At 49.0% G+C, this 70,370-nt stretch overlaps 2 protein-coding genes across 4 annotated transcripts; one reads left to right on the top strand and one right to left on the bottom strand.

Moving 5' to 3' along the window:
• Positions 1 to 15,947: 15,947 nt before the first annotated feature.
• On the bottom strand, positions 15,948 to 33,691 carry Six3 (SIX homeobox 3). 3 transcript variants are annotated; one of them, XM_052746464.1, is made up of 3 exons: positions 32,459 to 33,691; positions 30,526 to 30,685; positions 15,948 to 16,151 (listed from the first exon to the last, which is right to left on the bottom strand). In XM_052746464.1, the coding sequence occupies exons 1-3, from the start codon at positions 33,286 to 33,288 to the stop codon at positions 15,963 to 15,965; spliced, it is 1,179 nt and encodes a 392-aa protein (XP_052602424.1). In that variant the 5' UTR covers positions 33,289 to 33,691; the 3' UTR covers positions 15,948 to 15,962. The 3 variants fall into 3 exon arrangements, with proteins under 3 accessions (XP_052602424.1, XP_052602423.1, XP_052602425.1); XM_052746463.1 differs by lacking the exon at positions 15,948 to 16,151 and adding an exon at positions 29,220 to 30,137 and having other exon boundaries at positions 32,459 to 33,296; XM_052746465.1 differs by lacking the exon at positions 15,948 to 16,151 and having other exon boundaries at positions 29,220 to 30,685; positions 32,459 to 33,296.
• Positions 33,692 to 35,639: 1,948 nt separating this feature from the next.
• On the top strand, positions 35,640 to 46,583 carry LOC128116068 (uncharacterized). Its single transcript, XM_052747344.1, has 7 exons — positions 35,640 to 35,664; positions 36,090 to 36,401; positions 39,795 to 39,839; positions 40,610 to 40,787; positions 41,734 to 41,849; positions 44,812 to 44,917; positions 45,288 to 46,583. The coding sequence occupies exons 1-7, from the start codon at positions 35,640 to 35,642 to the stop codon at positions 45,496 to 45,498; spliced, it is 993 nt and encodes a 330-aa protein (XP_052603304.1). The 3' UTR covers positions 45,499 to 46,583.
• The last annotated feature ends 23,787 nt before the right edge of the window (positions 46,584 to 70,370 follow it).

Genomic DNA, 70,370 nt, shown 5'->3' with positions numbered 1-70,370 from the left:
CAGCAGATGGATGGACCCAGGAATGAGAGCAGAAATGGGAAATCTCCATGGCTGGAGTCTTCACCTTGTGTGGTTAAGGATGAGGTAGCTATAGAAGGCATGTGTTCACAGGTTCATGAGTGTCCTTCACAGTGCATTTACTGAGCATGTGTTAGCTACTGAGGACATGTGGATGTGAGGCAGAGGTCAGCCCCATGAGACAGCCAGCGAGGCTGATTTACCCAAGGATCTGGGTCCTAGCACTCCAGGGCCCAGCAGACAACCACACACTAGCCAGTCTCGAGCAGTAGCCTCAGTTTGGACCCAGCATCTCTCTAGCAGTTCTTTCCTAGACTCTGCTGGAGGGGTCACCATGTCACCAGGACTCATTTCAACTGTTCTTCTGGGTCAGACTGGGTCACCCCAAGCTCATGAGTGTTTAGAGAACCCAGCAGGAGCTGTTGCTCCTGGAGCTAAAGGGAGTGATCACATCAAAGGATATGTGTTGATGTAACCAACCGTCTTATTAAATAAGAAACACAGAACCAATGCAAAGAAGAAAGCCAAGAGATCAGAGCTAAGAGCCTTACCCTGCAGCTAGCCTCTGCAGGGTAAGAGAGAGAGAGCTGCTTCCTGTGTGTTTGTCTTTATATAGTCTTTCTGTTCTGCCTTCTCATTGGTTGTAAACCCAAACACATGACTGCCTCGTCACTGCCTGTCTGTAGAGACTTCCAGGTCTTCTATGGTTGGTATTGAGATTAAAGGTGTGTGTCTCCAATGCTGGCTGTATCCCTGAACACACAGAGATCTACCTAGCTCTGCCTACCAAGTGCTGGGATTAAAGGTGTGCACCACCACCGCCATGCTCTTGCTATGGCTCTGATAGCTCTGACCCCCAGGCAGCTTTATTTATTAACATACAATTAAAATCACATTTCAGTACAAATAAAATACCACCATAGATATGCAAGCCTGCTTCTGTCTGTGGCGAGCTTGCCAGAGCATCTGATTCCTGGATCATGGGTGGAGGTCAAAAGTGGTCCAAGGAGTCTTTGGAGAACCCACACTAGGAGGCCAGGGGAGGGGGGCACCACAAGCCCAACATTATCAGAACTGTGTCCTGACTACAGTCCCCTTGTGGAGAGTGTCCAAAGCCTGGAGATCTAGTATAGAATTACCCCTGTCTCTAGACCTGAGGCTGATATGAGAGGCAGAGTTGCTTTATTCTCGTGGTGGATAAGTGAGAATTGCCCTCCATTAGATTGTGATTAATTGTAGATTCGTAGGCATGATGATCCAACAGCCAGGACCTTTCTTCTTTCCCCAGAGCTCACACACCATCATCCCGATAAGTGTCTTGGTTTCTGGTCTGTTATTATGATGAAATACTAAAGAGACGGAAGGGAAAGTGTTTGGCTTATAGTTCCAGATGGGAAGGGATAACAGGGAAGGCAAGGCACTGGGAGAAGGCGGCCAGCCTGTCTTTGCATTGGTGCCCCAGAAGCAGGCAACAGGAAGTGAGGCCAGACTATACAACCTCGAAGTTTGCCCCCAGTGAATCACTTCTGTGGGGTCCAGCCTCGGCTCAGGTTTGGGTCATGAGGCAAGTGGGTAGCACATAAGTGGCCCTGAATAGCTTGAGCCATCTTTATTTATACTTGAACAGAGTTTTTCTTACCAGGGTTACATGAAGAGTTTTATTATTGGCTCCTATTTTTGAATTTAAGAAATACATCACAACTTAAGGAATACATCGTGATCATTATGAAAGCCCCCATTGTTCCCCTTCATGCTTCCCCAAATACATCTTCCCACCTCCTGCATAACCTTATTCTAGACACAGAGTTCAGCATTCTTGCAGCTTAACTAAATATCGAGCCACACACATCCTGCTCTCTCAGCACTTAGGTCAGCTGGCAGCTACTTGTGGTTACGGAGTTAAAAAGTTAGAGACTTGGGCACAATGCTTTAAGGACAATATTCAAACTCAAACAGTTCTGTCATGTCTGCAAGATATACTTTTATTAGTTCCTTTTTTTACAAGAGGGTCTCATGTCTCAATCGCTCTGTAAAAGTCAAACTTTGATAAGGCCCTCTTTTCCCATTCCACTATACTGTACATTATAAGCTCCTGTGTATGGTAAAGATGAATCTATCCATCCCGTATTTTACATCACATTTTTCCCCATGAGATCACACTAGATCTTATCATTGATTCTATGTGCTTGGTATCCAGGGAACTTACTCTCAACAGCTGACACTGTGTGTATTCCTGAGACTTTTCCTTATTCTGTGTATACATGCCTTAACTTGGCTTAACTGTAAGACATGGTTAATGTTTCAAGTGTTGTTTTCTCATATGTACCTGTCTCTATTGAGTCAGGAAAGTGCCCAGGATTAGGAATTGTAGTTAGTAATTCCAGATAAGAGATTTGAGAAGCATTAGCCCCCTGCTGAAACTTAGGGGAAAATATTTGAGAAAGAAGAGAATTTCCAGGGGAAATTACAGCTATTGTGTGTGTGACTGACAAAGTAAAACTAAAAATCGCCCAAAGAATCAACAATATAATGAGAGAGAAAAGAGCCTGCAAGGTGCATGAATTTTACAAATTCCTACAGTGTCCCATGGACTACTGGTCCTTGCCAAGTGAGAGTCTGTTTCCATAGGTACCTTGCCCCGAGGAAGCCCATTGGACAGGTGAAGTCATATGCTGATATGAGACTAGGCTGCATAGCTCCCAATACACTTCCTCCAGCAAAGTGCCACCTTCTGAAGGTTCCATAACCTTTGGAAACATTGTCACCAGCAGGGGACCAAGTAATCCAACACATGAACCTATGGAGGACATTTAACATTCAAATCACAATGAACAGTAATTCAAAAGTCTGCCATTTGCTGAGTTCTCACTAGGTGCCATGGTTCATTACACTCTGCACCACTATGGGCCTTGTTATAATTCGGTTGTGAAATGTCCCCTGTGGGCTCCCGTGTTCAAATACTTGGTCCCTAGCTGATGGCATTATTTTAGGAAGATGTGGTCTAGTTAGTAGGCGTCAATCGCTGCAGCAAGCCTTGAAGGAGACGACTACTTCCCATTGTAGCCTGAGCTCTCTGTTCCTGAGCTGCTGGGATGTGACTAAGCCTTGCCACATGCTCCCATCTCCATGGATCGGGGCACCGCAGCCTCCATGGATCGGGGCACCGCAGCCTCCATGCCTGCCCCAGCCCCATGATGGGCCGATATTCCCTGAACTGTAAGTCAGGATAAATCTTCCCTCACTCACATTAGTCATGTATTCTTGTACTCTGTGAGGGAAGTTAACTGCTACAGACCTCTGCCTCAGACACGTCTCTGACACCAGGGTAGCCATCTTAGCTGCTCTCCCGTGTTCCTGGTCACTCCTCAGCCTCTTACCTAGTCTGCCTATTCTCGCTGGAGTTGGAGTTCTCAGAGCCTCACCCTGTTCCTTTCCTCTTCTCCATCTACCCCCTCCCCAGTGATGTCATAGCAGCGAGAGCAGGTCAACAACTCTAATGGCCCTCCCTACCCCCCAGATCTTTTCCAGGCTCCTACTTATATATCCAGCTACCCACTCAACTTCTTGCCTGGTGTTTTACAGACATTCAAACTCAACATGTCCAAACTGAACTCCTAATGATTCCTGCTTTCACTCTATCCCCCAAAACACCCTTCACCTGAAGGCTTCCCAGCCCTGAGCATGGCTGCTCCAACCCTGTAGTCTCTCAGAATGACCAAGGGTTCCCATTTTCTTCCAGAGCAAGACAGCTCTTCACAAGCATGAATACTCCCATCATTTTGGAAAACCGGCACTCAGGCCCTACATCACATTTATAATGTGCTGCTCCTGAGTTCACACTGGTCTCCTTGCTGCCTCTCAAACACAACAAGTAGATCTCCAGGCCTAGATGGAACTCTTTCTGGAACACAGGCTTCCTTTGAGGCTTACACATCTCCCTTTGTCACTAAGGCACAAGCTGACACCTGTGTGTGTGTGTGTGTGTGTGTGTGTGTGTGTGTGTGTGTGTGTGTGTTCTTACCACAATTTGCCCAACCATCCTGTTCCCTTCCTCATGCCACTTTTACTCTCATTATTTTTTTAATTGCATATCTTAAGTCCTGAATGTTGTGCTCAGGAGCTTGCAGAGGTCAGAAGAGGTTATCAGATCCCCTGGAACAGTCAGTTGTGAGTCACCCTGTGGGTGCTGGGAACCGAACCCAGGTCCTCTGTAAAAGCAGCAGTCCCTCTTAACCACTTAGCCCTCTCCCCAGCCCTTTTCATTGTTCTTTATAATCTTCAAGATCACAATGCATTTCTCTCTTCGCTGCCCATTTGCCTGGACAGGAAGACACAGATCCTTCACTGTTTGTGGCCACTAATGTCATTCAAGTTCTTGGAACAACGTCTAGCCGTAGTAGATTCTCAGTACACAGCATTGAATTGCCTGGCTGACTCTCTTTTGGGCCAATCTTAAGTACTTCAAAGGTTGAATATGAAACAAACAAGTGTCAGCACATTAAATTTCCTGCTTAGAATTCCCCATCTATGTGATCTTGATACATTTCATTTATGTGGTTTTGATGTCTTGATTACTGGACATATTTCAGAAATCTTGAGAAACCTAAGTCTTTAACCTCAAAATCTGATTTCAAATCATTTATGAATATTGAATCAATGAACTTTAGATATATTAAGAAAATATGTGTCTATTAAAATCTTTACAGTTGTCCTTTCAGATTTTGGAAATAAAATGTATTTGCAAGATCTTAAACATCTGTTGCAGGTCCTAGGTCTGGTAACCCTGGCCACTAAAAATAAAAATATTCTGGGATGTTAGTGGAGCAGCATGGACCATTCACACCTATTAGGGAACAGTCACATGACTAGGAAATGCCTTGAAACATGAATGACCAACCTCTTCATTTCTAAGCAATGTATCCGGTCTCTGTGAAGCCTGCCCAGACAGCTTCCCACAGTCCCCAGAAGTCAGCCTCAGGACTGAGATCTACTTGTTTTCTTGTCCACATAACATGAAGTCGGCTTTCTGAGGACATGATACAACTCTCTCTTCCAAGAAGTTAAAAGAATCTGCCATCTTCTTCATATTTCAGGTCCTGCTTCCCATTCATTTCACAGATGAGATTGCTGGATGGGGTCCTCGCTACCATGAGCTATGCACACACTGAGCAGAACATACATACACACACACACACACACACACACACACACACACACACACACACATGCTCATATTGCTTGCACAAGGCTCCTCAAAGTTTATTCGAGGAGTTTGTATGTGTTCTGTCTCCCAATTGTGTATAGGTTGGCAGCCTAACAGTGTTATCAGGTTTCAGGAGTAGGAGAACTACATCTCCCCGACCCTCACCATGTGCTCCCATCCTTTGTCTACGATGCATGTGTCTGCTGAACCCCTGGAATACTGGCCACCAATCAGTCCCCCACCTGTAGAATGGTCTTTTGGCTTTGGCCCTGACCATGCACCTTCAATATCAGGATATCCTTCATTCATCCTTTAAATGTCCTTGTCCTCTTGGGCAGCTGGCTGATGCTCATCTTTAATGAGGTTATTTCTCCTACACTTCCGGATTTGTCTAGCTGCGCACCAGGCATTTGTTAGTGCCCCTTGCAAGAACAACACTGCTACACCATGATGTCCCCTGCCTCTGGCCTTCAGAAAGTCCCACCCTTTCTCTGCATGGTGATTTTCCCCACCCTGACCCTTGGCATCAAGGCTACATGCTGCGTATGGGGGGGGGCACAAATCTTGAAGATATATAAATTTAGGTTCTGGTTATGAATGTGCTACTCGGTGACACTGGATGTGTTATTTGGCATATCGCTTAGTCTGCCAGAGTCTCAGTTCTCTCCTAAGTTTAGTGGGTTTAATAATACTTATACATCAGGCTCTGAAAGAAATACTTTGGGTGGAGTACCTTGGACAGCTCTGGGTTTGGCTTGGGAACTTAGCTGCCATCTTCATGTTTATCCCCTGTTCTGACTACAAAGGCTCACTGAAGAGAAGGCATTCATCTCTGAAGACTGTGGCAATGCTTCTCCAGCTGACTTGGGATGTGGATGGCCCTGTGTGTAAGTGAGGGATGGATGAAATCAGTGTCTTCCACTTTCCACAGCCCAGTTTCCTTCATCCTACCTCATTTGCTCACTACATGATACCATTCCAACTGCCACGATGGCCTTCATCAGAGGGCCAGGTACCACTAGCCTGGTTGCCAGCATCAGGACCAACATCAGGAACATCCTCAGTTATACTCCTCTTGGTCCCAGAAATAACCTCAAGGCTTGAGAGTCACCCACAGTGTCCCTCATCAGCAGCGTGAGTCCTGGTTTTGAAGGTTCTGGACTCCCCTCTTCACATCCTGACCCTGGACAGGAATCAAATTTAACTAAACAGCTTCAAAGGGTGCAGTCACGAGGAGTCTGAAGGAAAAATTAGAAGCAGTCCCCATTCTGAGTTAGGGACAAGGACAAAAGGCAAGAAGACAGCTAGAGTCCTACAACTCTCCAGTCTTTGGGGACCCACCTCCTGGAGATACTCAGGGGTCCCTAGATCTCTGAGATAACCTGTTTCAGGATTCATGACAGACATTCTTCTTTCCTCAGTATAGAAACTTCTCAGCTCCTTAGGGACCCTGCCAATATTCCTGTCAATCAACATCTCCTGTCAATCAACCTTGTTTTATTCTGGGAGAAACAGAAGTACAACACAAATGTGTTTTGTTGTTGTGTTGTTGTTATTGTTTTAACAACCGTTAGAAATCGAGGTTTTATTCCTGGATATGATCTGTTTTCTTCTAAAGTTTGGGACTTGAATACAGGACCTCACACAAGCTAGGCAAGGTCTTACGCTAGCTAGCCTGCCTCCCTGGCTCTTTACTAATTTTATGACGGAGTCTTGCCTTGAACTCTGCAGCTCAGGCAGGCTGTTTACCCCTCACTCTCCTTCATCCTTGGGAAGAACTGGAATTAGAAGCCGGAGCCACACACCTCACTTCCCCCCAAGTCTTCTTGCAGAAGAGGCAGTCTGTAGGCACTGAGCCAGGCCGATGCAGAGGGTACAGGAGTTCCCCAGCACCAAAGACGCAGATCTCACTGGATCCTACTTTTCCCTCTCAGTCTACGGCAAAGGCACATGTTAACAAGAGGCTCCTTGTTCACTCTTCGAGGTGCTACCACCCTATGTTCTACAGACGAAGCCATCACCTAGGCAGCATGCAACTCCTTGGACTTTGCCCACAGGGTGTGAGTGCTGGGACCAAGTGGGAAGCAAGATGGAGGATAAACGGAGGAGGAGCAGAGGCCAGGCCAGTGGGTATCGCTGCCTCCAAGGCAACTGGGGAGGAGGTATTTCATTTCCTGAGCTGCGCTTGTCCCATTTCAGTTTGAACAGATGGAAATATAGTTCAATGTTTCAACATCATTTGCCTTTCTCGTGCTAAAATATTGATAAGTGCTGCCCGCGCCGATGCCCCCGCGGTGGCGAGCAGTAACTGGAGCATGATGTGTGCTGAAGTGAGACACGGCAAAGCCTTTAACGAGTGTTTAAAATTCCTGGAATAATGCGCAACACTGGCTCCTGAAAACCTCCCTCCTGGGCGGCCTCCTAATCGGCGGGAGGAGGGTGAGCTGCAGCGCGGCCCCCCTGCTGGTGGCAATTAACGCCGCAGCTGCTCGGCTTCAGGACCGAACAATGCGGGAGGTGCTGCGTCCGCCCGGGCAGGGGGGCGGCCGCACTCACGGGGGGCAGGACACCCAGCGTTGCCTCCTGCGCCCGCCAGGAGCCTGTCACTCCGTACCCAGCCCCTTGAAAGAGGGAATGCTGCGCCCCGGACTCTTTAGAAAAGCAATCAGCAGACACAGAAAGGAAAGGGAGGAAAAGGAAATTAGGAGGGTGGGGCACAGAAGAGGAAGAAGAAGAAAGGGAGAAAAGCAAAGAGATAGGAAGAACTCAGGGACGGCAGATTCTTTCTAGGAAGAGCTTACCGGCCCCCGAAGGTTGGGTCATCTCACTCCCAAGCTGGAGCGCCCTGGACCGTCGCTGGTGGCATCCCAGTCCTACACCACTGTCTCTCAAATCGCAGCTGGGACAAAGGTTCCCAAGTCTCAGCTGAAAGAAAACCCACAGCGTGGACCTGAAATATCACTGCCAAAATTTACAGCAGCCCAGTTTGCCCAGACAAGGATCTGCCTGGATGACAGCATCCCCACATGTCTCTCAGGTGGAGAGTCCCCACCGTGGTTCATTTCTCCCATACTCCAGGCTTCTGGGTTTGGATTCGTGACTTTGGAAAATTCTTTATAGATCTTTGCGGAATCATCCTGAGGACTGTTCCCCAAGAGGCCTGTTCACATCAGGTTACAGAAGATAAAGCCTGCATTTTCCAGGGGTGACCTGGAAAAGTACTCACATAGGAGGAAGCAGGGCTGCACCCCAGAAAGCTGTGGGGTACCAACCTGGAAGAAATCCCGGCCTATGGTTTTATGACACACACCCATACAGTGGTTTAAGAATCAGGAGGCTGGGACTAGAGAGACAGTTCGTGCTTAAGAAGACGGTTAACTGCTGCTCTTGCAGAGGGCCAGGACTCAGTTCTCAGCACCCACAAGGCTGTAACTCCAGTTCTAGGAAATTCCATGCCCTCTTCTGGCCTTAGAGGGCACTGCACACACATGGTGCACATATACACATACATGCAGGCTACACACAGACACACAGACACGTAGACACACACACTAAAAACAAATAAAATTGTATGGCAGTCCTGATAGCACATGCCTTTAATCCCAGCACTCAGGAGGCAGTCAAGCAGATCTCTCTGAGTTCAAGGTCAGCCTGATCTACAGAGAGTTCTAAGCAAGTGTGGTGGTTTGAACAGGAATGTGCCCCATAGATGCATGTGTTTGAATCCTTGGCCATAGGTAGTGGCATTACTGGGAGGCGTGGCCTTGTTGGAGTAGGTGTGGCCTTGTTGGAGGAAGTGTGTCACGGTGGAGGCAGGTTTTGAGGTCTTATAAGCTTAAATTACACCTAGTGTGACACACAGTCTCCTCTCCTTCTGCTGCCTGTGGGTCAAGATTTAGAACTCACAGCTACCTCTCCAGCACCATATAGCAATGCTTCCCGCCATGATGGTAATGGACTGAACCTCTGAACTGTAAGCCAGCCCCAATTCAATGTTTTCCTTTATAAGAGTTGCTGTGGTCAGGATGTCTCTTTACAGCAATAGAAACCCAAGTAAGACAGCAATCAAGGGATACACAGCAAGATCTTGCTGTTTTCTCACTCCTTAAAAAAAAAAATCAGGAGGCTGGAGGTGTAACTCAGTTGGTAGAGTGTTTGCCTACCATGGAAAAGGCCTTGGTTTTGACTCCTATGCCATAGCATAAACCACATGTGGTAGCCTACGCCTGTAATTCCAGCACTTGAGAGGTGGAGGCAGGAATATCAGGTGTTCAAGGTTATCCTTGGCTACATATCAAGGTCAAGGTCAGCTTGGACTACAAGATACTCTGTCCCAAAAAGAAAGAAGAATCAGTGTAACTCAAAACCCTTGGTTGAAAACATGGATGCTATGTGCCGTAGAACAGGTGATATTCACAATTGGTAAGACAGAAGTGGAGATCCACCAGCTTAGAAGAAAGATCTGGCCACTTGTGCTCATGTCTTCCACAAAATAAAACTCAACCACTTTACAAATAAAATGGTTAGTGAGATAAAGGGTGGAGGTGATGAGTGGTTATATATAGCACAGGAGGCTAATTTGGGGAACAAATAGTGTATAACATAAAATAGATGGGACAAGCCAGGAAAGTCTAGAACATGCAGCTGTCATGAATCAGTGACAGGGGCAGACCAAAGGGCTCCTAAGACCCACCTGTGGCAGTTCCTCTGGAGAGATCTTTGTTTGTTTGTTTATTCATTCTTTTGTTTGTTTGTTTGAGACAAAGTTTCCCTGTGTATCCCTGGCTATCTGGAACTTACTGTAGACCAAGCTGGCCTCTAACTCAGAGACCTGCCTGACTCTGCCACCTGAGTGCTGGCATTAAAGATGTGTACCACCACAGAACAGCCTGGAGAAATCTTAATAGCGGAGGAAGCGCATAAAGCCAAAGCATCCTGTGGCTTCTAGAAGGTTGCCAGGAATGCCATATTATTCTTGATTCACATTCAGGCCATCCATGCTCAGGGAATAACTTGTCTGGTGGTTCAACAGTGCTTCCATTCACACATATCTGCTCCAGGCACCCTTCTTCACCCCGGGGGTGCTCCAGGTGTGGCTCCAGTCACATCTTGAGCACAGCCTCAGCAGTAGGTCTGTCCCCCTGTCTGGGGTTGCCCTTCACATTTCCCTGTAGCATCTGTGCACTAAGGGATGCCCTGTCTGGTTTCTCTGACCAGAGGTAGAGTTGGGAAGGAAGAGCTGTGTGCATGACCAAGGTGAGGTCCTTCCCGATGCCAACTGCCTCCCCCTCCTCTGGAGTTTATCTGGAGAACCCGAGGAGCCCCGCCTCGGGCAGCTAGCCTGGGCACCGAGTTAGAGCGGCAAGAGCAGGACCAGTGAGAAGACAGACAGGATGAGGTATCCCCAAGGGCCAGAAAGAAAGACTAACAGCCAAGGAAGTATAAAAACTTTTGAGCAGGGTTTCCCCTCCAGACCAACTCCTAGGAGACACTGGGAACCCCTGGAAGTTCGGATCCACTAAGAACTCAGTAGTGTGACTCAAAAGATTCTCACGGGTCTGGCATGGTCAGATGAATTTGGGAGATGATACCCTGGAAGTATGAGGCAGATGTGGCCACAACTGAGCTCTTTCATCAGGGTCCTAAGGTGACCCTTTCTTCCCGGGTCTCTTCCGTGTAGTGGACTCCAGCACAGAAAGGCTGCCTTGGCTCTGACCTCACTTAGAAGTTATCCTGCAGCAGACTGTTGGAGCTGCCAGGGTCACCGAGGTAATATCAGTCCCATAAGCAGCAGGCAGATAAAACAGAAAGGAAGCGGGCCTGGGAGGAACTGGGCTGCTATAGCTGCGCTTGGAGCACAGGGACAGAATTAGAGTGCCACAGAACGAACTACACCTTGGCCTCACCCCTTGGCATTAAAAAGTGCAATCCAGGAAGGGCAGTGGTGGCACATGCCTTTAATCCCAGCACTTGGGAGACAGAGCCAGGTTGATCCCTATGAGTTCGAGGTCAGCCTGGTCTACAGAGCGAGATCCAAGAAAGACTCCAAAGCTACACAGAAAAACCCTGTCTCAAAAAACCAAAAATAAAGAAAAGTGCAATCGAACAACCAAGAGATTGATTGGCTAGAAGCAACAGTGATGAGAGGCCATTTCAGTGTGAGACCCAGATTGTGTCCACTACAAGTCAGCCTGGCTCTCCATGGCCAATCAGAGTAGAGAAACAAGACTTGAGGACTTGGCCTAGTGCCTGGAGTGGGATGGAGGGAAGGACCAAAAGACTGACTCTGGAATCAAGATGCTGCTGGTCCCAAAGTCTACTACACTGCTAGATATGTAAGACAGAGCCATGCTCTCCCAGCTTCCCACTCACTGGCTCTCCTCCACTCCTAGACAACATCATCCCACTTAAGAGCAGCCACCACCACACCTGGGGCCTCTTGGCAGCACCTTATGATGCATTTACTGGAAGCTTACATTTCTTCATGAATAATCCATCCACTCCGGAAAGGTAAGTTCCACCATCCCTGTTTTACAGACGAAAGAAGCGGACTTGGAGCACTGAAAATTGCAGAGCTCTTATGCAGAATTGGAACCAAACCCCATGCCTCCTGCTCTAAACCGTCTGGCCTCTGCAGGTCCATCTCTCGTTGGGTATTTACACACGCAGTACAAACGGAAATGAACCAAAGTACATAGGTACTCTCCTCCTAAAATCAAGTTGAAAGTATACTAGGGTTGAGTGTGACATTCCCACCTATAATTCAAGCCTTGAGAGGCTGAGGCAGAAGGATGGCTGAGAGTTCAACACCAGCCTGGGCTATTGTAGTTAAATTGCAGGCCAACCTGAGCTATATATTGAGACTCTGTCTCAAAAAAGAAAAAAAAAAAGTCTATGAGAGTGATCATTGCGGCAGAGTGGTGGAGACATTGATAAAAAGACATGTTGACTCACAACAAAATGATTAGTTTATGTGCCCGAAAATGGCAGTTTAGGTGAAGGCACTTGTCACCAAGCCTAATGACCTGAATTCAGTCCCTGGGATCCACATGGTAGAAAGAGAAAACAGACCCCCCTGAGAATTGTCCTCTGGCCTCCACAAAAACACTGTGGCCTGTCACATGCATGTGTACATGCACACAAACAAAATGTTAAAGTTTTTAAAAAGAAATTAGCTGGGTATGACGATACCCACCTTTAATCCCAGCACTCTGGAGACAGAGCTCTAGACCAGCCAGGGTCTCAAAATGAATAACTAAATGAAACAATAAGAATAAAAGTTAAATAAATTATTAGTGCCGGTTCTGTTTATTTTCTGGAAATGGAGTTGCCATCTACTGAAGTGGATGAGCCAAGATTAGTTCTGTCTTAGTGAAAATCAAGGCATGGTGAGTTCTGTTTCCCTTTTCTCTTCATGAAACACACCACCTACTACTGTAGGGTACAATCATTAATCAGAAATGACCCTGCAAAGCCAGCTCAGCCCACGTGTCTACGTGGGAAAGTAGGAATGTCAATCTGATCACATATGTCTTACTACTTTTACAAAAGACAAGTGGACCTGAAGACTTGTGCTCAAGTGATTGACTGTTTGCACTTGTGGGGGTTCTGGGATTGAACCCAAGGCCTCCTACCTGCTAAGCAAATGCCCTACCATTAAGCCACATACCTGGTCCATGTCGTGTATTCAAGTGTTGGTATGTGTTTCAAATGGCTGGATTTGTTTTCAGATTTATTTCTTTTTATTTTGTGCATGAGCATTTTTTGCCTGCATGGATGTCTGGGCACTACATGTATGCAGTGCCCAATGGAGGTCAGAAGAGGACTTTGGGACCCCTGGAATGGGAATTGTGAGCTGCCATGTGGGTGCTGGGAAGGGCAAAAGCCGCAAGTACTCTTAATCACCGAGCCACCTCCCTAGCCCAAGTGGCTGGATTTTAAATTTAGTAACCAGGGAGACCCACAAGAGTTATGCTGAAGTTTGTCAAAATACGTAGGATGGAGCTGATATCCGAACTTCCATACTCATGTTCAAATGGACCCCAAAGAAGAAAGCTCCAGCCTTGGATTCCAGGCACTTCCACCGCCTCCCCAAGACTACCATCCTCTCTGGCTCCCCCATCGCATTCACCCAGAACTTCTGTAACTGTGCTTTCAAGGATGCCCACCCGTAGTTTTCACCCTGTGCTCCCCAAAGGTCCAAGTGGTAAAGGCTTGGTCTCCAGAGAGGCACTCTGAGAAGGCAGTGGAGCCCTAAGAGAGCCAGGAGGAGCCTGGTCTCCAGGTCTCTAAGGACGTGCTCTGGAAGGGGACTGTGAGACCCCACTCCCCTCTTTCCTCTGTTTCAATTCCTTGACTATGAGGTGGGTGGCTTTGCTATACTGTAAAATTCAGTCCTGAATTTGGAAAGGTCACCCATCATGGGCTGAGACCTTTAGTATTGTGATCCAAATACGTTATTTTTCTCTTTACAAATTGACTGTATTTTTGGCGATGGTGGAAAATTGATGAATGTGCCACCTTTACTCCCCTGGCCTTGCCTAGGTAGTGCTTACTCCTGGAAAGTTCATCTTATTCCTCACATCTGATGCCAGAGAGTCCTGTCAGCTCCGGAGGGTCCCAGTCATTCAGGCAACCCTCAGTTCCTCACATTTAGTGGCCTTCATGGCTCCAATTCTGCCTGTTCCTTCTGGGTTCCAAGCTCACTTCTCTAGGTATATGCTGTAGCAGGCTAGTAATGCCTGGCTCCCTCGTCTATGACTCTGGGTAGATACTTATTGGTTTACTCATTCATTAATCCAATAATACGCACCTGGATTTGTAATAGGTGCCAGGGGCAGTACAGAAGTGCAGCCAATGCAGCCCCGTCTCCAACTCAGCAGGAGAAACAAGCATCTGTACTACTCACTATCAGGCCAGAAAGAAAGTGGTCCTAGGCTCCATGAGAGCCGGGATATCTGGATGAGGAGACCATGTTAGCTTGGTACATTCTGCCCTGAGCTGTAACCTCTGTGTGGTCAACAGTTGAGACCTTACTTCTACTGTTTGAAAATCCCAGCTCCTTCATGCCCACTTGCCGGTTTCCTGCTTGCTCTGCTCTGGATAGCCAGAATGACTCAGAGAGTTCCTCATCACCCTTCCCCACCCTGTCTCTAAGTAATTTCAAAGTGACTCAGGGGCCCCCGATGTTCCAGGGCAGTGCACTTCCAGACTCCCGGCATACAAGTTTCAAGCGTCACAATACATTAAATAAACAGCAAAGACAATACATCTAAAGTTCTCACAGAGGAATGAGGGAGGAGTCTGACCAGAAGGAAGGGCTGAAGAGCTGTAGGTGCGTGCTGATGGGGAGGAGGTAGCCTTACTGGAAGGATCAGGGGATGTACCATCATCATTCTGGTTGGAGACAGAGCCTCATAAGGAGATCCACAGGGTTATCCTCAAGCCAAGCCTTCCTGAATCATCCCCAGACCTCAGTCTCCAGCTACTTCTCTCTCTGTCTCTGTCTCTGTCTCTGTCTCTGTCTCTGTGTCTCTGTGTCTCTCTGTCTGTCTGTCTGTCTCTCTCTCTCTCTCTCTCTCTCTCTCTCTCTCTCTCTCTCTCTCTCTCACACACACACACACACACACACACACACACACACACAACCAGAGTTCCAACTTAGCGCCTTCCTAAAAGAAGGTAGAGAAGACAGTCTGTGTTGGAATCCTTCTCTCTACTGCAGAGTAAAGACAACAGAAATGACTATCGAGCACCTTGCAACTTCCCAGACCCTCAATTTCCTCACCTGAAAAAAATGGGACAAAAGTGCTCTCTTCCCAGGAGAGCGTGTGGGTAAGAAGATGGGTAGTGTACCCTGACACCCAGAAGTGTCATATATGTCCAGGTTCCTCTTCCTTTGGGGACTGACTCTTCCACGTAAAGGTTTCACATCTTACACAGTTGCCTGAGGCTTTGTTAGAGGATTTTCCTCTAAGGCATCCAGTGAGGGGAAGGACCTCTTGACTATGCCCACCTGGCACACCTAGAGCATGGGTGGTGTCCAGTGTTTCCCTGGATCTAGAGAAGGGGTAAGTTTTTGTCGGCAAAGAAGAAGCCTCAGTCTGGGAAGGAACAGCCGTGACCAATGAGAGCCACCTCATGGTATGTGACATTTTGTTTGTGTTCTGACAAATAAAGCTTGCCTGGAGACCAGAGGGCGGAGCTAGCCACCAGTTAACCATAGAGGTCTGGAGGTTTATACAGAGAGGAGACAGGAAGTGACAAGGCAGGGTAGAGACAGGATCTGGGCCCCTTCGGTTGGAGGATCCGGAGAAGTAGGAAGTCACTGGCGGCTGCTCCTTTGGGCCTCTGATCTTTCAGGTTTTACCCCAATACCTGACTCCTGGTTTTTATTGATAAGATTAATTAGATGTACGCTTCAACCTCCAGCTGAGATGCTGTGGTAGGAATTTAGTTTGAGATGTGGAAGTTGAACCACTGACTTTCTTGAGAGGAACCCATTTTGTTTTCTCAACTTTGAAGCTTTTTTTTGCACAAACTCTCTTCTCTTTTCCATTGATGGCTAAGGCTGCATTCTTTCCTGGGCTCTGCAGAAAACGACATCAACCTGGCCGGAGGGCACAGGCTGGGATGTCCACAGAGAAGAGAGGACATTCACGCCTGAGCTTTCTGAAGTTGTTCTCCCAGGAATCTTCCCTCACCTCCAGATAAGTCTCTGTCGCCAACTTTGCTCCTGGCTTCAAATGTCCTGGGGGCCACTCTGACATTCCCATCTCTTCTTTTTCCACCCAGGGCCAAGGGAGAAATGTTCTATATGAATACGTCTTGGGAACAGTGGGGTATGTAAGCAAAGCTGTCGGAAAACCCAACTGCCAATGGTCTTACCATGTGTGTGGTCCAGTATGTTCTCCTCTGCCTCCGGCCAACTCTGAGAAGGAGAAAAAAAAAAGTCCTTTTCATGGAGAGGTTGATAGGGGCTGGAGAGATGGCTCCGCCAATGAGGGCACTTGCTGCTCTTGCAGAGGGTCAGGGTTTGGTTTCCAACACTCACATGACAACTCAAATAGTCTGTAACATCAGTTCCACAGGATCCAGTGCCCTACTCTGGCCTCTGTGGCCACTGCATGCACAAGGTGCATAGATATCCTTGCAAGAAAACTCACTTTGCACATAGCATAAAGATAAATAAATCTTTTTAAAAAATTAGTGATAAACAATAGGGTTTCAAAGCACACATCCATAAGTTTGTGTATTAAAGGATTGAGTCCCAGGGAGGTGCTATTGGTAAATGCTGTGGCTCTTTTGGAGGCAGGGACTAGGGAAAAGCTCTTAGGGTTAGAAGCCATCCTTGAAGAGGATTATGGGACCCTACCTGTTTGGCCCCTCCATATAGTTTTAAGTTGCTATGTGAGTCCTTGCTCTGTCACAATTTCTCACCGTGACTCTGATCCCATCCAAGCAATGGGGACACCCAAATCTTGGATTTGAACCTCCAGAACCATGGGCCAAAGTAAGCTTTTCTTGGCTCCACAAACAGCTGGTGTCGGACATTTCATTGTAGTGATGTGAGGCTCACTGAACACGTCCATATAATGGGATGATATTTAGCCATAAAATGGAATGACACATGCTAGGAATGAATGGGACCTTGTGAAAAAGCCAGATACTAAAGGCCAAATACAGCATGATCCAATTAGAGCAAACGTCTACCGTGGTGACAGAGATGGATGGTTGCTGGGGTCTGGGCAGGAGAAGGGGGTGTACAGGCAGTGGCTATTGAAGTTATTTGGGTTTCCTTTGGGGATGGCGAGACTAACTAGGTAGCTCTGACAGACAGACAACCCCACTGATTGGACACCTAACAATGACTAAAATGGTGACTTTGTTATGAGTGCTTTGCCACAACTCTGAAACATAAAAAGCAAAAGGGAAAACAAGCCTTGAGTATTTTTTTCCCTCCACTTTCATCCTCCCAATCCCTGCCCTATTAGAAGTGTTCTAGAGCCCCCTTCACTAAAAGGGACGTTTCTATTTCTTTTGTTGAGAAGATAGTGTCCAAAGGGTAAAGCTCACCCAAGATGGCTCCCAAAGGCCTTGGCTGAGACTGTATACCTAAAGTCTGTGGCCAAATAATGAAACACACCAGACTCCTCCCCAGCCTTTGTTCCTAGCCTCTCAGCCACCCTGGCATGGAACTTCCAAGCTGGCCACCAGCAGAGGATGTATCTTCTTTGCCTTGAGAGACTGGAGGTCCCAGTTCCAGAACAGGTAGGATGGAACCCATGCTCACAGGGTCTAAGGACCGTTTGGAGGGAGACCCGGTGACCAGACCACACTCAGAGGGCCTGGCACTTTGTTTGGTCAGATCGGTAATGAAGCAGAGGTAGGCACAGCTGGCCACAGGGAGCCTGGGCCATCTCCCCCTGCATCCTGGCGTTAAAGCAGAGAGAAGGAGCCATTATTCTCTGGGAAAATTTATTGCCTTCCTTGGAGGCAATCTGGGACCTGGAACTTTACCTGAGATGTCATTCCACTGGTGGTGACAATACTTAGGCACCTCGACTCACCATGAAATATCCAGTAGAGAGTGATTCTGGGGGCTGGCCGTGGTGCTACACACCTTTAATCCCAGCACTTGGGAGGCAGAGGCAAATGGATCTCTGTGAGTTCAAGACCAGCCTGGGCTATGTAGAGAGTTCCAGGACAGCCAGACAAGGTGAGACTTTGTCTCAAAATAAAACAAACAAACAAACAAACAAACAAAAGGCCCTGAGCTTGGATGTGTTAGTGTTTAGAAACAGGATTAGGCCTAGACAAATCCTCCAACAACTGGGTAGTAGAATACACCCAGAAACACCGATTTATTGCTGGCAGCCAGGATTTATCTGCTTTCCCTAGCTTGTGTAGAAATCAAACTCCCAACTCCTGGAGTCTCCCACAATGCCACCAGTTTGCTCACGGGCTCTGTGGCCCTGACCCACAGAGGCCAATCTGACCTCCCTTTCCTGCGGACTCTGCCTTTCATGGTTTATCACCGTGATCTAAATTCTAGGCCTTCCAATTCTCTGTCCCACCTGGCCTCTCTCTATCCACGGACAACATAAGCTCCCTTCAGTGGAACACCATCCCTTGGCTCAAAGCTCTGCAAATCCAGAAGTTTGGAGATGTTCAGGAAGGCACCAGTGGGGTTGAGATATCGCTTGGTGTTAGAGTGTCTAGCTTGTGTGAGGCCCTGGGTTTGATCTCAAGAGGGGCCGTGAAGGAAAGGAGGAGGGAAGGGCAGGGCACATATATACCCCTGGCAGGTCCGGAGCAGTACCTGTAGTCAGCATGCCGATCCTTCTGCAGGGAAACATCTAATACCCATGCCAAGTGGATAAATAGACTCTAAATAGCTTCGTACAGTTCAGGTCAGGTTCTGCTTGCCAAGTCATTTTGGCAGCAACCATACCCAACACACAATAAGAAACCAAAGCCTTTTGAATTTTAGACGTGTAGAAAAGAGAGTTTGGATCTGTGTGTGTGTGTGTGTGTGTGTGTGTGTGTGTGTGTGTGTGTGTGTGTGTGTGTGTGTCATAAGAGAAAGCCCAGCAAAGTGGGGGAGGGAGGGGGGAAGGAGGAAGGAGGAGAAAGAGGAAGAGGAAGGAAGGAGGAAAGGGAGGAGGAGGAAGAGGAGAAAAAGAAGACAGCCTTGTGCCCCACAATCCTCTCACCTCAGACCACCTGGCTGTGGAGGCCAGGCTTCCTTGGGCATTGTTTTGTACTCTGTAGAGTTAAGGGCCACCTTACTCGCTGTGTGCTTAAGGACAGAAACTTCACTATCGACATCAGCAGTTTCCTTACGTATTTAGACAGGGATCAGAGGGCTTCCGAAGGTTCCTTTGTCTGTAATATTTAATGAACCCACTCAGTTCATTAGCCAAGAGGTGACTTTATTATCAGAGTGGGGTGTTGGCTTCACCATCAGGTCATGGGGTACCCCTAAGAAACAATGATTCCACACAACACACAATGCCTTTTACTTCTGGGTGTTCAAGCTCGCTGTTCCCAGCCTTGGTGTTATCTGTTCCTCTCACAGTCTGGAAAATAAATTCATATATCCCAACCGAGGTCTGCTTCCAATGCCCCCCTTTGGGCTCCCTCTGTATCCACAGTTCATCACAGCAGTTTAAGTGATATCTCACATGTTGTTGCTTTTCCTTTGCTTCCTTTAAACTATGACCGCCACAGGGCTAGGGGTCTGGGCTGCCAATAGCTGTCCCCTCCTGTGTACCTCTGAGCTCAGCACTCAGCAGGCAGGGATGGCTTCCTGCCAGTCAGTCACTGAGGAAAAGAGCCACGTGTCACGTCTATAGGGTGCCCTGGAGGCGTGGGCAGAAGTTAATAGTTTTGGAGAAGGAAGCCTCAGCCCGAGGCTTGCAGGTTCAGGTAAGCGATACAAAGCTGCATGCGCCAGGGCAGAAAGTCTCTATAAGACAGAGCCCAGTGTATCACAGAGTTCTTTTACCCTCGTTAAAAAAAAACTATAGGAAAGTAAAACAGTTTTCAGGAAGCTAGGTGAAGGGAGATGCTTCCAAACTCCCAGACTAAAAGGCATCAACTGCAGAGCCCTGCATCCCCTCACCCCAGCAACCAGCTCGGATACTGCGCGCCACTGCCGCGAGGTGGCAGCAAAAACCCGCCAATGTTCCCTGCGCGCTCTGCTGTCTGCCTGGGGCCTCAGTGTGTGTTTGTCCCCCAAATGCCAAATACCAGAGCAGAGGGGCATCCAGCCCCGGAGAAGGACCGAGCGTCCTAGAGAACTTTGTGGTTGCTCCTTAAGACTCAAGAAAGACTAATGTCTTCTGACCTCTAGCTAATAAAGATTCAAATGTTATCTGGAAACTTCTCGAGGGTGTCATGGAGTCTATCCAACCTGTGCCCCTGTGGGCTCTCCCTGCCCTCCCACTTCTGGGAAGCCAATCTAGTGGTCTCCTGCCTCCTCTGTTCCCTTTAAGTGTCAGGTCTTGGACTCTGGATACAACCGGACCTGCTTCCGCCCTCCCCGGTTGCCTCTTTCTGTTCCTATTACTGCTAGGCCCTAGAATGACCCTGAAAGGTGAGCCTCCTCTGTAACTGCTCCTAAGATATCTCTCTCTCTCTCTCTCTCTCTCTCTCTCTCTCTCTCTCTAACTGAGTGTGGGACCAGCAGACCCTGGAGTGCAATTGAAATCACAAGATAAAACTGACTTCTCTTCGCTCTGGATCTCAGAACCCGCCCTTATTTGATAACATGTTCTCCAAGCTGTGTGGTGGCTCTGAAACCCACGCCTCCTGCGAAGGGCCACCGCTTTCTACAAAGCCTTTCTGAAAGTCTAGTGGCAACAAAGCGGGAGACTGTGCGCTGGGCTGTCTCTGTCCCTGGAGCCAGCCAGCCAGGAGGCTGAGAAACAGTTTGCAGGAGTCTGGGTGCACAGAAGTTGGGCAGAGCTCAGACCTAGATTCCCCTAGGGCCATGAGGGTCCGGTAAGACCTGGGTTTCCTGCCCTACCTCTGACCCTCCAGCCCTTCCTTGGTGGTGGCCATGCTCCCAACTGCCTAGTGTACTTACTGGCCTACTGTACAGCCACTTCAGCTACTCCCCACACACCCCTCAGGGAGCCTGGCAGTCAAGATTTCACTGTCCTCAGACTAGCCCCCTCCCCAGGGTGTTTCTGCATGGTGGAATTAAGGCAGAAGGGGGAGCATGGGAATAGAGCCAATGAGGATTCTCACTCTGGGTAAGGGGCGGCTTTTCCAACAATACTCACAGAATTTGATTGGCTGACTAGACTCCTCTAAGGCCAACTTGGGAGTGGAAAGCTGAAGGGCTCCATGTTTCTTGAAGTCACAGGGAGTGGGGATCCAAGACCATTCAGTAATAAGTCCACAAAACAGCGGCAAGTTCTGAGGCTGGCCCCTTAAGCTTTTCCTAGGGATGTGTTGGCTGCCCATTGGGTATGGGGTCAAGACCACATGGCTTGCTGGAACCTTGTACCTCATAGCTTGTACCTCACCTCAGTCTCGGTTCCTCTGACTCAACTGACAGCTTCTCCACACCCCATGGGCAACACCCTAGAGTAAGGAACCAGTCCTGCCACGCTGCTGCCCCTGGAGTAAATTCTGCCTCCACACCCTGACTCTACTCTGCCCGCCTGGAATCCCCTCCTCCACTGAAGCCAATCCATTTGTCTGGGTCAATGTTACCCTTTCCTGTCTCCACTCCCAGACATCCTGTGTGCATTTGTCTTCAACTGATGGTCCCAAATGTCCCTTCCAGTCGACTGTAAGCAACCTGAAGGTAAGCCTGAGTTACACTTGACCCTCCGTTCTCACAAAACTTATGTGGTATTTTTGGACTAAGTGGGATGCCCAGCCTACATTCGGATGAATAAAAACCCTAGGCTCATCCGTATGTGGGTGTGTCTCCTGAGTAAAATGAATATTTACCTTATACACCCAACAAAGGTCAAGATCACACATATCCACATCACACACTACTGAGTCCAGCCCACCGTGACACTCTGGGAGTGGAGCTACCTTCATTGATCGCAGGGCTTTGGTAGGAATGCCTGCTTTTAGCCCCTGGCTAGGGGTTTTCCAAGTGTCCGGTCCTAAGCAGGCTCTTAGTAGCCTTGGAATGTCAAGTGTCAAGCGCCTGAGGCAGGCACTCCCTGACCTACCCAGCTCCCTGCCTGGTCTTGAGCACCAATAAGGATCTTAGAAATCTGTTTACTCAGGTACCAGAAACTCACGGTGAGAAAGACTGGGGGTGGGACATTGAGTGTGCAAGGGTAGCCTCATGACAGTGTCCAAGTCATTGTCCTTTCTGAGCTTTGCTTCTTCTTAGTTTCTGATCAAAGCCTCTTAGGTTTGTGGCTGCGATTCTTGGATCAAGGTTTTCCACACCCTTGCTCATTCTCAGCTGGACCTGGCCAGGGTGCGGAGGAGGTGAGGGCAGACAGGGTGACCATGGGACTCCAAGGATACAGAGGCATGCACGCTGCCGGTAATTAGCCACACTTACTCATTAGAGGGCCTTGCTAAGAATCTTTGTTGAACAATAGTCTGAAATTAATTACGATGGTAAACATTCATCTCAAAATCCAACAAACCAAAGCCTGCATGGGCCTGGAAGGGCTCCAGGAAGCCCTCGGGCACAGGCTGGACCTTCGCCTGGGGTGGCCCAGGCTGTGTGGGGGGGGTAAGAGTAAAGGCTCCATGATGCTGTGACTGCAGCTTTCCCAGAAGAGAGTCCTGGAGCCGCCAGAGCTGGACCACAGCGACCCCCCAGCAGACTGAAAGAAGAAAGGCAGTCTGAGTCGAGAATGGGGAGGGGCGTGGAGAGGGGGGAGGCACAAAGGCCCAGCTAGCAAGAGCTCTGAGAAGGCCAGGAGGCGGGCCACTGACAGCACATCCGGGTTCCAGGGGACTCATTGGCTCCCTCACACCTCCCGCCTTTCTTGTAGATTCTGGACCCCACACAGTCACTTCATATCCAGGGATCTGAAAGGTCTCAGGGCGCTCACCCCTGATCCCAAGCCCCACTTGTCCCTTTAGACACCAATGCTTTATATAGAATGTGCTGGCAAGAAAGGAAAACCCAGGTAAATCCTCGGGCAAGCACTCAGCTAGTGGCCTGGTATGCAGCTCCTCCTGTGCTCAGAAAAGTCCATCTACCCACAGAGGGGGCCTCTCTCCTCCCCGACCAGCCAGGGTTTGCCTGGCTGCTGCCAGGTGGACACAGCCAGAAGAGATAGAAACACATGTGGACAGGTCTGGTCTGTAATTCCTCTTTGCCAACACCTTCGGTAAAATCCCGAGGGTCTGAATCAGCCTCCTTTGGGTTTAAGCTCCTCCCCCTTTTTCTTAAAGACCGTGTTTATATCAATGGGAGGGAGGCCTATTTTCAAAATGTGGAGAGCACAAAGGTGTTTCTGTGTGGTACCGGTGGGCCACTCATCCCTGTGCCAAGAGAGTGGAATGCAACTGCCCATCATAGGAGACATCTGTACGTACACACACACACACACACACACACACACACACACACACACACACACGCGTGTGCTCACTTGCAGGACAGAGTGGGTAGGGGGAGCTCAGTGGAGAGGCCACTGCCTAGGGCAGGAAGGGACGGGGGGGGGGGGGGGGGTTGTGCTTTCTTGAGCGGAGTCTTCGGGATAGAGGAGGATGTCTAAACTCCAACCACCCTCCAAGGGAATGGGCACGTTAGGACTCCAGGCTGGCCCGCACCCCGCACACAAGCAGCAAGTTCTCAGTTCACTTACTAAGTCACGCTGACCATGAGGCAGATGTTCCCTCAGGTGCTCTCGGGGACACTACCCTGTTCCCTACCACAGCAGCACATTTTCTCTAACCCAGCTCGGCCCGTGCCTGAGTCCAGCTGGCTTTTCTAGAGTTCTCTGAATTACTCTGTTCCTTTTCTCCTCTTCTCTCCTTACTCCTCTTCCTCTTCCCCTCACTTCTTTCTTTCCGTCTTCCTTCTGTCTTTCTTTCCTTTCTTTCTCTTTTCTTTCTTTCTCTTTCTTTCTTTCTTTCTTTCTTTCTTCCTTCCTTTCTTTCTTCCTTCCTTCCTTCCTTCCTTCCTTCCTTCCTTCCTTCCTTTCTTTCTTTCTTTCTTTCTTTCTTTCTTTCTTTCTTTCCTTTTTTGAGACAGTGTCACTCTATAGCCAAGCTGGCCTTGAACTTGTGATAATCCTCCTGCCTCTGCCTGAGTTACAGGCATGTGTCCGGCTCCCCTCTTTTTGTCTCCGTTCACCTCTCTTCACTCTTTCTTTTCACTCTGTGATGTCCATCCATTCTGCTGCCCTTGTTCTGCAGAACAGCATACCTAGGCACTTGGGGGAGGGGAGTTTCAAAACAGAGACTTCTGTTCCACTCTCAATAGTAAGCATGTTCAGCCGATGGTATTTATAGCACACTGGCTGTCTTCTCTAATCTCTAGCCACCTAGTGTGGGGTTTGGGTGGGGGGGGTCATCTCTGGAAGTGGATGAGGTTGAGAGAAGTGGTCTCTGAGGTGCCCAGACAGGCTGTGTAGCGGAGGGCAAGTGACCTGAGGGACAAGGTAATGTCTTTGGGTTGGCTCCTCTGTCGGCAGGTGTCTGAAGGTTCCTCAAACATCCTGTCTTCGTGAATATGCCATGGCTGTGTTCTTCAAATGAATCAATCACTCTTCTGAAGCCTCTCCCGTGTACGAACTTCCGGTGAGTCCCAGCCCTCTCCGTGCAACAGACTGTGTTTTACCGGTCTGTGGGTGCTAATGGTGCTTTACACGAGTGTGCAGTTCTATTGTGGTGTGAGTCTGGATAGCTCTGTGGGAGGAAGATTGTAAGACCGGGCGTGTTTGTGTGTGCATCCATGCAGGTTTGGAGCATGTGCGTCCCGGAGAGAGTACCTGCAGGGAGGAGAGATGTCGAGGATGCTTGCATTGGTGTTTTGAGTACTGATGTGGACTCTATAAGGGGTAAAGCAGAAAGATCGGCTGTGTGTTGTGTAGGGTAGACCTATGGGTGCTGGGAAATTGTTCTGGTAGCAGGGGTGTGTGTGTGTGTGTGTGTGTGTGTAAGCTGTATTTCTGCAGAAATGGCTGGAAGCAAGGTGTGTATACATGTGACTAGGGTATATTTGTATAAGTGTGTGTGTGTGTGTGTGTGTGTGTGTGTGTGTGTGTGTGTGTGTGTGTGTGTGGTGTAGCCTCTGTCAGCCTGGCTGTGCCTGCCCCCTCCCGCCGAGTCCTTCCTGACACTGTAGAGCTCAATCAGCAACCGCATGAATACACTCGAATGGAAAGTTGTGCTCAGCTGACCGGAGAAATTGGAGCTGGGCATGTACTACTACCCTCCTCCCAGACTCCCTCACCCCCCCCCCTCCCCCTTAGGCCAGACAGCCGTCCCAGCCGGCTGGCTGGGACCAGGAAGGCTCAGTTTAGCTCAGCTGCCCCCCACCCCCCCCCCCGGAAAAAGACCTGGCAGTGGGAGGCGAGGGGGCCCATGCTCGAGGACTTGCAGCTCAATGGTCTTCATAGGCTGGAGGACTCCGCCTCAGTGTCCAGGGAGGACATCGAAATCCTCAGAGGTGGCAGCCAGTACTCCAGGTGACAGCCACACCAGGCAGTACAGGAAGGTCGGACGGACGGACGGATGGGTGGTAAAGGAAGACAAGGACGGGGAGAAGAGTCTGAGGCAATCCCTGCTCTGGAGGAACTAGAGCATGGCCAATGCTCCACAAGCTCGGCAATAGGCTGTAGGCTTAGTGATCCTTGCAAGGTTCAAAATGTACCAGATAGTTCCATTCCATTTTTGAAGCACATGGGTGTCCGTGACAAACTGGTAGTGAGCTATGGGGAGTCAGATCTTCAGCCACTCTAAGTGAGCCTCTCTGAACCCCAAACTACAGTGTGCTGAATGAAATACAAGATGGGGCCACTACTCTGCCTCCACACTCCCTCCCACTTGGCCTGCCTAGGCCTTAGACTGGCCTTCCCAGCACTGCACTGGAACCAGCTCTGGGGACAAAGTTGGGCCACTAGTCCCAACCATCCCCAATCCCAGCCCTGCCACCAGGCTCCTGTGCCTCCATCCAGCTCCACTATTGATCACTGTGGTACTGTGGCAGCTTCCGGGTCATTTCTTTTAAATCAGTTGTGCATCTCACCAGGGATAATCAACTTCACTGGCACTGGGCAGTTACTTTGGCAGGATTCAGAGGGCAAGAAGAGGGCCTGAATAGGAGCTCTGGGATGGGGCTAGGAAGGGAAGTGGGTTAAGAAGTGAACAAGCCAAAAGGAGTACATAGGTGGATTCTAAGTGTGAGGTCTTTGATACAGATTTTCCCAGCTTCACAGTCCAATCTGCTGTTTGGGTTTCCGATACAAATCCTAGATAACTATGGTTTTTGTTTGGAGGGAGAAAATTGGATTGTTACTCCTCAAGCTGTAGACCCCAGAGCAGTGGTCCTCAACCTTCCTAATGCCGCGACCCTTTAATACAGTTCCTCATGTTGTGGTGACCCTCCCCCAACCATAACATTATCTTCGTTGCCACTTCCTAATTGTAGTTTTGCTACCGCTATGAATTGTAATATAAACATCCAATACGCGACCCTAGGGGTAGCAGCCCACAGGTTGAGAAACACTGCCCTAGAACCAGTACCTAGATCTAGGGAGGTCTTGCGTTGGGAACATTCTCAGCCAAATGCACTCAAGGAGAGGTCAGAAGAAATGCACAGTACACAGAGAAGGGGTCTCAACCCTCTGATGCTCAGGGGAGCCAGCCCGTTAGCTGCTGTGTGGCCCACATAGAGGGGCCCTGTGGTTAACAGGGCCACAGAGGCCCTCACTCCCCTGGCTCAGGCACAGTTTGCTTTGCTTCCGGGAGGTTAGGTACTGTACAAAGAGAACCTCAGCACTGTTCCTCCATCCAGCTCTGCCCCAGCAGTCCCTGTGCGACCTTGACTGCTTTGGCCATAGTTCTGGGGGCTGGAAAGAGAATGAACAGGCTCTGGGTAAAAGAGAGATCTGGCCAGAAATGGGCCCCCCTTTCCCTCTGCCCTGTGTTTGAAAGGGCAAGGGTTAAATCCTCCGTAATAACTGATGTATCAAGGGCAAAGGTGAATGGAGGAAACAACCAACCCACACTAGCCAATGAACATCTGTTGTGGGTTCTCACACCTGCACATGCACACACACACGCACACACGCACACGCACACACACACATCCCATTTCTTAGAGGGGTAGGAAGATTCTTAGGGATGGGGACTGAGGTTCACGGTTCAGGTTCACTGTTCAGGTTCACGGACTGACGAGAATAAGTCAACATAGATGTCTATAAAAAAAAAAAAACCTGAAATGCATGAGACACATATTCTCTAGACAGAACCCCTTCTCACAGTACCCTCCTGTAGGTGTCTCGGAGCCACTGTGATATTCCTTGCAAGACTAGAAATTTGCAAGCCGCTCATTCTGTACATAAGTACTACACCTAAGCTATGCAGCATATATGAAAATCCACGCTAGGCACATGCCAAGGAAGTATGCATGCATTTATATCTAGCACACGCATACATCCTTTTTGTATGCAGAATTTGACGAAATGGCGAGAGCCCAGCTTTAGGACGGCACACACATAGGCACTCACACCAAGCACACAGGAGACCTGTAGGTAAAGTCAGAAAAATGCAAGGAACATGGCATTGGTATTTGCGGCAGACCTATGCAGAAATATAGGCGTGATTGACAGGGGCCACAGGCTGGTGACACCCAACGGGGCACAGACCCTCCAAAGTGAAGGCTGCTTGCTGGTGAAGTCCAGTGGCTGTTTTCTTCGGCGGAGGAAGAGGCAAGGAGTTGACCCAAACTTGCTTTTTCTGCTGGCCATGATGAGAGAAAGAAGTGTAACTCTCAAGTTTTCCCCTTTGTCCTCACACAAAAAGCCCCCTGCTCCTGATGTCACTGGGTCTAGTCTGTTCCAGAAGTCACTCTGAAGCAGCGACAGCCCCTTTCCTTCCACACCCCTCAGTTTGGGTTCCTTGGCTGCTCTGGGTCCATCCACATTGTCTACTCCGAGGCAGCCATTTCTTTTGGGTTGAAAGGCCCAAGTTCTGGGTCAAGTATGTGAGGAGCAGGCTACAGAATGGAGGTCCAAGCCTGGTGGGTTTTAGATTGCCTCTTTCCAATCTCCTGGCGACGTCAGAAATATGGCTGCACTGGACTGTTTCTATGGGCAGTGGGCACACACGGAGATTCTGACATTGTGTGCCAGGCCGGCTGGGGAGTCGGCTGGATGCCCTGATTCTAAGAAGGGACCCCCTAAGGAACCCTCCGCCCAGTGTAAGCGCATGCGCTCTCGTGCACCTAGGGCACCTCCAGGCCAGTCAGACCCTCTGCCCAAGCCGGCCCACGTAAACCCCCCTGGTGCTGTGGGGACTAAAGACAAAAGGAAATCGGAAGTCAAAATTAGTTTGGAAGCGGGAGCGAAATTCCAGGCCCTTTTCTCCCTAATCCTCCTAGCTTGGAAATTGAACTTTCAAGTGAAGGCAAGTTTTCTGAAATTACCTCTTTGGCCCCTCCTCGAGCAGCGCAGGCCGCCCTGGCCCAGAGCCGCAGAACCGCTTCCTGCCAGGCAGCCATCCTTGGGAACTGGGTAGCCCCAGCCGGCCAAGGAAGCTTGGGGCCAGCAGAGGAACGTGGTTAGTAAGGGATGATGTTTTTGTTTTGTTTCAGGCTTTCATTTAACCATACAAACCCACCAAAATCCCACAGAAGCTGAAGGGAGTCTGGGTGACTCCAAAAGACAAGGGGGGGAAAAAAATCAAACAGATAGGTCCAGACTATAAAGGCAAGTGACCCAGTCAGACAAGGGTGGTGAGGAAGGCAGGCGGGAGGCAAGAGCATCCTGATTTTAGGCCCTGAAGTCAGAAAACTACCCACTTCTTCTTCCCTGTCCCTATCCCCCCCACCCGGGCCATAGTTAACTATTTTACGCCTCCTCCATAAAGGGGGGGGGGGGCAACGAAGACAAAATTTCAGCTGTGTCCAGGGCGGATGCTTGGGTTAGGGGACCGTGTGTGTTTCTATTTTTAAAAAAAGCAAAGTAACAACCAGAGACTACCAAAACATCCCAAGGACCCACCAGGGCCGCGGACGCTGCAATCTCAGGGCCAAGCGCTTCGGGGAAGAGTTCAGGCCTGACACCTTGTCGTGGTCGAAACTAGTTGTGACCCCCATCCCTCGGGCCCTCTCGGCCTTCCTCTCAGGATGCTGCTGGAGCTCTCTTGCCCAGCAAGTGTTTGTTCTCAGTTTTTCGACTCAGCTTCTAGAAAAATCTCGGACCCAGCTTTGACATCCTTCTTCAGGCTCTGGAGGGCCGCAGAGCTAGAGAAAGCAAGCCCGAGGCTGGGCCGCTGCACCCGGGAACTGTCGGCCTGAGCGGACACAAACACCAGTCTCTGGGAGTGATAAGAAAATGGAGAATACTGTATTTGCTTTAGAAAGTTTTTTACATATAGATAAACACGCAGTTAAGATAACAGTAAAAGCGCCCTACGGGAGTGAATGAGGCCTCCGAAGCGGCTAGGAAAAACTTGAATAGCTTTTGCATAAGAATACTACGGCCTCACTCAGCTTTCGCTAGCGGGAGGGTCCCTCTCTCGCCCTAACCCTGGCCACCTCGCCAAGCCTCGACTGCCAAGTCGTCGCCTGGGACCCCGAGTGGGAGGAGGAACCCCCAAAAGGAAAGAGGTGAGTGAGCAGGGAAGGAGGGAGGAGAGAGGAGGAAGAAAAGGCAGGTATCATATACAAGCAATTTCTACACATATATTACAAACTGGGAAAATGACCGATCATTAAGATATACATAATTCATATAAAATTTTGAAATAAAAATAAAAATCTGTTACAGTCATAACTATTCTTTTTCCACATTTATAACCAGTACCCACACAGGCAGTGACAGAGTGGAGAGAAAAAGGTGCTTACGAAGAAAATGATTGTCTGTTGAACAAAAAACAAAAGATTCTATCTTGTTTGACCAATACTTGGACTTAAAAACAGAGAGAGAGAGAGAGAGAAAGAGAGAAAGAGAAAGAGCTAGAGGAGAAAAGAGAACAGAAGGAAGAAACATTTGCTATTTCTCTCGAGGAGTTCTTTCTTTCCTTTTTAAAAAACAAATTCAGAACGGAGATGTCAGATTTTTTTTTTCCTTTTTTTGTCTGTTTGCTTTTGTCGTCTTGTCGCGGCGGCGGCGGTGGTTTTTGTATGGTCGACTCCTTAAATCATTTTAAACTAGAGAGAATATTTTCCCAGATACAAATAAATCGTCATGCAGGTGGGGTGCCGGGTCCGTGGGAACCGAAAGGAGAAACCGTGCTTGTCCTGGAAAGTATACAATTGTCACCTCTTTTACGTTTTCTGCCCGCAACATTAGCGTTTGTGACTGTCTGTTGGCGTCGCGGTCCTTTGGGGTGGCCGTGGTGGTAGGTAGTGGTGGGGGGATTGTTGATGGTTTGAGGTTAATTTATTTTTCTTGTTTTATATATATATATATATAATTTTTGGCTGGGGTGGGAGTGTGTATGGACTTGTGTGTGTGTATGTGTGTGTGGCTGTGTATCCTGATTTCGGTTTGTTCTAGGGATGGAGCAGAAGGATGAGGAGCTGGGCTAGGAGGAGGAGGAGGAGGGGAGAGTGGAGGGGGGGAGGAGGGGAAGGAGGAGGGCGGCCTTGGCTATCATACATCACATTCCGAGTCGCTGGAGGTTACCGAGAGGATGGAAGTGCCGGTGTCCGCGCGCTCCGTCAGGCTGGACACACTGGTGGTCGGGCTGGCCGCCGTGGACGGCGACTCTGCCGAGCCGTGCGTGGGGCAGCCGGGCTCGGCCAGAGAGCGCATGCCGCTCGGTCCGATGGCCTGGTGCTGGAGCCTGCGGGAAAGAGAGAGCGGTGCCTGCCCTCACTCAAAGGCCCGCCACCCTGCTCCCCCTCACTTGCACCGCGGGGAGCCTGGCCCGGCTGGGTCCCGCACTCCCCTGCCTCTGCGGCCTCCCGCGTCGCTAGCCCGGAGCGATCTGCCCCCGACTGTGCTTTGTGTTCTTCGGGGCACCCAACTGCTTGCTCCCGGAGCAGCGCAGAGCCTTCTTAACCTAAGTCTTGGCTCCCTGGCTCCTTGGCTTAGGGAAGCGTTCCAGATAGGGACGGCCTTAGAGAAAGGGTTGAACCCCAAGCCAGCCGCCTGCGGAGAACTGAGCAGGCGGCTAGGAACGCTGAGCCCGGGACCAGCAGACAGTGAAGAAGAGCTCCGCTCTTCCTCTGCAACCTCGGAGGCTCTTGTAACTGGGTCCGCCGCCTGGAGACCCAGAAATTCCACAGAGCCTCCAGCCACGGCTTTCCCAAACACACATCCAGAGCCGCGGGGGGCTCTCCCAAGAGTATCCACCGTTTTACTTTCTGAGTCCCTATGCGGAGGGCGCAGGATCCGGGGAAGAGAAAATAGGGAAGGTGGGAGCTAAAAGATGCAGGACGAGAAAGCAGCCAGAAAAGGGAACGAAGAGAAGGCAGGAGGGACGGACAGACTGTCTCTTTTCCGAGCGAAGAACCAGTTACCTGAACCCAGTGTCTCCCCACACGGAAGCCTTTCCCTGGTCCTGGGTGTTCCCCCCATCTGGCGAAAAGTGGCCTCCACAGGCCGAGATGAGAGAGAAGTGGCCTCAGGCCTGGACCACCTAAACCCACACATCCTACTCCAGGTACTCTCGCTAAATCTCCAGCCACCAGCAGCTGTCAGCAGCTGGGGCTTCTGCTCCCTGCAGCGTCCCGGGCCTAGTGCCTTTCAAGCCGAGTGAGGCTCTGCATCCGAGCTTCTGCTCTGTCCCCCCCACCCCCACCCCTTCTTTCTCCCTTTCCTTTGGACTCATTTGCTCTAGCCCCTCTCCTTTTCCTACTCACTTCTCCCAGCCCAGCTTTAAAGATGGACAAGAACCCAAACAACTTTGTAACTTTGTAACCAACTTGCTGGCAACAGGGCTGCACCTGCTGGTGTTTGCTTCCCAGCTAAGTGGACCGAAGGGATGGATGCTCCTTAACGGAGGACACAGGGAGACTTCATGCTTGAGGGACACCAGGAGCGGACACACTTGTGTGAACACATTTATTAAAACACACTAGGCCTCTTCGCACCCAGCCTGTCTCTCCTGTTCAGGGTCCGAGAAAGAAGCTCGCTGGATGGTGGCCACGGGCCGCCTTCCCTTTGTGGCAGGGTCCCTGGTCCACTTTCTCCTCTTGAACGCTTCTGGACCTCTCTAAGGTTTCCCACTCCTCTTTTGCGATGCGTGGATATAATCAGATAGCAAATAGAGTTTGCCTGTCCTCCCAGCCTTCTAGCTGGAGCCAGGGCTGAGGAAACCTGCCAGGGGACCAAGGCTTCCAAGGACGGGCACCGTGGGTTGAGGACACAAGAGGCTCACTTTCACAGTTCCGGCCCTGATAGAAGCCCCTCTTGGGGAGAGCAGTCTATAAACCCACAGCCTGTCGTCCCCTGTTCCAGGACAACCAAAAACTTTCCCTAACTACCCAGAGAGTCCCGGCTTCTCCAGCTCTGGGTCAGCTGCCCCTACCATGCCGGGATCGCCTGCATTTCAACCCGTCGCCCCTTCCCCAGCCCCGGAGGCTGTGGCCCGGCCGCGGTCCCCGCCACTGACCTGTTCTTGGCCGCCGCGGCGCGGTCACGCTGTCGCCGGTTCTTAAACCAGTTGCCTACTTGTGTGGGAGTGAGGCCGGTGGCCTGCGCCAGTTCGCGTTTCTTGCTGGGGTTGGGGTAGGGATCCTGCAGGTACCACTCCCGCAGCAGGCTCCGAGTCCGCTCCTTGAAGCAATGAGTCTTCTGCTCGCCATCCCAGATGGTGCGCGGCAGCGGGAACTTCTTGCGCACGCGGTACTTGTCCACCGGGCCGAGCGGGCGGCCGCGCAGCTTCTCGGCCTCCTGGTAGTGCGCCTCGAGCCACATGGCCTGCAGCTTGCCGTGAGACTCCTTGGTGAACTTGTGGTTCTCCAGGATGTGGTAGAGGTCGCGGAAGTTGCCGGTGTGGAAGGCAACGACGGCGCGCGCGCGCAGGATCGACTCGTGTTTGTTGATGGCCTCGCACGCCCCGGGGGCCACGGGCAGCGACCAGAGGAAGCGGCCCAGCCGCTCGATGTCGCCCGTCTCCTCCAGCGTCTCGCAGACGCTGGCCACCTGCTCCGGCGAGAAGTTGAGGGTGGGCAGCTGGAACATGGACAACTCTTCCGGGGGGGCCCTGGAGCCGCCGCCGCCGCCGCCGCCGCCGCCGCCTGCTCCGCCAGCACCGCCGCCTCCCGCACGGTTCCCGCCGCCGCCGCCGCCTCCTCCCGCGCCGCCGCCGCCGCCGCCGCCGCCGCCCGCACTGCTCCCGCCGCCGCTACTCGCCAGAAGTAGGGAGCAGTGGTGAGAATCGGCGAAGTTTGGCAACAAGAAGTGGGAGGAATAGAGGTCTAGGGGGGAGCGGAATACCATGGACTGACCTGAGAGGAGAGGAGAAAATTCAGGGAGAGGAAGAGAGAGGGGAGGAAGAGGAGGAGAGGGGCGATGAGGACCAGGAGGAGGGAGAGGAGAGGGGGGAGGAGGAGATGGAAAGGAGGGGGGAGCAGAAGGAGAAGGAGGGGGAGGAGGAAGGACGTAAGGGACACCCACACCCCACACACATCCACATACACACACACCCGCGCAGCCACATAGAGAGGGAGGAAGGAGAGCGACCCGGTGCGCGCGCGCAGAGAGAGAACCCGAGGCAGGGAGAGGGAGAGGGAGAGGGAGAGAGAGGAGAGCGAGAGGAGAGCGAGAGCCAACCACCGCCGAGTCAAGATTCAGCGATTCCACAGCAATCGCCCTAATGACAACAGCCTCATAATATCTCCCCTAAATCCACAGTGAGTGCAGCATTGAAACATTTTGTTTCGCTTTTCTATTGGTCTGCGGCGTGTCGTTGTGGCGTTGCCACGGCAACCACTGCCAATCACTGTCAGCCCTGCCAATCAATACCGAGAACGTAAGGACGGTTTTACCACTTAGCCGGAGGGGGGGGGGGGAGGAGGAGGGAGAAGAAGGCGAAACAGAATTAAAAAAAAAATCTTTGCAACTCTTAATATTCTCTCTCTCTCTCTCTCTCTCTCTCTCTCTCTCTCTCTCTCCTTGCTCAAAGAAGTTGATCGAAAAAAAATTCGAAAAGGAATAGCCATAGAGTAGTTGGATGAGACAAGCAATTAGTCACAAGGAGTGTTTTGGGGAAGCGAAGGGGCTCCCAGCCTCAGGAGCACCAGGCAGCTTGTCTGTGGAGAGGCTGAGGACCAGGTGGCCCGGCCAGGTTTGCACACCGTGTCTCAGTCACCTCTTTCTGTCTATGTGAGCGCTAATACTTGTCTGGAAGTAAGAAGAGAGGAGATTATAAGGCCTTTTGCACAGTCACCCTAGCAAGACGCCGGGTGAGCCTAGATTTGGGAGATGATGTCTGGTGCCCAGGAGGTTGAACCCAGGACAGTGCCACTGAACTAACTGCATTTAACGCGCCTCCTTCCGTGCTGACTGTACAGTTCTTCACTCTGCTCTCAGACAAGGATCGGTGAATTTTTCCATCACCATGTATTTAAAATTGTGGAAACAACACTACACTTTCTCCATCTTCAAAAGCAATCCCGTTCTTTGTTTCCCCACCCCCAGACTTCAGCTGCCTCCCCCAGTTGTAGAGTAGAAACAGAAACCTAGGGACTCTCTGGACCATGGGGAGTCTGGAGGATGCCCACTTTTTCTGCATTCATGGGAACAACTACTGGGCCTGCCCAACATCCTCAGAAAGATGCTGGAACTGTAGAGGGCACCCTGAGTAAACACCCAAGGCCTGAAAGCTCCTTATTTGCTCATAATGTAAATAATTATAATAACAAATAATAAAAGTCTGATTTCTCCATAGGTAAGATAATATCACAAACCTGAAACAGACTCCTGCCTCTTCTAAAGAACGTAGAGGGCCTTCCTTGCCTAGGGGCTACTACAGCCCCCAAGGCAGCCGTGAGCATTTATTTATTCTTAGGCACGTTGCTTGTGAGAAGTTGTAATCTGCATCTTGGGTCCAGCCTCCCTTTGTAAAGCTTCTGTAACTATGGAAGTGTGATTTACGCAGATTTGTCCGGGTCAGAGACATCTTTTCCCTACGCACTGTGTATATTTAGACAGGATTCGGTTTGGTGTTAAAAAGTGTATATGTTGAATGGATTCACACACAGTGGCCAACAATGCCCACATTGTCGGCCCATGTACAACGCGTATTGAAACTCAGCGCCCAGACTTCAACTAATCTGCTCTCAATAAAGCTGAAATAATTATCCTAAGCTGCCTTTCTAGAAGAAAAATCATTGAGGAATTCAAAACTTTTTTTTTTTAAAGATCTTTTCTACATTCCGATGCAGATCTGGGGGCGCGGCGCCGGGTACACACCACTCGGGAGATCTCAGTGAGGGAGTGAAAAAGAGTGTGGGAGAATTTAAATGTGGACCTAACTGGAGCCTGGAGCTAAAACGGTCGCAGGCCTTAAATCTCAAGCTCGGGTCTTTCTTAGGCCTTGATCCAGCAGCGCCAGGTCCCAAAGGGCCGGTTTGAGGGTGACTCGGAGTGTTTAGGTTGGACTATACTGGCTCTCTAGCTGGAGGCAGGTGGGGGAACCTAAATTCGCTGACTAGGGGGGGAAGAATGTTTCCCCCAAAAGGTGGGTCCGTCGAGCCCCACTTTGGCGGTCTCTCTCTCTCCGTACATCTATCTTCCTGTGGACCAGGAGTCCCTTTCCTCTCAGCTGCCAGGCTCTGGGCGGTCGCTCAATGCGGGCCCAAAAAGAGCCCAAAGGTTGGGACACAAAAACAGACACTTCGTCTTTTCTTCCCCGACCCCTTTCTCTTGTAAGGGAAGGATTATAGGCTGAAAGGTGGGAGGGAGAAGGGGCAGGAGGAGGAAGCGGGGGGAGGAAGGAATGAAAAAGGGGAGGAGAGTGGGTATTGTGCCGCGTGTGGGGGGGAGAATTCCTACGGGTGGGTTTCCGAATATTGTGTTCAACTTTTTGAAAGCAGCTCGTGACCCCGAAACTGCATCCCCCGGAGCCGGGGACCCAGGCGCCAGGCGGGCGGGTGAACCCGGCCAGTCCCTCCCAATCCCCGCAACCCCCCGCCTCCGAGTTGGGGGGGAACCCAGGCCTGGAGGGAGGTTGGGCAGGTGCCGCGGGCTGTGCCGAAAGCGCTGAAATCGAAAACCCTCGCCACTCGGGAAGAATTGAGGCAAAAGGATTGCAGACTCTGCTCGGGAACAGCCCTGCACTCCAGCCACTGCCTGGTCGCTCGTGGGCCCGCTGGGCTCGGCAGTTCGGTGGCGGCCGCGCCTTTTCGAGCGCTCAGCCGGGTGGAGGGCGCAGGCAAGGCGCACAGTTCTGAGTGCGCCCCTACCCGGTCCGGGCCTGCTGCAGCCCCGACTGTCGGAGAGCCTCTCCGCAGAAGAGGGTTGTGCGCAGCCCTCTGAGCCCACCTCCTGGCCACACTGCCGCCAGCGCTTCTCCGGCTCAGGCCGGAAGCAATACGCTGCTTCCAAAGCCGGTAAGTTGAGAGTCCTGAGAGCTGGGCAGGGAGGCGGGGCGGATGGTCCCGGATGCTTATTGCAGGTCTGGATCCCCCCTGGTGATCCGTGGGGTCTTGACCTAAAAGGTTTGGGTGTGCGCATTTTTGGGGGGGATTGCTGTGGACCTCTGGAGTTTTTCCAAATTCTCATGCACTGAGCTCTGGGGAGAGGGGCCGGTGCAAAGGACCCAGGCCGGTGCAAAGGACCCAGGCTGCCTTCTTCGCTAGTCTGGTGTGGGAAGAACCCAGGGCACTTTCCAGAGTAAGTGGTACTCTGAGGATCTCCTGCATCCCAATACTCTCAGAGCCGCAAGACCGGGGTGAATTAGCCGGTGCCGGTAGGGCCTCTAGATCTCTCTTTCTTTCTGGCCTCCGAGACTCAAGGATCTGGGACTTGGCGGATCTATGGCTTTGGTACCCACAGAGGTCACCTGCACACACAAAATTGCCATCACCTTCAACCCTGGCCTACCGAATCTTTGATTCAGAGTTCAGTTGGTGCGGGGAGAAATGGGGGCATTTGAACAGTGGAATGTTCTATGGTGCTCTGCCAGGCACTTATTTACAATGTCAGCTCCAACCACAGCGCTGAGAAAGGCTCAGGGGACTTTGCAGGAGCCCCACTCCCTCCTTGTTTGGTATGCCAAGGGTTCCGCAGGTCTGCGGGAGAGATTGCCCCAGAAGGCCCGGGACAGCTACACCCAGTTCTCCTTGCTTAATCCGGAACTGCCGACCCAAATGGTCAGGAAGGTTGGTCCTGAAGGGGCAACGCCTCTTCCGGGCTGTAGGACGTTGGAAGATGGAGATTGCTGGGCAGCGGGTGGTCTGGGCCTCCCCGCAAGCTGCCAACGAAGGAGCTTGGCGCAGGCCGCCAGGGAGGGCGCAGGGGAGCGCAGTCCTCGGGCGGGGAGGCCTCGAAGCCCTTGAAGGACCCCCGATTACTTTCCTTTGAACAACAATAACAACAACAACAACTGCTCCCCCCCCTTCCCAGCTCCCTCCCTTCCTTAGCCTCCGGGGACCCGGGTTTCAAGCAATTGTGGCTCAGGACAGTAAACACAGCTCAGTTGCCGCAACTTTCCTGGTGCATAAAAGTTCCCGGCGTGAGGGGAAATTTGAATATTTGATCAGCCCCTTTGAGTGACCCTCATTAGCCTGGCGCCCTGCTAAGGCCCCAGCATTGCAAGAAAGCTGCTGGGCCCGGCATTTGTACGCCTTGTTAACGCTGCTTAATGAAGCCGCCCCGACGGCTCAAAGGCGGCCTCTGGGGCCGGCAGCGCGCACCTCTCGGCACCCCGCTCCGCCTAATGAGCCCCGCCGCCCGCTAAAGGCCCTTCCACCCCCCACATCCTCAAACAAGAGAGGTTTGGCTCTGTCTAGGACCTGAACACCTCCCACCGCCAGGCCCTGGAGGGTGGGCACAAACCCAGTCTAGCTGGCTGCACAGTGATCTAGCCCCAGGAGAAAGGAGCTAGACACTCGGGGGACGAGAACTACAAATGGTTATGTGTCCGGGGAAGTAAGGAGGTGGATTTTTACAGCTTTTGGATCTAGCACATCCCTGTCTACCTCGAACTTTTCCCCATAGGGCCAGCTGTAAATCAATTAGCCACCCCAGTTCCTTAAAAGTACATCTGGACCAGTGTTGGCGTGTCAGAAGGAGGGATTCACAGGGGAGGGTCAGCTATCCACCTCCCTTCCTCAAATTCCTTTGGTCTCATTTCCCCAGGAGGCCTCACACTTCTTCCCACCAATCTCCTGACAACTGGAACCCTGGGCCTGCATTTGAGAAAGGGTGGGCAGGGTCAGCTCCCCAAACCGACACTGTTGGCACCACCACGGAGCCCAAACAGAGACATGATGTAACCTGTCGGCACTGATGTAACCTGGACACCACAGCCTGACTTGACGGTTCACACTGTCCCTCTTCTAATCTCTCTTCAATCATGTTTCTAGCCCTGGAGAGGCCTGAAGAAGGCACCCCAGGCAAGGCCACTCTCCTTGGGCACGACTGGGCCCAATACAAACCTGGAGGAGAAAAGAGGGAGAATTCTGGAAGAAAGGGGGTGGACACAGCCATCCGCTATGACAATCATCTGCTTCTCTTCTTGGGCCAAGGGGCATGATTGAGTAGTCAATATAAGCAATCTTTAGAAATTGTACTTCACTCCTCGGAAAGAATTGACTTTTCCCCTGACCCCTCTTTCCTCCATCGTCCTTTCCCCGGGACATTTGGAACTCAGAGTCCCCTCCCACTCCTTTCTTGTGCACCTAGCTCTTGGGTCTTTATTAAACAGGGTTTAGAAGCAGGGAACGCTCAGTTCTCCACTCGGGACCTTCTGGACTCTCTAGTCTCCATATGATCACAAACCCTCCCCTTCCATTGAGCAGGCCGAGACTGCTGACCCCAGGTCCTCATTCAAGGCCAGTTTTCAAGGACTGCTGAAGGCCAGTGTAGGTCCTGGGGTAGCAGAGCCTCAGAGTCTATCTGACCGGCCCCTCCTCTCTTCCCTCCTTCCATTCAGCTCCACTCCCGTGCCCAGCCCCTTTTCCATTCCACGACCCCCTAAACCAAACCCGGGCAGACATTCTAGGATCATCTCTGAGCTGGGCAAAGGTAGTGCCCAGGTCATGATCCATTCAAAGGGCAAAAGCAGGGGCGGGTGCTCTTGGAGTGAAGAGAGACCTAAACCGGAGGGTGGAATTCAGCTCGCGGCCCCACCGGCTGCTCAGGGGAGGAGGCGAAAGGAGGGGGCTGTGAGTCCATGGGCATTGGGTCGGGGCAGCAGGGACCTCAGGCGTCGGTGTGGGGGGCTAGATCCGGAGGAGAGGGGAGGGGTGGCGGGGGTCGGAGGAGCACGCGGGGCGGAGGGGTGTGGGGCTCTTTAAGAGCCACACGGGCAGCTAGCAGGAGAGGCGTGCGGCCCTGTGCTGGTAGCGCACTGACCCCGAAGGGGATTTAGCGCGAAGGGAGCGGCCGGGCTCTGGGGGCTTTGTCCCGGGGCGCCCAGAGAGGCCGAGACACAAGAATAAGAAGCGGCTGCTGCATGAAAGGCAGCGAGGAGCGGCGGCGCTGCTGCTCTTGACTTCTGAGCAGGGCTTAGAAGGCCTGCCCCGGCTTAAGCTGAACTGAGGGTGCTGAGCTCTGAGCGCCGAGTTCACGGGCTCAGAGTCCCTGGCCTCTGAGCTGAGGAGGTATGGGGCTGGGGACGGACGCCGAGTCCTGGGTCTTGTAGCAAAGCCCCCTCTTGGATCTTAACCGCCTTGCAACCCTAGCGCAGGGCTGTGAGCCTAACCTGCCTAGCCTAGCCTAGCCAAAGAAATTTATTTTCCCAACTTGGCTTTTTGTTTTTGTGTGTCCACCTGGAGCAGATCCGGAGCTGGCCGACCCCAGACTGATTCTCAACAGGTGGCTGGGTAAGTCTGTTTAAAGAATTCTGTGTAAATCATCAGCTCCTCCCCGACCCCTTCCCTTTCCCCTCCCTCTTTCCCCCTAGGCGGGTCCGAGTTCGCCGGGCTCCTCCCGCCAATGGTGGAGGGGGTGGGTGGGGTACTAGCGCCCTACCATGGGAGGGGGTTCTGGCTCTCAGTTCCTGGTAGTAGACCCCTCGTGAAGTTCAACCCAGTACTCGGGAGTCCCAGTCATCGACCATCACCCTCATCTCTCATCTCCTTGCACTGAGCCCCTGCGCCCCAAGAGGGGGAAAGAGGGAGAGCGGGCGGCAGACTCTCAGGAGCAGAACTCGCAGGAAGGGGGTCGAGGGATCCCTTGACCAGCGGTCTCGGTGTAGGGGTTACAGCGGAAAATGAGCTCTTCATCCTCTTTGTGAGAGATGCCAGAGCCTGCCTGGAGGGATGCGCGCCGGCCGCACAAAGCCGTGCAGATGAGCGGTTTTGCAAGCAAGGGGACCGGAGGGGTGGGGGAGGAGGAAGAAGAGGCCAAAAGAGGGAGGGAGGAGAACCGAAGAAAGGCAAAGGCAGGAGATTCAGGGCGTCCGAGAGAAAAGTCCGAAAATATGTCCTTAGTGCGCGCCTGGAGCAGACGCGCGCTCGGGGGCGCACAATTCTCTCTCTCTCTCTCTCTCTCTCTCTCTCTCTCTCTCTCTCTCTCTCTCTCTCTCTCTCTCTCTCTCTCTCTCTCTCTCTCTCTCTCTCTCTCTCTCCCTCCTCTCCCTCTCCCCACATAGGGAGCCCCCACACTCCGTTGGCCGTGCGGGCCCATCGCACACACGGCGGCGAAGCCACCTTACCCCACACCCCACACTTCACCCCGCCGGCCCAAAAATTGACCACCCGCGCCCGAGTCGGGGGAGCCAGGAGGATCCCCCAGGGTAGGGGAGCAGGGGGGATCTTACCTGCCGTAAGGTAAGAGAAGCCGGGAGCGTGTAGTAGCGGCGGATAAATATTCATTAGGAAGTGTAAGTCCTTTCAAAGGGCTCTGCGCGCGCGCTCTCGCTCCTATCTCTTTCTCTCCCTCCCTCTGTCCTCCAGGAAGGCTCTCCCCTCCGCGAGCTATCTCACACCCCCCCCCCCTTCCTGCGAAATACCGGGTGGATCCTAGGCTAGCTAACCTGTTGGGAAGTGTGAACTGCGGCAGCGCCTCTACAGCTAGCTGTTTGCTTTCGCTCTTGGGGCGCGCGTTCTCTCCCCCCCCCAATCCTCTCCCCTCCCTCCTTTCGCCCAGCCCCTCACCCCTCCTAAATTACTACATCATTAGCTTTATTGGGGGGGGGGGAGTAACGGAGCAGCCAGACGCACCTCTCCATAGAAGGGTGAATAATTGGTGCCCTGCGATGCAACCCCAACTCCTTCTCCACATCATTCTCACCCATCTGCACATCTTCACCCGGTCTTGCTTATTTTCTTCCCCCCTTTCCATTTCCACCTCCATCCTGTGTCAACCCATCTCCCCCACCAGCCCTCCCGCCCCGCTGCTGCCGCCAGTCCAGATCACAGATTGGGTCGGGAGTGAGATGGCAAGGCAGTAGGTCCGAAGGTCCTGTGTGTCAAAGTTAGAACTCCTCCCTGAAGTGGATATGGGGTGGTTATGAAGATCTCCTTTTCCCACGTAGGGTTTCCCTCCTGACCCTGCAAAGGTACGAAATAGCTTGGACCTTTGAGTCAGATCTTTAGAGTAAGCATTAAGAACTTCAGCCTTACAGATCTCAGGGCGGGGGTGGGGGCAGAGGCTGGCCCTTTCACTGGGCCAGCCAAGCCGCTTTGGGGTGGGGTGGGGATAAGTGGGTTCACTCAGTGCGAACGCGTAGGCAACATTCCCAGGCCGACAGTCGGACTGATATTCGTCCTTTAGGAATACACTACCTGAAGTTAGTCGCAAGTCAGCTTCAATCACGGAAAAATCACGTCTAGAAGATTCCATGAAGCCGCTTCCAATCGCACGAGAACACGTGCGCAACACCCTTCAAGGTGCACGCCCCATGCCTGCTCTCTCGCGGGAGGATGAGAGCACCAGCTGGCCAGGCCCTAGACGTGAAGTAGGCGGAGGAATACATCGCCTATGGTTGTTTAGTGATCACTGCTTTCAGTACTCTGGCCTCTGCTTTTCAGGCCCTCAGGTCCCTCTAGGGACCTTAAAAAAGTGGCTTGGTCCCTAAGTGCCTAGGGGGAGAAAGTGACTCCAGCTCTGGCCCTCCTGCTGGGCGCTTAGAGTTGGGGTGTGGGCTAGAGGAGGAGCCGAGGGGGCGGGCCCTCATAGTTTGTAGTTCTAAGTGCTGCAGCTGCTCCACGGATGCTATGAAGGAGGGTCTCCTCACTCTTAGAGAGCTCGCTTGGAAGCTCCCTGACATTGACCACTGAGCCTCTGTTTTCTCCAGAGCCCCAGGGCGTCACGGGGCGAACGTGGCTAGGATGCCGGGCGGCTAAAGTCTAAAGTCGAAAGACTTCACTCTGCCTTTCCTTTTTTTGGCTGTTCGGAGCTACTGTCTACCAGGGGGAGGTTCTAGAGGCTGGTCGCACCTTTCCTGAATCCATGCTGTGGGATGGCAGAGGGTCGCTCCTGCTTGAAAAAGGTCACTACTCATTAGGATAGATGAAGGTGCGGGGGCGGGGGGGGGGGGAGCGTAGGGTACCCGGAACTGGGAAACTTACCAACCTTTACAGCCCACCCAAAGTCGGCAACCTACCCTTACACACACATCCTCTCACCAACACAGATCTCTGGGATCACGCCCTCAACTGGTATTCACAGAAGGTGTTTGCACTGCAATTGTGCCAGAACACTCTTAAGGAGGATTAAGGAGCCCTAGCAACAGAGCTGGAGGAATAAAGTGTCCACATGCATGGGTCGAATGCATGGGTACACACCCAGTTGTCCAGATGCAGACAAAGCTGCAGTGCCCACATGAAGACAGACACACAGGCACCCATGTGCAGGAAGCCAAGGAGAGTAGGCTCAACTGGAATGCAGTACTTCCTGCAGGAGGTATGTTGTCCGTGGAGGAAGAAACTTTGCCGAATCTTCTGGAAGTAAAGTTTCAGGCCACGTTCTGAAGAAAGAGCCAAGGAATCATCTACCCAGAGCCTGCCTTTGGACTCTCCTACCTGCTCTGTTGGAGACACCCAGAAGAGGGCAATACAGGAAAGATTCCTTTTGACTCAGTTATTTCTCTTGGTTGGTGTCTTTTTCATCCTCTGCCTGGGAGATTGTGCTCCAGAGTAGGGCTTGAGTACCCAGCACAGACAGCCTTCGCCAGGTGATAGGGGAGTCTCAATTTCCAATGGGAACATTCAGTTCTAAAGAAGCTTCCAGATGTGGAAAGGCCTTTCGTTTTTTCTTTTTCTCTTCTGAGATCTGAAGAGAACAGTAGCTCTCCCCAACCCCAAGGGTATCAACTATCTGCAAGGAATGTGCTAGTGCAAGCTAAATTCTTTATTTAACTAAGATTCTTTTGTAGAATATTGAGAAGTTTTCAACCATGGCTCCTCTATTCTAGGCAGAGATTGAGGTCCTGGCCTGGCTGTGAGTCTACCAACAGGGTTTCCCACAGTGGTTTGGGGGCTAGATTTAATAAGTGTGCAAACTTCTTTTTACTGTCACCTCCTTTGCCTGCCCTGGACCATACTGCCCCAGTTCCCGATAGAAGAGTCAGAGACTGTTCCAAGCAATGGTGCCCTTCCCCACATCGCCTTTTCCAACTTGCTCTCTCCAGCTCATTTTCTGAGCCTCCCTCTTTGAAAGTAGTAGGAGTGAAGTCTTGGACCATTTCTTGAAAAGGATGGCAAGGAAGAGGGAGGAAGGGAAGGAGGAAAAGGGGTGGTAGGGGGTGCTAGCTCCTAGGCCAACAAGCCCAGGAACTGCTCTCTAAGGGGCAAAAGAGAGCTGCTGTCGTAAAGAGGAAATGACCCCCAAACACTGTTGCAGGGCACACTGCAACAGATGTAACCGTCCCCTGAAGTGCCCGAGGGGTGTGACTAGAGAAGGTTTTCTGCCCTTTGGGGAGCAGTTCTTTTCACTTTTCCGAGACACACTTAGTTCCTGGCCACATTAGTGAATTTGTTCTTGTTTGCGTCTTGAACAATAAATTGTGAAAATCGCCCCTAGAGTCCATGTAATCTTCCTCTTCATCGGCAGGGCAGTTGCTGCCAAAGCTTTTTTCTCCAGTCGGGTTTTTTTTTCCCCCCTCACGCCCAAATTTGAATCACCTGCTGATGCACCTCAGGAAGAGGCTGCGATCAAAAGAGTGAACTGAATAAGGAGGCATCCCCCTCAGAGCCAAAGTGTAACTCTCCTTCCTTCTTCTAGCTAAGATTCGGAACACAAAGAAATGAACTGGTTGCCTTTGAACATTCTCTACCTCTTTGGGTAGTTTAGAGCCTTCCTCACAACGCATCCCAGCGCTTGAGAATTGGAAATGTTTGCTCTGACTCTTCCGTCTCACAATAATTTTCTAACTGAAAAAATGTGTTTATGTGGGTTTAGGTGGAAGACTGGAACAGTCACCTCTCAAGCAAAGATCTGTATTCTCACAACCCCGAAGGCTCCACATACTTCACTGGACATAATTTATTTTTCTTTCTTACCCTTGTGCCTTCTGTCACAGAACTAGGAGCAAAACTTGGGAGGTTTGTGACCTTTTGCTAGCACCCACAGTTGTTAGGTTTGTGTTGTGCAGTGATAACCTGTCTCACACAGGTCAATGCATATATGTGTATGCATGTATGCGTTCCTATTGGGTTGCCCACACTTTCTCAACACACTCGTGCTGCCTAGATGAAGCAAACTATTTCCGCTGCCCAAGGCAAAGGGCTAACCGCCCTTGTGGGTCTAGAGTTGGCATAGGATATTACCGGGGTGTGTGTGATAGGGCAGTCATTACCTTCAACAATAAATTAAAATAACCAGATACCCCTTTAATCCTTTCCACAACAGTGTCAACGCTCTGGAGACGGCGGCGTCTCACCTCCCAAGGTGTCTTCACTCCCAGAGGGCCGGGGCTCCGCCGCAGCCCGACACTGGGCTCGCGCTTAGAGAGGAGGTACTCCGACGGAAAAAAAATCCCATACATTTTTAACTACAGTGATTACTAAATTAATAGCAGGCACCAAGACAGATGTCAAAACGTCTTGAAAATGTTTATCTGTGAATAATTGAGAAGGTAGTGGGACGCATTATCTGATTGTGTAATGAAATATGTATGAGGAACAGCTGTTTGCAACAGCCCCGTCCCGCTGCCGCCTTAGCCAGGGCCCGTCTCTGGCAGGCTGGAGTGAAGTTGCTCGCCCACTTTCTTCCACCTGGGAGTTCACTCGCCTCTTCCCTGGCTGCTCTGCACCGCTGTGGCTATTTAGCGAACCCCAGAGTCGCCTGGTTCTCTGATGGAGGGTATCTACACCGTTTCCCCTCAGCCTTGGTCGGTTAGTGTTCGTGGAGGGGTGCGGCGGCTTCTCTTGTCTGCTGCTCTGGCCATCGCGCCTTCCGGCCCGGCTGCCCGCTGGGTCTCCATGGATGCAGGAGTGCGGACGATGGAACGGCGGCAGCGGCCGGCCGCCGTGGCCCGGAGTCCCCGGAGCACCTGGCGTCGTGGGCTGGTGGAGCTGCGCGACCGGGTCAGAGTAAAGGCCCAGGAGCCCCGCGACTCAGCGGGGCGGGTCTGGGGTCACTGCGGGGTGACGGGGCTGGGGATCTGGCTTTGTTTCCCTCTCTAGTCACACTGCACACTTCCTTCCAGCCCCCAGCCAGCCTCCAAGACGCTGAGCCCTGGTCCTGTTTGTTTTTCCAGCCCCGAGCCCTCCACCCAGACGCACAAATAGCCCTCGAGGCTGCCCCAGGCCGTGGCCCAGCTCAGGCCGCAGTCCAGCCTCCGCCTCGCCACGAGTTCTGGCCCCGCAGGAAGCAGAGGGGACAGGAGGGCTTCAGGGTCTTCCTGGAGCCAGAGGGCACAAGGGACATCGGGGAGGGGGAGGGGGGGCGGGAACAGTTCAGGGCTTCAGCGGGCTGTGAAGGCCCAAGATCTGGGCTCAGAGGGGCGCATGTGACTTGAGTGGCGGCTTCTGGGCCTCGGACGTGGCCAAAGAGTGGGGATAACGGTGGAGCTAACCGAAGGACTCCATGTAGGACCCCATCAAGCTTGGGCCTTGAACGCCACGTCAGTCATACCTACAAAACCAATGGCCCTTTGTGGGTCTGCTGTCCCCCCCTCACCTCTTGCAGGATACCTCGCGAGGCAGTGGAGCCGTGTCCCCGGTGTCGCGCTGCCTGTCTCCCCCAGCCGGATCACAGGCCTGCCTGCGGTGTCCACTTGGATAGTCTCCCTGGCCCTTGGCCTATCCCATCCTCGGGAGCCCAGTGTCTCCTCCCTGGTGCTCCAGAAGCCTTACCCCTCACCCTCTAACCGCGATGGCCCTACCAGAACCACCACTCCAGACCGCTCGCGGAACCAGGGTCCAGCTTTGTGCGCCGCGGCGGCATCCCAACGCCCAGCGTCGTCTCAGGCTCTCTCTGCGGACTCGCAGTAGAGACGCGCTCGGGCGTTATTTCTCAAGCATCGCCCATTTTACCTAATCCCTTATGTTTTTATTTTAATCCTACACATTACAGTTAATCTGTAATGATACCGCTTCGGATGAACCTGTTGCATCCGAGGCACTGCAATTTGTAACCTTGGAAACTGTTTTAAATAAAGATTATAACAGTGGTGTCAACTGTGTTTATTCTCTGCGCAGGGGGGCTGCCTAGAGGATTCCGCAGCTCCTCGGCCACCACGACGGAGTTTCCTAAGAAGGGAGAAAAGAGCAGAGGGATCCCAGGGGCGCAGGAGCGGCCTGAGGAAGCTCGAGCGGCTCCACTCCCACGCCTCGGTATCTTTGGAATTCTGGGGAGAGTGGAAGGGCTTACAAACTGCACAAAACTCGGCGAACTTGAGCCTCTGTGTATCCCGATTTTGCATTCAACCGGGCCCTGCGCACTCGGAATTCTGAAGCGGCCAAGGGTAGAGAAGGGGCGTGCTGCAGCTCCTGGTTTCTTCTGTTAAACAAGCCCGCAGCCGCAGCAACAACAACAAAAACTGCGGCCACGGGGAAGCAAACTCAAACATAATGCCTTTTATTTATCTGTTGCTTTTATATCATTAAAATATTTTTGGTTACGTTGTATAAAACAGCATCCACTCTGATTATCACCTGCCATATCGGCTGTATTCAGCACAGCAAAATTAACAATTAAGGGGAAAAGAATCACATCTTATATATTGTATCTGTCAAGATATGTTACAATTTCCATTAACAAAAAAAAATTATTCTTGTTGAAGAAGCTATGAAGTATATCTTTCATGAGCTCTTTATTAATAATCATGGTTGTCAAAAAGAATTAGATATGCACAGATTGTAGCTGCAAAGGAAATATTAGATGCATAGAATAAAATGTACAGTGGGATTGAGGCATAACTATTTTTCCTTTTAAAATAAAATTTTTACTGAGATAAAAAAAAACCTGAGCTATTAAGCTTCCTTAAAAGATGCTTTGTTGGTTTAATTATACTGTAGTTATTTTATAAATATGTTTCAAAGGAAGCTTGCCATATTGCATGTCAATGAGGGCTGTAAAGAAAAGCTCGCAAAAGCTAATGCATACCAAATACCAAATTTTAGTCATTAGCATTCCTATTTATTACAAACTAAAGGAACCTATTAGCAGATGAGAATTTCTATTTAGCTAGCATTACAATGTTTGGCCATTAAAATAAAAAGGGCAAAGTATATACATTATTTTTTTCCCCTTGAGACTATACATTCTGTTTGCCTAGAAGCTCACGGGGGAGACTGGGAGATATTTCTGATTGGGGAACAGGATTCTACAGTGGGAATAGGCCAGAGGCCCCACAACCCCTATTTTTGGTTATGGAGCTTAATGCTATTCATTTGGAGCTAGAGCAGTGCAGGGCTAAAACCTTGCATCACGCTGAGATCTGCGTAGTAACCACAGCCCTTGAGGGGTCTTTTGTCTTTAATTTGTGTCATGAGCATATGCAAATCATTAATTGTTTCTCCTCCGGGTGAGAGAATGGGTAGTAATGGGAATACTGCTTTTGTTTGGGTATTGAACTTTCCTTCCGTGATCCCTGGACTTCAGTACTTCTCTCCACGCAGATTTCCTTGGGAGGAAATCCCACTGCTTCTGCTGCGTAATAATTCTAGAAATGCTCACTTACAGATTTGTGCCATTTCAAAAAAAAAGTGTTTGAGCATGCACATGCATGGTAGTTGTGCTCTCTGGAAGGACGTGGGGGGGGGTTACATGTGTTTTTGAACAGCTATCTGAAGAGAAAAATCTTTCCAACCATTCTTGTTTTTAAAACTACAAAGATCATTCTCTTAAAATTGAGGCAATTTTTTTTTTAATCTCCTGATTGGGCAGGAAAATAAGTACATTTTACAAAACTGAAATGAAATATTCAAAAATAACAAGAAAGGGCTATTTTGAATTTGGTTAGGTGAAGTTTTTGTTTTTGTTTGTTTGTTTGTTTCTGTTTTTACGTAAACACAGTAAGAGTTGTCCAAGCTTTTTAAATGCCGCAGTTATCAAGGGAGGTAAATCATGGTTTCCTCTGGATTACAATTCAACTTGGGCACAAGTCTTTTGCTTGCCTCGGAGACTCATTCCATTGAAAAGAGTGAGAATTTGCAGTAAAGACATTTCTCTGAAAAACAACAGGTATCAGAAGGAAGGGAGGGAATTCCCAGTCCTTGATTTAAAAAGGAAGAATGGAAGAGAGGAACATTATCAAAAGCCACCATTATTTTTGGTCAACCTCTTACAACACCTTTGTTTTCCACAGAGAAACCAGCGGTGTGTGATTGGTGAGGTGGCCATGCTTCCCCTGTGACCACCTAAGCAGAGATAGAAGAGAGAGAGGCTACTTCCTACCCACACTTTCCCTACAGAAACAGTGAAGGTCGCTCACTGTTTTGAGGAACACTGGCTGCTGTCGATGCTGGGAGATCCCAACCAAGGGGAACTCTCTCTCGTCTCTACTCTGTTCTCTTTGCATGAGAAGTCAGCCCCTAAGTCTCTCAAGCCTACTTGATACAGAGGTTGTCGAGAGATGGCTTCAAATACCAAAGTGTAACATGGAGAGTGACACTTGACAGCAAAGGCCAGTTTGGCTAATTCAGCCCCCCCCTCCCACATACACCCAAGTTCACTTCCTGATTTCTCCCCTACTACAGAGTATACCCAAATAATCCAGATGGCTACCCATATGCTTCTCCCCCAACTGCATTTTCCTATTATACGCTGAATGTAAATATCACCAACAGCCGAGAAGACTGTTTTCCATATATTTAAACCCAAATGGCTTAAATCTCAGTGTGTGTGGAAGATAACCCAGTTTACAGTAGCCTTAAATCCCATTTCAAAGTCCTGACTAAGAGAGACCAGCTCAGTGATGAAGAGATAGCCTGGATTCTTTTTTCAGGGCACTGGCTTTTTATTTTATTATTTTTTCTTTGTAAAGAGGACATGAGTAGTGGAAGACAGCAGGTGTCCCGCTGGGAACAAACAGGAGTCTAATCTCAGATGGCTTCCGGGAAGAGGTGGGGTTTGAACCGGGCATTGAAGGTCCAGTCTGAATCTAAATGGTAAGGAGTACAGTTATTATGGTATCCAGTGAAGCTATAGCATCTCATCTGACCTAAGGTGGACAAATGAGTGCTTATGCAAACAACAGAGTAAATGAGCCCATGGTAAAACAAAAAACAAAACACACACACACACACACACACACACACACACACACACACACACACACAAACCTTATGAATTCCTCTGAACGTTTTGCCCTGGGATGGCCTGCCTGCTCTATCACTCTGACATTCCCTTAGTTCTCTCCAACTCTATAATGTCAGTGTTCTATTCCCCTCCCTGGAGGCCAACCAGAGAGGTCAGCATGAGGCTGCTGTTGATGTCTGGGGCTGACAAATTCCGTTTGCTGGTATCATCTGGTGAGTGTGTGTTCTTGTTCTGAGACCTCTAAGGATGGACATTGCCACCGTCACTGCCCCGTGCCCATCCTTGCAAGAGTGAGGGCATACTTCAAATTCTAATTTTGCGTTTTGAACACCCTTCCTCATACGGCACCAGTTTACCCTCTCAGAAGGCAAAGTGCCTAATGGGTTAGGTTTGTAGGAAAGGAACCCGCTCTGCTGGACACGGCCTCTGGATGAGACTCAAGGAAAGCTGGGCCAGTGACTGAGTGTAGATAGAGGTTCGAACTCAAAGTAGCTCTGCCTTTTCTCACCTGAGAGACAGAGATGATGCTGGACAATTCTTGTCTGTTTTGGTTCCTTAAGCATTAAAAACCATTATGAAGATAGATTATTTATTTATTTCTCTATCTATCTGTAGATGTAATTCTAAACGGTCTTATTAAATAAGAAACACAGAGTCAAATGCAGAGTTAAAAGTCCAGAGATCAGAGAGCAGTAGCCAAGAGCTAAGACCACCTTCTTACCACTCCAGATTATTCATTTCTCTATCTATTTATTTATTTATTTTTACCTAGCTCTTGTCGCCAGCAATGGCAGCAAGATTTGGGTGATATTAACCAATTATGAACATTTTTTCCCTCTTCTCGAAATAGATGCTCATTAGTTTGAACTCTAAGACATAAATTCACTCTGTGTGTATATACTTGTCATCCCCATGCCTCGGAGGTAGAAGCAGGAGGGTTAGCAGTTCAAGGTCAACCTTGGCTATATAGCAAGTTCAAGGCCAGCCTGGATTGCAGGGGACCATGTCTCAAAAAAAAAAAGAAAAAAGAAAAATACAAGTTGAAAAAGTGGAAGCAGAAAAATGAATAATCCTGGCACGATGTGACGTCTACACCTCCCCTGATTTCCCTTCAGAATGTGTTTATACGCTATAGTGGGTCTTTGAATCTGAGATAGGAACCCCACGCTGGGACACAGCAGGCATGGGCTCTTCAGAAAAGCATTTTACTTGAGTAAAGTGGGTCCCAGACTGTACAATGAATCCCTCCCTAAGCAGGGCATTTCATCTGTCATTCCTCTAGTAAGTATCACCTCCTGTTGATTATCACCCTCACCTCCAGAGACCTCTCTTCTCCCGTCTTCCCTCTCTACTCCCTCATTTTTCTCTTCTTACTAAACATGCCACTGTCCTTTCCCAAACTAAGCATGAGAGACAGCAAGTTGAGAGCAATCCAATTTCAATATTAAACAGACGTCTTTTGAGCTTCCAGGACTGAGGCAAAAGCCCTTCCATGGGAAGTACCTAATTCAACAGCAGGGTAATGAAGGCCTCTACATGGATTGTGAAAGAGAAATGCCCCCAGCCACTCCTCCAGGTACCAACCCTCAGAGTTCATCCAGGAGAAGCCGATTTCCCAGGAGCCCGTCTGTTCCTGGTTGTAAACTGTGTTCAGAGGACACGGTCAGAATGTAGACTGTAACAGTGTGAGGAGAAAAGTCCATCCATCGCCACATTCAGGGACAGCGTCCAGGAAGGGCTCTATTCCAAAGCATTGCTCCGATGCTTGCCTAACTGACCTCAATTTATGTGGGCATTGACCAGGCATGTATGTGTGTGTGCAGAACATTTACAAGGTTAGCTAATTTAGGCTAGTCTGGGAGTCTTAGTACAAAGGAGGAAGTAAGTATTGGATGACCTTGTGTGTGGGTGTTGAGGGGAGGGAGGAGTCTCCAGAGATTAGGAAATGGAGAGAGGCTGTGATTTCATTTCAATGACTCTCCTATTTCCCTGGAGAGTTGTTCTGAGTCCACGATCTTCTTTCTCTCCCATTTCTTTGCAGTGATCTGTGGAGAAGCACCGAGCTGAGGAGGCGGGGAGGAACATGGGGGCCCAAGCAGAATTCTGAAGGAAGTCTGCTCCCAGCTTCCAGAAATCCCAAGTCACATGAGAACAAAGTATTGACCAATCGCCAGGAATGACACAGAAACTGATGCCATCACTCAATTCCTTTTTCTGTATGAGGGATGAAAACACTGGGTCAATAGTGGTTGATGCTGAGACATCTCTTGATATGAGAACTGCATTCCTGAGTCCCACCTGGTCCCTCCTTCAAGGGAAGCTAGATTAGAAGGGGGTGGGGCTCTTAGAATCTGCAAAAGCAGCATGCTGGGCAGAAGAAGCCAGAAAACGTGCCTCAGAGGCAGCTAGTCTGTCCACACACAAAAGGAAGGCACCCACGGGACTGAAGGGGCTATTACGTCTTGTCCCCCAGTCACAGCCCCAGTGTCCTCAGAAGGTCTCCAGCCCTCTGCAGCAATCTAGACATGTGTCAGGATGGTTGAAAAACCCATTCTATCAAGTTTAACAACTTTCTGGTGTAACTTCTGAGAGGCCTGATTGCTTATTCATGCGGAAGCAAGACGCCCAGTTCATTTTGCCTGGTTTTGGTACTCTTTGTTGGTTTGGGGAGTGCTATGGTAGCTGTAAATGGCTTCTCAAGTGACATTTGCTGACATTCAGTGAAGTACATTTATCAGCATTCACTAGCTCACCTCTACACATGCAATCCATTTTGTTTTGTTCTTTGTGGCAACCTCCTTCCCGACACCCGTGCCCTGAAAATGATAAATGGCAAGGTGGCGTATTTCTCAAGCTGCACTCAAATGTCACTGTGAAAAATCTTTAATGGACTAAGTGTAGCTTTTCACGTTACAACTTGTCAGGTACTGAGAAATTCTAGAGTTTCTCCTTAATCCACAAGTCATTGGAACCACATATCTGCAGGCAGAGACTAATTATAAGTTGTACCAGTCAGACCTGGGCAAGCAGAGACCAAGGGGAAAACATTTGGTATCAGTTAATTCTTTATTACTATCATTATTATTATTATTATTCTCACTCCATTTTTGCTACTTCTTTTTCTACTGAGAGAATGTGCCAGGTATGAGCAATCTGTTATTCTAATTAATTGAGTGACAGCCCCCAACTAGCTCTCCACGCAGGCTCACAATCTCCACATACACTCAGCTTTCTCCATAATGCTTTTCATCTTTTCCTCCAAGACTCAAAATCCCCTAGACTTCTCCCCTCCAAATATATGACTCTGAATCATAATCCAGGTCCCTAAGGGTTGGTTCTAATGCAGGAGTTGAGAGGTATCTGGGATACATCCCTTCTCCTGTCTGCACTCATCAGAGTGCATGGCCATACAGCCATCTAGCAGAGCCAAGAGACTCACATCACCAATGAATAATCCTGCGTTTTCCTCTCCTGCTGCACACCTGGTCATCACCATGCCACTTTCACGATGGTGGCCTACACTAAGTCTTGCACAGGGCTTGCTCAAGCTGGTTTTACCTCTTCGAAAAGAATCAGTTCACTGGCTTTGCTCCATGGACAAGCCAGCCTCGTCTATTGGCCGTGGTTTCAATGTTTTGGGCCCTGCTTCCCAATTCACATGTTGAAACCTCATCGCCAATGTGATAGGTTAGGGCGTGGGTTTTTCTGGATCGTTACTAAATCATTCAGGTGGAATCTTCTGAGGGAGCTTCAGAGACACATCTGGCCCCCTCCACCAGGTAAACCAGAAAGCACAACCTCACCAACATCAACTGCCAGGGACCTTGGCCTTCCATTTCCTAACTTCTAGAACTCTTCAGAATAGTTTATAAACTATCCAGATTGCATTTTTATTTATTTTAATTTTATTTTAACTTGCTATGTGGCCAAGGATGACTTTGTGCTTCTGATCTTCCTACTTCTACCTCTCCATCACCCAGGGGAATTACAAGTGTATGCCCAGTGCTGGGGATTGAACCCAGGCTGCTGTGCATGTTGGGTAAGCGTTCCACTGACTGAACTATATCCCTAGCCCTTGGTTTCTGAAATTTTGTTATAGCAGCCAGAACGGACTGAGACATCACCGTAGATGGAAGAACTGACTGATTTGCACGTGTCTGTATTGTATGCTAATGAATGCACCATAATCAATTAATATTGATTCTGTAGTTCAGTTTAGAGGTCAAAGAGTGGGGGAGGGAGAATTCTAAATCCAAGCAAAAGACTATTACTAAACACTGTGCCACCACGGTTGTTATGGGCTAGATGCTAAAGACTGGAAGATTTTGCTAGGCCCTACCTAGCTGTGGGTCCCTTTTCCCACAAGACATTCTCCACCTCCACCCCGACTCTTTATGTGAGTTATTGTCTCCTCTGTCTTTAGCTCTTTGGGACCTCTCTAACAAGTACAGAGCTTTGGTCATGTAGAGTCTTAGCAGCTGAATAGTTTTAACCATCTAAAATCCATAGACCCTACCACTTCAATGCTGTTGTTACACACACACACACACACACACACAGCTTTGTTTCTGCTTGTCATATTTGTCCTATTTGTTTTCAGGTCCTTCTGAAATGCAGTTTTTCAGAACGGGGCTAAACCTTTTACCTCAACTCACATACGTAGCTAGAAGATTTCCTGTGTCCCAGCCTGCCGGTGGTCAGGACAAATCTCTCTCACCCGCTAATCCTGCAGCCACTCAGACCCAAGTAAACACACAGAGGCTAATATTAATTAAAACTGTTTGGCCATTTGCTCAGGCTTATTACTGACTAGCTCTTACACTTAAATCAACCCATTTCTATAAATCTATACCTTGCCACATGGCTTGTGGCTTACCAGTATCTTAACATCTTGCTTCCTCTGTGTCTGGCTGGCGACTCCTGACTCAGCCTTCCTGTTCCCAGAATTCTCTCTCTTTGTCCTGCCTATACTTCCTGCCTGTCTACTGGCCAATCAGCACTTTATTTATTAACCAATCAGAGCAGCACATTCACAGCATAGAGAGCAATATCCACAGAACACATACTAGTTAGAATGAAGAAAGAAAGTCATGTGTACCCTCAATGGACAGGCACAACAGGGCAGAACAAGTGTCACGCATGTTAAACCCCTGTGCCACATGTGCAGAAGGTAGAGAGCCAAGGCTAGTCCCCTGAAGAGGGGTTGTATATGAAACTATGTCAAGCCCAGTAACGTCTGGAGCCATAGCTCCTAGAAGGCCAGGACATCATGGAAGAAAAAAAAATCCAGTGTCCATATAGTTTTGACAGGGTAGATGATCAAACCAGATTACCAAAAGGGCAGGGATCCTGTATCACTTTGGAACCCACTAAACACAAAGCTCAGACCAGATTGGGGAGACTTTAATTTTTTATTTGAAGTGCTGGGAATTAAACTCAGGGTTTCACACATGCTAGATAAGCACCACACTCAGGGGTGACTTTTTTTCCCCCTTTTTGAGGGGAGGGATCAGAAGCAGGGGTGGAGTGAGGGCCTTACCATGTGGCCTGGTTGGCCTGAAATTCTCTGTGTAGATCAGGCTGGCCTAGAGTTCATAGAGATCCACCTGCCTCTGCTTCCTGAGTGCTGCTCTTAAAGGCGTGCGCCACCACACCCAGTGCCGAGGGATGAGTTTTAAAGGCAATGGTTATATCTTTATTTACCTGGCTGCTTTATTATTTGGCCTATAAGGTGTATGAGGTGAGGTCAAAAGATAAGCAGCGGGCAGAGTGGCACCCTACTTTAATCCCTTTCTCTTTAGTACACAGAGAAATCCTGTCTCAAAAAACAAACAACAAACAAAGAAGATAGGAGATGTACACATAAAACTTTCATTATAGGTTTGCTTTCTTTTTTTTCCCCATGATTTCTGCAAAACTAGTCTAAACAAGCCACTACCACCACCACCACTCTCCCCAGATCAATGAAGTACCTCTTCCCCCTCTGTTGATGAACATAATGGTTAGGCTTTGTTAAGGGTAGGACCCTAGATGAGATCTCTGAAATGATGTCTCCTGGGTGTGTGTGTGTGTGTGTGTGTGTGTGTGTGTGTGTGTGTGTGTGTGTGTATGTGGTGTCTGTGTGAGAGTGTGTGCTGAAGGAAGGGCTGGGAGCAGAAGTGAGTGAAACATTTTTGGAAACAAGAAAATGTAAGGATGCCCTGCATTCAGTTTTCCTACCTGACAAATCCACCTTCATCTGTAATTACAGGGCACATGTACTAATTAATGTGAGCTTGCTTTTCAGACTTTCTCATATGTTCCAGAAGGTTTTCCTTTGATTTAACTGTTTCAAAGCACAGGCAAGTGTTGTGGGATATTTGTACACTGTGTGAAGTTATATTGCTGTGATTGGTGTAACAAAAAACAAACAAACAAAACAAAAAAAAAAAACGGTGAATGGCCAATAGCTAGGTAGGTGGATAGGTGAGACTTCCTGTCAGAGAGTGAACACTGGGAAGAAGAAGGCAGTCACAGAGGAAGCAGCATGGGCAGTATGGAAAGATGAGGTTAGGAGCCAGGTAACAGAATGTAGATTAAAGTAAATGGGTTAAGTTATAAGACCTAGTGGGACAAGCCTAACAAAGGCCAAGCTTTCATAAGTAATAAGTCTCCATGTCATTATTTGTGAGCTGGCTGGTGGGACGGAGAAAGACTTGCTCTATTTGGCACCCAACGTGGGGCACATATGTAGAGCCCACTGCTTGAAATGTACAGAGGCACTGACTCATTTAAGAGGTCCCACTATGAGCAGCTGATGTGCTACTCTGCACCAGGAGACTTGATAGAAACACCTGTCACAGCATAGACACAGCAGCTTCCCAGAGCTGGGACAGGTAGGTGGACCCGAAGGGGGCGGAGCCAGTCACCAGTATCATAAGCTGAAGCCACATGACAGAGGACCTAGCCAAATAGTTTAAGATTTGTCTCAAGTGGTCAAAAATGCTGTAGGTGCTTAGTACGGTTAGATCCAGACCAAAGAAACCTCTAAACAGATACAATATGTCTGAATAGTTTTAGGTGCTGAAGAAAAGAAAAAGAAAGAAAGATAATGGATATATATATAGACATAGAAAAAAATAGTTTAAAAATAATAAGTTAAGTCTTTAAATAAAAATAAAGTAATATAAAAACAATAAGCCATATAAAGATGGGAAATACACAGGGTGTCTGGATCCTGTATGGTATGGTGTTTTGTTGGCTTTGAATTCTTTTAAATGCTAGTGAACAAAAAACAATAGATGCTGAGAGACATTGGATTATGGAAACTGCTAAATTAAACCAACCTATATATTTTAAGAATGTCTTAACTTCAAAATGGAAGTCAGAAAATATGTCACATTGGGTGAGAGATTTTGCTTTTGTTTCCACAGGAGTAAAAAGCTATGGATTCATTCAAAGTTAATGGAGATCAGATTTGACAGGGGAGACCTCTTGAGGATCTTGGCTACAGAAAAAGCCAAGAAAGGCTGTAGGACAGGTGGTGTCTGTACTGATCCATCGACATGGAAACATCTCTGAGATTAGATGAGACATGATAAATCTTGTTGGCTATAGAGTCTTCATGACTTATTATTACATGCTATCATTTCATATGGCATGGATAGAGCTTTTAGTTATACAGTCCAAAGAAACTTATAAACTTAACAGATGCCTTTTACCTGCTGAAACATTAAAAAAAAATTATCTTTAACTGACTTTTACATACTGGACATTCCAAACCTGTGTTAATGCAGATATATATGTTATCTTTAAAAGTTTGTGTGTGTGTGTGTGTGTGTGTGTGTGTGTGTGTGTGTGTGTGTGTGTTTTTAAAAAGTAGACACCGGCCGGGCGGTGGTGGCGCACGCCTTTAATCCCAGCACTCGGGAGGCAGAGGCAGGTGGATCTCTGTGAGTTCGAGGCCAGCATGGTCTACAAAGCAAGTTCCAGGAAAGGCGCAAAGCTACACAGAGAAACCCTGTCTCGAAAAACCAAAAAAAAAAAAAAAAAAAAAAAGTAGACACCAAATGAAGGCAAGCAGCCCAAGTGATCCATTCTCTCAGAATGCCTCTGTTGCAGTTTCCTCAAAATTCTGCATCCAGAACAACTTCAAAGCTGCTAGCTGAGATGGTCCAGCCTCACAGACTATCCAGCCAAGACTTCAAATAAGCTCTACACTTTCCCATCACACAGAGACTAAACAAAAAATAATACAGCTAGCTCTCCTAGGACTTGACCATTATCCCAATTTTCCCAGGGTCCCCTAAAGATGCTGTCACCTCCAGACAACAGAAAGCCATCTAGAGAACATGATGCCCACATTCCCAAGAGGTGGGATGGGTGATTTTTCTTCATTTGGAGGATTATGGATATTTGTCATCATTTGTGGGGGGGGGGGACAAGTTGTTATTGGTCATGGTCAGGAAAAAACCTGAACAAAGGAGATTAGATTCAGGGATCTCTTTCTCAAGGGAAAAAGGGGGATATAGTATAGAAATGATGAGATAATAAGGTAGATTGCTGAGTCTACTTTTGAACAACCACTAGTCTTAAATATTTTACATTAGTATGGATTTTTGTATATTGACACAAATTTAAAGTTGTTTTTGTTTTACTATATATATGAATCTACTCTTCCTTAAGGTGTTTTACCTATGCACCCCACTTAACAATCTAATGTAAATTCTAGTCCTTAAAAGCTATTTAGAATAATAAAGAAATACAGGTTAGTAGTTAGTTGTCTATAATAATCAAACTGGTAGTCATGTTAGATATATTTTCAAGGTTAAACAGATAAATATTTTAAATAGATAGATGGTCTTCAAACATTTAAAGACCTACAGAATGTGGCATTTAAAATGTTCTGATAACATAAGGCATGACAGTGAGACATGTCTGTTTGCTCCTGGCAGCATCCATTTACTTCAAATAAGGATGATGGTCATTGAGGTCCTTATGGGGTTTACTTTCTATGTGGAAAAGCTAGCCATATGGGCAAGAAACTGCCCTTGCCTCAACTGCTGACAGAATGCTGTCCAAACTGGGCAAACAAGACACACAAAAGAAGGCAACTGCTGAACTTTGCCAAGACAAGGTAGGATAGTCCTTCAAAATTCCTGCTTCACAGAATGGTCTGTCAGATGTTCAAGGCCTGTAGGCTGAAGATGGATGCCCCAACATTGCAAAGCAACCTTGGGTGACTGTCCAGACAGTCAGATGTCTCTGTCATTTCTATAGTTTTGGAAGTTGTTTGTTCTGCACTTCCTGTTTACTCGGGTAATATTAAATCCTTCTCAGGTCTCTGATGTAATTGAAGATGAGATAGTTATAGTTGCAGTTTTCCTTGTTACCAAATTAAAAAAAACTCACAAAGAGGTATAAAGCATATAAGATTGAGAGACATAAAAGCTTAAATTGTTTATCTAAGAAAATGTTTTGAAGTGTAAAAGGATAGTTTTATGGTATGGCAATACAAGTTATGATAGAAAATGCTTTAGGTATAAAACTTTAAATTCATCATGATAAGATAGATAATAGAGTAATTTCTCTGAATATGCCAAATATAAATGAATTGGACATTGTGAATGTAATTCTTACCTGATAATTTTTCTCACTGTATATAGTTTTACTATATTAGAGTTAAAAATCTTTCCTTTTTATTTAGATGATAAAGGAGAAATGTTGTGGATATTTGCACACTGTGTGAAAATATACCGCTGTGATTGGTTTAATAGAGAGCTGAATGGGCAATAGCTAGGCAGGAGGTATAGGCAGGATTTCCAGGGAGAGAGAAAAGAAGAGGAGGAGGAATTGAGGACTAGGAGACACCAGGAGTCACAGAGAGGAAACAGGAGTTGAAAGATGGAAGAGAGGTAACACCATGTGATAGAATGTAGATTAATATAAATGGATTAACTTAAGTTATAAGAGCTAGTAGGTGGTAGAGTGCTTACCTAGCAAGAGCAAGGCCCTGGGTTCCATCCTCAGCTCAGGGGAAAAAAAGTGGCAGTGGGATAAGCCTAAGCTAAGGCCAAGTTTTCATAATTAATAAATCTCTGTGTCATTATTTGTGAGGTGGTGGCCCTCCAAAAAAAATCTGACTACATATGGCACCCAACATGGGGTTCAAACCCACAACCCTGAGATTAAGAGTCTCACGCTCTACCAACTGAGCTTGCCAAGCCTCTTAAATGAGTCACGCCTCTGTACACTGCAAGCAGCAGCTCTGTGTACGTGTTCCATGTTCCATGTTGGGTACCAAATGTAATAACTCTTTCTCTGTCCCACCAGCCAGCTTCCAAATAATGACATAGAAACTTCTTATTAATTATGAAAGCCCAGCCTATAGCTTTTTAAGGGGGAAATGTTGTAGGATATTTGTACACTGTGTGAAGATATATTGCTGTGATTTGGTGTAATAAAAAGCTGAACGGCCAATAGCTAGGCAGGAAGTATAGGTAGGACTTCCTGGCAGAGAGAGAACTCTGGGAAGAAGAAGACAGGTCACAAGCCAGACACAGGGGAAGCAGTATGGGCAGTACAGAGAGCTGAGGTAGCAAGTCACATGACAGAATGTAGATTAAAATGGGTTAATTTAAGTTATAAGACCTAGAGGGACAAGCCTAAGCTAAGGGAGAGCTTTCATAATTAATAAATCTCCATGTCATTACTTGTGAGCTGGTGTTCCTCCTGCCCCCCACCCCACCATCCTACTACAGGCAAGGAAGAACTCTCCTGAAGTCATTCAGGGGGGTTGTTCTCTCCTCTGTGAAATCATAGCTGGCACAATGCTAGGACATGGATTGCCACCTCCAGGGAGCTCTCCAGGACTGAACCCCTCCTTTGGAGAGGAACTGGAATGCACCTCCTTCAGACATCGTCACACCCTAGCCTTTTCATGCACTGGTCTCTGGGCAAACACTTTCCAAACCTTTCCCTCTGACCCTCACCCCCTTCTTGGGCACCCTTCACCTTTGTCCAGGCTCTGGGAGGCATCTACTCCTCCGGGAATTCCTTCTTTGTTCCACAGTCAGCAACATCATTTCCCTCCATCCAGTACTCCACCACCTCTGTGCTTCCAGGTAGCAAGCTCCTTGTGTTCAGGGCGATGGCTCAGTTGTAGCTGTGCAGTAAGTTTACTACTCTGTTTACAGGGCAGGACAGGCACTACAGCAGCAGAGCCAAGAGAAGGAAGCAGGCAGCAGGATCTTGAGCACAAGGAAAGGAATTCTTTGTTACTCCCCCCCCCCCCCCCCCGCCCAATACTGGAAATGACATCCAGTTGGGTTCCACACATCCTGAGGGAAAGGTTGAGGATGGATGCAGTGCAGCTGCTTGGGAATAATAGGGACAAAGAGAGGACACACAGAGTTCATGCATATAGTGGGGACAAGTAGTGCAACCCAAATCCATTCACCCAAATTTCAAGCCCTCTCTGGTTATCGTCCTATGTTCTCAGCTCTCGGAAAACCTTTCCTTCCTCCCCCTCCCAATTTCTCCCATGCTACATTTCTAGAATTGGGTGTCTGGTCTGAAAGTCTGCTGTCAGTCAAATAGCATCTCACATACTGAATAGCTTAACTCTCTCCTGAGGCTCTGTCTTCAAGACTCCTGCTCACTCTGCTGTCCCCTCTGGTTCTATTTTATGTCATTTTTTTTTTCTGCCTATCTACCATCATACCTCTTGCTTCATCTCTGAAGCTCCACTGTCATGGCATTGTTATAACAAACCTTGTTTACACCAGCAAGGGGTGATGCAAACTCTGAGTCATGGGCCAACTCTAGAGGCCACCTGGAGTTATAAACTGCCTTTTGGGGGGGGGGGGGTAAAGCCATGCCACTCATTTACATAGGCTTGTGGCTGCTTTCTTGCTACCACAAGGCAGGCTGGGTAAAGTCTAAAACATTTACTATCTGGCCCTTTATGAGAGAGCTTATGTGCGCCTCTTTTAGATTCTAGAGTATGTGTGTGCTGAGGATGTGACGGCATACAGATGAAGAACTCACTGGTGGTACTGGAGCTAGAGAGGCCAGGAAAGGAACTACAAGAGCAAAAACCATGTGAAGGAAACAGATGAAATGTTTCAGAGTGCAGGTGAAGAGATGTTATTGCTTATTCTTTCAGTTCAGAGGCTAAAACCCAGGGCTGTGAACATGCAAGGTGAATGTGCTTTACCACTGAGTTTCCAGGAGTGGGCTTTGAGAAGAGAGAGAACCCTTATCCTTTCTGGCAGGCAGGAAGGCAGAGCACAGTATAGGTACAGGCAGCATGCAGAGGAGGGCTAGGTCAGCAGGAGCAGAAAGTGTCATACAGGTCCATCTGTGCTGACTAGCTCATCCTCAGTGTGGGAGGGCTCACCTGTAGCTACTACTGCTTGTTCCTATCCACGTTCAACGGCTTTCATAAAAACCACCTAAGCAGCCGGGCGGTGGTGGCGCACGCCTTTAATCCCAGCACTCGGGAGGCAGAGCCAGGCGGATCTCTGTGAGTTCGAGGCCAGCCTGGACTACCAAGTGAGTTCCAGGAAAGGCGCAAAGCTACACAGAGAAACCCTGTCTCGAAAAACCAAAAAAAAAAAAAAAAAAAAAAAAAAACCACCTAAGCAACCACTGTAACTGATAGCTCCTGTGACCCTGATGTCTCCTCCGTGTCTCACCTACCAGCTTCCCTTGACCATAAAACAGATCTAGAGATCTATGATACTCTTGTCACAGTCTGCATCACTCCAACTCCTGCACGTGGGTTATTGATCTCAACAACATGGTGTGCCAGCCTGTCAGGCCTTCTGTCTACCTCTGGACACACGGAGTCCACCCTGCCCTAAGACCTTGGAGCACTTTCACTCTGCTTTGGACGCTCTTTCCTCACATCTCCATAGCTGGATCTTTCCCATTGAGTGCATCTTACTTCTGAACTTCTGTCAGGAGCCTGCCTCTCTTGGCCCCTAAAGGTACTTCACCCCATTCCTCTGGTGTCTCACCGTCTCCAAAACTCTTTGCATCCTTTGAAGTTATCAGTTGACCTGTTTCTATCTCCTTGGTCTAGCATGTAAGTCTACAGGAACAGGGGCGCCACTGCCAGAAGAAGTCTACAGGAGCAGGGGTGCCACTGCCATAAGAAGTCTATAGGAGCAGGGATAAGAAGTCTACAGGAGCAGGGGTGCCACTGTCATAAGAAGTCTAAAGGAGCAGGGGCGCCACTGACATAAGAAGTCTACGGGAGCAGGGGCACCACTGCCATGGTTTTCTTCACTATGGTATCCCTGGCATCGAGAACACTGCCTTGCTCCTCGTTGGTGACTGACCATCATTTGTTAGTAAAATAAGCCTTTACATTCAAATTCTTTAACTCGGGAACACATGGGGTGACAATTTGTCTGCTAGGATGGCTGGAAGCCTTTTCAGATCTCCATGGGGGAAGCCCCAGGAAGCATCCTAAAAGCACTAATGTACAAGCCTAACTTGTTTAAGTCAGATTCTCCAGGGGTGGGGGAGTCTGGACTCTGCTGAACAAGCACATAGGCCATGTGCTACAGGCAGCAGGGCTTGGCGAGAGGATTGGCATTCAGAAAGTTCTGGACTCAACTGGGTTTTACAGAAATCATTAGACACCTCTGTGGTGCCAAGCTCTGAAAGGAATTCAGGGAACGTCCTGGTTGTAAGAAAGAAAAACCAGGCCAACAGCAGCATTAGAAATAAGACTTGACGTGGACATGGTGGCTCATGCTAGCCCTCAGGAGGGTTACACAGTGAGTTTAAGGCCAGCCTGGGCTATGTAGTGAGACTTTGTTTCAAAAATCTGAGCACTGGGGATGCAGCTCAGGGATACAGGACTAGTGTAGCACATACAAATCCTTGGGTTTGATTCACTACATCTCAAAAAGAATACAAAATGAGGCTAAAAATACAAGAGAACCCCAAGGAGTACAAGGCAGAGCAGCAGCTGCTTTTTGTTTGTGTTTGTGGTTTTTGTGTGTGTGTGTGTTTTTTTTTTTTTTTTTTTTAGTTTCTCCATCTAGCCCCGGCTGTCCTGGATCTCGCTCTGTAGACCAGGCTGGCCTCGAACTCACAGAGATCCGCCTGCCTCTGCCTCCCGAGTGCTGGGATTAAAGGTGTTCACCACCACTGCCCGGCCTGTCTGTAACTTCAATCCCAGTGAATTCCCTATCCTCTTCTGACCTCCATGGGCACCTGGCACACATTCGGTGTATACACACACACACACACACACACACACACACACACACACGAGAGAGAGAGAGAGAGAGAGAGAGAGAGAGAGAGAGAGAGAGAGAGAGGTAAAATAAACAAAATACATCTTTTAAAAAGTATGCAGACGTTAGTGGCACCTCTTAAGTGACTTTAAGGGGGCAGGTCTCAGAGAAACATGGAGGGGGGCCAAGTCAGCCTTGGGGGATATGCCAAGCATTGGAACTCTGGTTGCAGGCTCTGAAAGAGCAGAGGAAGGGACTTGGGGAGCTGTGTCATGAAGCCATGAACTCAGGGTTGTAGTAACAAAAGTTCCCAAATGGCTGAACCACAGCGTTGCTGGTTCCTTTAGTTGCCTAGTTCATAGAGGAATTGAGCAGAATTTGGCTCCTAAGAACTTTCTCTGGAGAGTCTCTTGTTTGTTTGAAAGCCGTGGGTACCATTTGCTCTTCTCCTTCTTTCCATTTCCTAGAAGGCGAGCAGGACTGTGGGGAGGAAGCCAAGGAGACTGGACTCAGGTCCAGGCAGCAAGGCTCCATTGAGTCTGCAGTGGATCCCTCTCTCTCTCTCTCTCTCTCTCTCTCTCTCTCTCTCCCCTTCTCGACCGGACCCATCTTTCTTTTTGGTTTTTCAAGACAGGGTTTCACTGTGTAGCCCTGGCTGTCCTGGTCTCGAACTCGGAGATTCGCCAACCTCCACCTCCTGAGTGCTGAGATTAAAGGCATGCACCACCACTGCCCAGCTCTGACCCACCTTTCTAGCAATTTCTCTTCAAATTTCCCTCTTACTCATAAATCAGAGTTAAGCTCCGGTCTCCCCATCTAGTCCCGGAGCTAAGGCCAAACAGAGGCTTAGTCAGTGTCGGGATCCGAGAGCAACAGAAACAATTCTTAGTGGGATTGGGACCTGGTCAAACCACTGCACTGTAGACAGGGAACCAGACCTGCCCGTGGCTTGGGAGCAAGACAGGGAAGGGGCTGCCATCTTCCCAAAGGCCAGGCCTCAGCGAGTGCTTTGATTATCAACTGTGTTCTGACTCACCAGCCAGAAACGCCTATTTTTTTTGATTTTTTATTTTTTTTTATTTTTTATACCTGTCTCCACAACAAAAGGACATTCTCAGGGAGTGAAGTGGAATTCCAGGACTTCCATTCCTCCCATTAGTCACTCAGTCAGCAGCAGAGCCTCACTGATGGCTGAGCTCAGCATGACCTTGTGTATGCAAATGAGGATGCAAATGAGGGAAACAGGCTCAGTCCTTGCGTTGACCGGAAGTGTAGACTTCTTCCAGGCCTCATTCTCCTCAGCTGTAAAATGGGAGGACTGAATCACATCAGTTTACCATGAGTGAGAATCTCCTGAAGGGCTTGTTAAGGAACCTGCTGGTCCCATCGTAAAGTTCCTGATTCAGGAAGCCCAAAGGTGCCATCTTTCTAGCAGGTTCTCAGACAGGGCTAAAGTTGCTGGTCCAGGGGATTCGCTTTGAGAGCTGCTGCATCAGGTAACCTCTCAGGTCCCTGCTAGCTGTGACTATCTATGATGCGGATCATCTGGTAGAGGCTGGAGTAGCTGAAGCAGAAAGAGCTGGTGGGGAGCTGGCCTGGAAAATGGAAAAGTCCTGTGAGTTTCGCAAGCTTAAGGGGTAAGTGGATCAGAGATATAAACCCCAACAGAGGCACGAAAGCCTTTGCCTCATAATTTTTTAAAAAATGATTAAAAAATAATTCTCTAACATGAAAGTTCAATCAGATGCTGGAGAAATTATTTCAACTTTCATAGGGGGGAAAGGCGCCACTAAAAAGCTACAAGGGTATTGATGTCTATTAAATATTTGCTTTTCTCTCTAGCCCACACTAGACTGAGTAATTTGTATTTGGCAGAGACCAGCTGCAATTACATTAGTCAATCCAAAAGCCCAACTTGCTCATACAAAATGCAAACAAATTAGTTAAAATGGCCTAATTAGTGGACTGTAAAATACCAACTGAGGCTGGCAGCCTGATGTGTGTTAGTCAAGAGCACTGTCTCCCTGCACAGGAGGCCCAGAGCTCAGCTGTCTTCTGAGTCAACCCCCATTGGATGGAGGTCTTCTCTGAGGATCTCCATAGCCTGTGATCCAATAGCGCATTTGCCTTGGGCAACCTTTAATCTTCTCCTTGCTGGGGACCCAGCCCTCCCTGGAGCCAAGTGGCTCTGATGGATACAAAGTGACTGAGATAGATACAAAGTGGCTGAGATAGATACAATGTGGCTGAGATAGATACAAAGTGGCTGAGATAGATACAACGTGGCTGAGATTTACTCTCAACCCCACAACTCACTAGCCTGTCTGTTTAGCCTTCCAGGCACTTTGGGATTCTTTTGTTTTTATAGCAATTCTTTTTCTTGTTTGGGGTACTGGGGATTTACCTAGGGCCTAGTGCATGCTAAGCAAGTACTCCACCACTGAATTACACTCACAGTTCTATTCTTTTTGAAAATAGAAATAAGGGCTGGAGAGACGGCTCAGGGGTTGGGAGCACTGACTGCTCTTCCCGAAGACCCAGGTTCAATTCCCAGCACCCACATGGCAGCTCACAACTGTCTGTAACTCCAGTTCCAGGGGATCCAGCACCCTCACACAGACATACATGCAGGTAAACACCAATGCACGTAAAAAAATACTGGAAAAAAATAAATAAAAAAGGAAATAATACATCCTGAGAATTATAATGTTGTATCTCAGTATCTGATACATGGGCTTATTAGTTTTGGTCTAGTTTCCCCTTTAAAATACCAGAATGTTCTCAGAGGCCTACATTCCTCCTCTGATTTGGGACACCACGAGGCAGTTTTGTAGTGAGTGGGGCAGTCTGGCGTAATGGCCATCATAGGACTTTGGCTGAGGTCAGTGTGCTGTATTCTGGGTATTCATGGTGTGACTCACAAAATACATCTGTGCTGGCCTCCGAAGCTGTGTGCAGTCTTTCAATCTGGGCAACACAGATTTGCAGACCTGGAAGAGGCTTAGAGTTCAAGTCTTCATCGTGCAACAAGGTCTTTGGAGGGAGCTCATAAGGGTGCTGCAGCCAGGACCTCATGCTAGACATCCCGATTCCATCGACCTTGGCGAGACACAAAATTTTTCCATGTACAGAGTAACTGAGGAAAGGAAAAATCAATAAAATAACTAAATAAATTGAAGAGACCGATATTGGCACAAGACACCCCAAGACCAAATTCTCAGCACAAAGGAGACTTATTTACCCCAGATCACACACAATTATATTTCTTTAAGTTCACTCTTACGCAGAAGGTTGCTTCAGGCTACTGACTGAGACAGCCATGTTTGCAGGATGCAACTGGACAATGGAGGCTTTCCCCCAGGCCCTCGGAGGGTAGGAGGGTAGTCTTTGATGACAATCGGCATCCTGCATTTCACAAGCCCTTCCCACCAAAGCACATTCCCAGCTCATTTACAGCCACCCCATCAGCCAGTTTGAGAATACAAGGTCCAAGGATGTGCTACAATTTAAGCCCAGGTGATCAATTACATAAAATCTGAAGTACCCAGGCAATGGGTGTGGGACACATGGAGAGTCCCTGTTACCTTGATGAATCACGTCAGGATAGCTCCCACACACCGGTGGTTTCCATCCAAAGGCAGAAAGGCATTCACAGGAACATTCATTGCAGAGGACCGAAGAGAAGTTTTTTTTCCAAATGCTGTAGAACGATGTTGGGTATGACAAAGTACCCTGACAAAGCAGCTTGAGGAAGAAAGGGTTAATTTTGACTCAGGGGTTGAGGTTATGGTTGGTCATCGCGGTGGGGAAGCCAGGACAGCAGATGTTTGTGTCTGCTGAGCCCATTGCAATCATAGTCAGGAAGTTTAGATCAACAAATGAATGTTTGTGCTCCACTCACTTTCCCTTTTTATACAGTTTAGGATCTCAGCCTGGGGAATGGTGTCACCCACAGTGGTCTTCCCAGGTCAGTTAACCTAGTCAAGATAATCCCTGCTAGGCATCACCCAGAGACCAGTCTCCTAGGTAACTCTAGATATTGTCAAGTTGACGGTTGAGACTGGCCACCACAGTTCCCTTGACTAATAATTATCTTAAATGAGGATCTAACCCTTAGGAAACTGTGCCTCATTTTTTTTTTATTACATGCTGCCTTTAATGTGTTCCCTCCCTCTCTCTCTCCCTCTCTCTCTCTTTCTTTCCAGTGCTGGGGATTCAGCCCAGAGCCTTTTGTATACTATGGAAGCACTCTATCATTGAGCTGCCTCTCAGCCCCTGCTTTATTTATCTAAACAACACAGAGAAAAATCATCACAGTGAGAACAGACAGCAGAAAATGCTCTTCCCTTTAGGCCCTCTCCAACCTCTGGCTCTTATAATATTTCTGTCCCTTTTTCTGCCATGGTCCCTGAGCTTTGGGGTGGGAGGGCTGATATACACGTCCCATTTGTGGCTGGACACTCCGCTGACATTTATTCTCTGCACTTTGGCAGGTTGCGAGCATCTGCATTAACCACCATCTATTGTGCACTAATCCATGGGTAAAGAGGTACAGCTATGTATTTAGAGAGCAGGGTGATACTATGTCCATTTAGTGGATTCATGGTAGTTGATGAACTTCTGGGTCCTGTGAGTTCCCCAACCATGGGCTCTTCACCAGGTTTGGCCAGGTTTACAGATGCAGGAATATGTTTTCTCCAGTGGAGAAAGCCTTAAACCTGATCAGAAGACAGACCGTTACCCTCCCTCCCATGTTATTGTACTCATCTTGCTACGCTGGTCATTGTTGGGGTTCACGGCTGGGTAAGACTACTAATGACTGCCCCCCCCCCCCCAGCAGCCTACATCAAACTTTCTGGTCCTGTGAAAGCTAGCCAGCAAGGAGGAAGTACCAGCTTAATTTCTCCATCCTGTGACTCAAGTATTTTCAGAAACAGGATCTTACCATTACGTTCTGGTGGACAACCAAGATCGATAACCTGTATTGTTTGGGGGATCTTCCAGGACATCCCTGACCCAAAAAATTGAGGGAAGTATCTCACCCCTGTCACTGGGCTTTTTATTCGCCAACCTATGGCTTCTGGGAGGAGAATTGTCCTCTGTGTAAGACAACCCTAATTAAACTCTTTTCTATAAGATATATCTCTCTTATAAAATGCTCTACGCTTTGGGGAAGCCAAAGTTTACCTGATTTAGCAAATGCCCCCAAGACCAAAGTGTATGCCAATGCCCCCAGTTATTTCCCCAGAGTTCCCCCTTTCCTCCAGTTGTTTGAATCTGAACATTGCTTAGTTTCTTTCTAATTCATTAATACATTAAAAAATGTTCTTTCAAAGCCAGGTATGATGCTGGGTACATGGCACAGCCTGTGTTTCCAGCACTTTGTGGGTAGAGGCAGGAGGACCAGAAATCCAAAGTGAGGCTGCACTGCAAAGTAAATTCTGGGTTACATAATGAAACTAGTTGGAGTTATATGAGATCCAATCTCAACCAAACAAATGACACCCCTTTTAAAAAACAACTAAACACACACACACACACACACACACACACACACACACACACACACACACACACACCACACACACCACACACACATACACACAGACACACACACACACACCACACACACATACATACAGAGTGGATGATGCCTATAAAACTACCTGAGACAGGAGGATTATTTTTACTCTTACAGTTTAAGTCCAAGCCAGGCATGTTGGCACACACCTTTAATCCTAGCACTGGGGAGACAGAGGCAGGTGGATCTCTAAGTTTGAGGCCATCCTGGTCTACAGAAGGGATTCCAGGACAGCCAGGGCTACACAGAGAAAGAGAAACCCTGTCTTAAGTCCAGCCTATTGACAACATAACAAGACCACATCTCTAAAACAGAACTAGAGATGTCCTCAACTACCCTACCATCTTCCTGCAATTCTAGTCTCGTGGGCAAACCATCCATATCTACGAATCCCAGTCTCCCCAATTACAAAATTACCTATTTCCTAGAGTTATTTGAAGACATTGCACAATAAAAATCCTTTTAATGAAAAAGTGGAGGATTGTAACAATATTAGAGCACTTTGTGGTTTTGTAGCTGACAGTTAAGGTGAGTAAAGAAACTACCTCAGGACATCTGTTGGCCCAAGTCAGTATTCATCTGGTCATTCAACAAGCCTTTGCCGGGCCCCTCTGGGGGGCAATAGATAGCCTGAGGCTCACCTGATGTGTTTATTTCCCGAGGGACTGAACTCGAAACAAAATTACGGATATACAACTGAAATACATTCTGCAGCGTATTTCATTTTCTTAATTAAAATTTTATCTATTTATTTCTTTTTCTGGCAAAGGTTTTGTTTTTTTTTTTAATTCTTTAAGGTAATTTTTTTTCAATACTGGGATCAGCCCCAGGGCCTCACTAGTCCTAGACAAGTGCTCTGTCTCCCCCTATCAGACCTCTAACCCTAA

This window comes from Peromyscus californicus, unplaced genomic scaffold (genome assembly GCF_007827085.1).
Source record: "Peromyscus californicus insignis strain IS unplaced genomic scaffold, ASM782708v3 Scaffold_1__1_contigs__length_55948999, whole genome shotgun sequence".
Lineage (NCBI taxonomy): Eukaryota > Metazoa > Chordata > Mammalia > Rodentia > Cricetidae > Peromyscus > Peromyscus californicus.
The sequence above is the reverse complement of the archived record's forward strand: the minus strand, read 5'-3'. Positions and strand labels throughout refer to the sequence as shown.

Excerpts from the sequence above, each read along its gene's own strand:
- Six3 (XM_052746464.1), bottom strand. The coding sequence starts at position 33,288 with ATGGTATTCCGCTCCCCCCTAGACCTCTATTCCTCCCACTTCTTGTTG. Across the intron at positions 30,686-32,458 it reads GCCGCGGCGGCCAAGAACAG|GCTCCAGCACCAGGCCATCG; the intron begins GTCAGTGGCGGG and ends TCTTTCCCGCAG. Across the intron at positions 16,152-30,525 it reads CCGGCACTTCCATCCTCTCG|AGTTGGCCGGAGGCAGAGGA; the intron begins GTAACCTCCAGC and ends TCTCCTTCTCAG.
- LOC128116068 (XM_052747344.1), top strand. The coding sequence starts at position 35,640 with ATGCGGGCCCAAAAAGAGCCCAAAG. Across the intron at positions 41,850-44,811 it reads CGTGCGCAACACCCTTCAAG|TGTCAACGCTCTGGAGACGG; the intron begins GTGCACGCCCCA and ends TTTCCACAACAG. Across the intron at positions 44,918-45,287 it reads GGCTCGCGCTTAGAGAGGAG|CCTTGGTCGGTTAGTGTTCG; the intron begins GTACTCCGACGG and ends GTTTCCCCTCAG.